Source organism: Nuphar pumila, chromosome 7 (assembly GCF_984573655.1).
Source record: "Nuphar pumila chromosome 7, dmNupPumi1.hap1.1, whole genome shotgun sequence".
NCBI lineage: Eukaryota > Viridiplantae > Streptophyta > Magnoliopsida > Nymphaeales > Nymphaeaceae > Nuphar > Nuphar pumila.
The window spans coordinates 31,113,358-31,185,446 of NC_143255.1; the positions used below are offsets into that span (position 1 = coordinate 31,113,358).

Below are 72,089 nucleotides of genomic sequence, written 5' to 3' on the forward strand. Positions count from 1 at the left end.
ATGCAGAGAGCCTTGCCAGTATTGTCATTTCAGGGTTTCAATGGGCCACAACAGTTGGACCATTATGTGATGAACCTATGTGGGGTTTGGCATTTCTAATAGAAGCTTACATTCTTTCTCATAAGGATCAACCAGAGGACTCTAAAAATGCCCAGCAACCCAACCAGTATGGAGTTTTGATAGGATAGGTTATGCATGCTGTAAAGGAAGTTTGCAGGGTAGCAGTATTTCAGAAGAAGTCCCATATGGTTGAAGTAATATATTTTTGTGAGTTGAGCATGCCAACCGAATACTTGGGGCCTATGTTGTCACGAACTGGAGTATATGCTTTTGTGTGCCACTTATGGGCAATTATGGGTCAACACATGAAAACATAAGAATAAGCCACTAAAGGTTGAGAACACACATAAAAATAATATTGAAGAATAATCCCTTAGAAAAGTTATACACAATGAGAAGGGGTAGACCCGAGAGAGCTCATAGAGAGCTGTTGGGACCTACCCAATGGCTAGAAATTTAGTCGTTGGTAGGGTCCAACAACTCTTTGTTAATTCTCAAAAATCTCATGAAGGCTGGAAATTATTATATTAAAAAAATTTAAAAATAAAAATTAAAAAATACTTATTTCTGTTGTACATGAGAAAAAACCAAAATACCCCTGAATTACTAATATGCAAAAATGTACAGAAATTCATATGCAAACATATATATATATATATATATGTTTACATTTAACACTCCTCATTAAGCTTACGGTGGGATCACCGAAAGTTTGTCCAACAAAAAATAAAATCTTGGAGAAGGCAGGGCTTTTATGATGAAGTCTACAAGCTTATATTCTGAAGTCACATACGGCAGTGAAATAGTCTTCTTCAAAAAATCTTCATGAACATAATGACAACTTATCTCAATATGTTTAGTGCGCTCATGAAAAATATGATTTTCAACAAAGTAGATAGCATTTTTGTTACCACATCATAGTCTTAAAGGCTCTATCACGATTACTCTCATGTCTTTGAGAAGATGCCTCAACCATATAATTTCAGTCATTGTGGTTGTCATGGCTCAATATTCAGTTTATATGGGGGATAGAGATACTTTTTGATGTTTTCTGCATTTTCATGACACAAAGAAATCTCCTAAAAAAACATAAAAACCAGTAGTTGAGTGTCTGTCATTTGGGTCTCCTCTCCAATCAGAGTTAGAATAAGCTATTAAATTAAGTGGAGAAGATAAAAATAAAAATAATCCTTTAGAAGCAAAAAATTTCAAATATCTAATAATACGCATCACAACACTCATGTGCACAGAGGTAGGAAGTTGTTGAAATTGACTGGCCGTATGAACTTCATGTGCTATATCTGGTCTAATAATAGTCAAGTATGTTCATGCTCCAATCATCTACCGATATCGAGTAGGATCTTCCAAAGGTTCTCCATCATCAATTTTTATCTTTTGATTTATCACTTCAAGAGTGTCTACTCTTTTGTCATCATTACTTTTAGACCTGTCAATGACTTTTGTTGCAAATTTGGACTGAGACAACAGATACCATCTAGGAGAATATGCAACCTCAATCCCTAAGAAAAATCTAAGAAAACCAAGGTCAATCATTTCAAAACATTTCTTAAGAATAAATTTAACTTGCTCTACTCCAATAATAATTATATCATTAAAATAGAATAACAAAATAATAATACCTACAACAGAATTCTTAATAAACAAAGCAGTGTCAGTATAACAAGAAGTATATCCAAGTCTAAGCATAACAGAACTAAAATGATCATACTAAGCTCTTGAAGCTTGTTTAAGGCCTTACAAAGCTTTTCTAAGGCGTAAAACTTTTTCCTTATGAGCATTATATCTAGGGGTAGATCCATATATACTTTTTCTTTTAAATGACTATTTAAAAATATATTTTTAACATCCATTTGATAAATTAACCACTTCCTAATAGAGGTTATAACTATAAGAATTCTAACAGTAGTCATATGTGCTACATGAACAAATGTTTCATCATAGTCAATACCATATTCTTCAGCATATCCTTTAGCAACTAACTTAGCTTTATGTATCTCTAAGGATCAATCGCTTTTAGTTTTGATATTAAAAACCCACCTACATCCTATTGATTTCTTGTTGATTGGTATATCAAACAATTCTCAAGTTTGAGATTTTTTGAAGGCTCTAATTTCTTCACTCATTGCATGTTGCCACTTAGGATAGTTTTTTGCTTGATTATATGTGGAAGGTTCAAAGTATGAATAATTTTTTGCTAAACAAGTTCTATAGTGAGGTTCGAAAGATTCAAATGGCACAAATCTATCTGAAACTCTACGTGGTCTTTCTGAGTGCTTAATTCTTGTATTTTCTTGTTCTTCTATGGTTGAATATTTTTCAAAAGCATTTAGTTATAAATTATCTTGTCTTTTTTAATATTGAATGACATTTGGATGATCGACGGGCTCAGAAGCTTGAGATTCGTTACAAGTTATCTCATTAATGTCATCATTTAGTGGAGAGATTTCTAAAAACTTGTATTCACTTTCATCTTTGGATGAAATAGTGTCAAAACCATTTTATTGTTCTAGAAATGTGGCATTCCTAGAAATATAAAGTTTGTTATTTTTAGTATCATAGTACCTAAATCAATTTTGGCTTTCTCCATATCCTAAAAATATACATGGAATTGCTTTAGAAGATAATTTATCATTCTTATGGGTGAGAACAAAGCATCTACACCCAAAAGACCCTTAGTCTAGGATAATAAGGAAAGACATTATATTTTTTTTCATATAGTGAAAGATTTAGAATTTTTGAAGAAGGTAACCTATTTATAAGATATACGGAGGTGAGAGTTACTTCAACCCAAAAATATTTGGGAATATTTTTATCTATGAGAAGAGTTCTAGTGGTCTCTATTATATGTCGATGCTTTCTTTCAGCCAAACCATTTTGTTATAGTGTATTAGCACATAACCTTTGATGAAATATTTCATTTTCTCTTAGATATTGTTGAAAGTCATTAGACATGTAGTCAGAACAAAAAATAGATATATTAAACTTTAAAAGATTTATCACCAACCTATGATTTTTTTTTAAATTCTTAAATACTTTATGTTTATGTTTGAGAAAATATATTCAAGTATAGTGAGAGTAATCATCCGCAAAAATAACTTAATAACTATATCCTCCCTTGGAGGTAACAGGGGCAGGACCTCAAACATCAAAATGAATTAATTCAAGTGGTTTAGTAGTAGAGAAAAAACTATTTTAATATGGAATTGATTTCATTTTTTCAAGAATACAATCAGCACAAGAGATTTGTTCATTACAAAAGATCTTCAAATTAGGAATATTGGATAATTTATACATACTAGGGTGTCCTAATCTTTGATGCCATAAAACTTTATCATTTTTTTTAATATTAAGGCAAAAAGTCTTGATAGAAATTTTTAACTGATCCATATGTGCAAGTCTCATTTTCTATGTCCTTCCCCAATCTGCTTTCCGAGTTGGAGATCCTATATTAAGCATTGGTTAGAAGTGAAGACGACTCTACATTCATGATCAATGATTTGAGAAATAGAAAATAAATTTAAATTTAGTTTTGGAATAAAACTTATTTGAGGAATACTAAAACTATGATATTTTTCAGAATTTCCAATTCCATTAATATCAAGAGAAGTTTCATTGATGGTGCAAACATTTCTTTGACTAGTAGAACTTCTACAGTTGAAAAGTATATATTTATCATGTCATATGAAATGATGCACTCGAGTCTAAAAGCCAAAAAATCATATCTAAAGGAGAAAAAAAAGAGACGACGATACCTGTCATGAATTGTTCTTTGAGTAGAGGTTGCAAAGTCTTCACGACTTGAGAAAGAGACATGTTTGAAATTGATTTACTTGAAGAATCTTGGTCAACTTTTGAAGTACCAACCGAAGCAACCTTCTTTTTATCTTTGTTCTTGAATTCTAGACAAAATGGTTTAATATGTCTCAGTTTCTTATAATTATAACAAAAAATATCTCATCTTTTCCTTCCATCTTTTTTTCCTACATACACATAATTCTTTCCATAGTTATTGTTCTTATAAAAGTGTGAGGGTTTGTATGTATGAGTGTTGGCACTCAGTTTTGAAATGGCAACACATTGTTCTGAGACCAATCTCAATCGTCCATCTCACTTTAAACGGTTCAAGTTTAAGACTGCAATCTGACATGCCACACAGGTGATCCGATTCTCTAACCGGCCAGATTTTGTTTGGTCAAAGATGTAATTAATATTAAAATAAAGAAAGAAGCGAAGCTAAGACTCAATACTTGAACTTAGTATTGGTCCACATCTTATCTGGTCGGTTTATCTCGCATATTTGTTAATGTGTCCAAGCTTATCCAATTTTTCGTTTGTGGGTAGCAGAAGGCGCCAATTTTTCGTCTGTTAATATCCCATGAGAATTTAAAAAATTTCCATTTTTCTTGCATTTTTATTAAGGAAATCTCGGCAAAAATAAAATAGTAAAAACATAGTGAAATATAAAGAAAATGAATAGGAGTTTTTAAGAATATGTGAAGGATATTTTTTCATAAAAAACGTAGATAGTGCAATAAAATGATGGCGTTTTCTCTTTTATTGGAAGAAAATGGTGGCATTTTCATTTAAGAAAACAAAGATAATGCAACATTTTCTTTCTATAAAGTATCTCTAATGTCTGCCATTGTAGCTTTGATCCACTAAGGGATGGGAATAGGGATGGCAGTGAATCCGTCTAAACCCGTCTAATTTGGGGTGAGGATGGAGTACATAAAACGAGGAATGAAGGTAAAAATAAAAACTTGTAGGGAGATGGAAGCAGGGATGGACTTACACTCTTTCCCTCCCTGCCTCATCTTCATTAGTAAAATGACTAAAATAATTTTAGTCATTTAATAAAATTATATCTCTTATATCTCTTATATATATATATATATATATATATATATATATATATATATATATATATATATATATATATATATATAAGGCGGGGATGGACTTACACTTTCTCCCTCCCTGCCTCGTCTTCATTAGTAAAATGATTAAAATAACTTTAGTTATTTAATAAAATTATATCTCTTATATATATTCTTAATATTAAATTTTTAACCCTACAACTTCTTCAGTTCTCTTTCCAATCGTTGTGGTCGACCCTTTCGGCCTCCTCTTAAGGTGCTTCATGTTGCTCCGCATGACAACTCGACTGATGGCCTAGCCTCTTCTTCTCCTTCTTCTAATGGGCACAATGGTAAAAGATGAGAATGATAAATTTGGTGAGATGCAGGAACGAGGACAGGACCGAAGCCGGAGCAGGTGCAAAAATCTGTGGTGGTGATAAATTTGAGACGCTGCGAGAGTGAAGGTAAAAAAAACCCATCACGGAGATGAACCAGGGATGAAAGTCACTATTTTGAGATGGGGCAAGGATGGAGACCTTGTCCCCCACACCCACCCCGTCCATTGCCATCTTAGAAGGGTATTATGTAAGCTTGAATTGGGTTTGAGAATCTCCAACTTGAGTTTGAGTCCAAGGTCTAGGATCCATTTCAAAAGTCAGCAGTCTTGCACTTGCCACATATGCAAGCTAAATGACCAACGGGGCTCCACTTGTCTGGTAGGAGCATCTAGTTCACGTCACCTTATGTTGGGATGTTGCAGGTTCAAAACCCAATGATATAGTTGTATAACTGGTAGGGGTCTGCCTAACCTAGGGATGGCAGTGGACTGGGGGAAAGCGGGGCCTCGCCCCGCCTTGCCCCGTTTGGACCGGGGATGGAGGGCATGAAACAGGGATGGAGGTGGGGATGATGGTTAAAATTCATCCCCGTGCGGGGATGGACCGACACTATCCCCGCCCCGCCCCCTCATGTCATCCACATATTATTGTAATATCGTCTATTGATCATAACTTGATCAACGGTTCAGATGAAACATAAATAAAGGGTTAAAAGGAATGGTTGACTAGGGTTTCTAGCATTCTTCCTCCCATTCTGCGGCTCTGAGTGCTCAACCCCTCTCTCCTTCCTATCGAGTACCGAAGACGATCCGACGAGGCAAGATATTGTCGACTGTCATTGCCCTGACGTCTTTCTTCTTCTCTGACTCTGAGTTCTCCACTCCTTCCTGTCGAGTCACCCACGACGATGAGGTGAGCCGTTGCGCTGTTGCCTATCCTTGCTACGCTCTCACCGTCGCCCCACCCCACCCTCAAGAGATGACTGCTGCAGCCACATTTGAGTGAGGATCCTTCTCAATCTTCCTCTGATTTATCTGAATCATCCTAAAATTGAAAAAAATTATCTGTATTATTAGGTTTTTTGCTTCTTTCCTTTCCAATCTCTCGTTTTACTGGGTAGGGTTTATTGTGTACTTCTGTAAAAACAGGGATGGGGCGGAGACGGGATGGGGACGAGGCGGGGGTGGGGACAGGGATTAATATTTTGAGACGGGACAGGGGTGGAGGTCCAAAGTCTCCCCCGCCACGGGGATGGACCGGAGATGAAGGTTAAATTTTAGAGAAGGGACGGGAGTGGAGACCTTGTCCCCCGCCCCGATCCACTGCCATCCCTAGCCTAACCCCTGCTTGACTTTAAAAAAAAAACATATGCAAACTAAATGAGCCAAAAAAGAAAAACACATTTTGGGAACGCCTGAGGTCGAGATATACGATCCAAATCTAACCTAGAGCAAAAGCCCAACCCATTAGGACTGGTCGGTGCAAATAAATTGGCATAAACATTCTAGTCTGTCTCAGTTGGGCACCAATATTTGTACAAATTTAGAACTAGAGAAATTTGACCGCTGCTAGTTGGTGCATACGGTTCATCTTCTGTTACACGTGGACAATGTATATTCATAAACCTTGGCCATATTGATGAGTCTATTTGGCTATCAGACGGCTTTTTACTTGGGCTCTCAGGTCCACGAACGTTCATTTATCAATACCATGCCAAGCTTGGCCACCCGTTTGCGTTTATGAGCTACTTTTTTCTGATAATTTCAGGGAACCCCCTCCCCTCTCCCGCGAATCGACCGGCTGGCCCCGGGTAGGTAAAACTCTTGAGGTCTTTTCTTTCCATTGGGAAATAAACTCAGCTTCAATCTTGTGGCAAGGAACTCCACATGTGGGTTTAGAACTCGCGACATCTCATCAACTTAGTGACCTTCACAAGTCGCCTCTACTAGACAAGCGGACTTCTCAAATATGTAACTTTTTTTGCAAAACAATTTATGTTCTTAAATTTATCTTTCCAATCCGACATTGAAAACTTATGTTTTTATAGTCGTTGAAAAGCTGAGATACAACCCTATAACTTTCATGTTTTGAATCAGAATCAAAAACTCTTTTAGGATATCTTCTTTATAAATTTCAAAACCAAAATAGAAACTGAAACAACCAAATAATGAGCAGTTTCATATGACATTTCAACTCAAAAAATAAAAAATTTTAAAAAAATATATAAAAAAACAAAAAAACTAGACAAAAATATTTTTCTAACAATACCTATTTGCTGAAAAATGATGAAAATATACTGAAATACAACCCCGACAACATTCCTAAAACTCAAGAAAATCTGCATAAAATATGTGCAGACTTGAAAGTCTGCGTAAAAATATATGATAACTTCCTCAAGTCTGCATAAAATATGTGAAAACTTCTTTAAGTCTGCATAAAATATATGCAAACTTAAGGAAGTTCACATATACTTTATGCAGACTTTCACAAGTCAGAATATATTTTTACGAGGACTTCCTTAAGTTTTCATATATTTTATGCAAACTTGAGAAAGTTCGCGCATATTTTCTCAAGTCTACATAAAATGCATGCAGACTTAAAAAAGTTCAAATATATTTTATGCGGGCTTAAAAAAGTTTTTATATATTTTATGCAAACTTTCTCAATTTCGCATATATTTTTATGCGGACTTCCTTAAGTCAGAATATATTTTATGCAGACTTGATCAAGTTTACATATATTTTATGTGGAGTTCCTCAAGTCTGCTTATATTTTATGCAGACTTAAGAAAAGTTCATATATATTTTATGCAAACTTAAGAAAGTTTGCACATATTTTATGCAAACTTTCTCAAGTTTGCATATATTTTATACGATTTTTTTTCAAGTTTTAGGAACATTGTCGGGGTTGTATCTCAATGCCCTTTCATTATTTTTCAGCAAATAAAGTATCATGAAAATATATTTTTATGTAATTTTTTTATTCTTTTCTATATTTTTTCGAAATCCTTCATTTTCTAAGTCGAAATGTCATATGAAACTACGCATTGTTCTATTGTTTAAGTTTGTAGACTATGTTTCTATTTCGGTTTTGAAACTAAGAAAGAAAAACCCTAGAGGAGTTCAATTTTGACTCAAAACATAAAAATAATAAAATTATGTCTCAGCTTTCCAATGATTATAAAAATATAAGTTTTCGATGTCAGATCAAAGAGATACAAATATGAAAACAAAGATTGTTTTGAAAAAAAAGTCACATATCTGAGAAAAAAAGTCACATATCTGAGAAAAAATTAGCATATATATAAAGAAGTCCGTATATGCGAAGAGTAAGGTCTTTTTAGATTATGATACTTCCGATTTTAGACATAAAAAAATATTGAAAATTATAAATTTTTTTAAGAAAACACATCAAATTAACTATTACAGTCATTTTCCATTTGCTAAATGGAAGAGTAAGGAATTGAAGAATTGGTATTCATCTGCTTGTTTGCCAACTTGCAAACCCTAAGACTGCACCCAGCCCTCAAGCCTAACCACAACACACAAGATCCACACCATTCACCGCCTTCCTCTTGCAACTGCAAGCTCCCTAGCATCCCAAAGGGGGTGGGTGCTAACCCCTTACATAAGCATAAGCCCTGGGGGTGAGGGTTCTAGACCTGGTGTTCTACACGGCCGAGATGGCAATGTTGTCTCCAGTCCTGGACACAGTTTTCCGCAGGCAAAATATGGAGGAAAAAAAATACAAGTTCCCTAACAACTTTAGCGCCATTCAGTGGCGTAGCTAGGATTCATGTGAGGGGTGGGGGGCAAACAGGGGTGTAGCAAAAAAAAAAATGTGTGATAGTCGGGGGTTCGGGAGCAGCGCCCCCCCCCCCCCCCCCCCCCCCCCGAAAATTTTGTTTTGAGATAAAATAAAAAATGGCTACAATTATTAATAAAAATCTATTTCATATGGACAAATCAAACTATTTGCTGCAGTCAGGGCTGGGCTACAAAAATGGATAAAAATCTATTTCATATGGAATCAGGGCTGGGCTAGGACTGGGCTTCTAAAAAAAAAATTTAACTGTTTCGGGAGGCCTTTGGCGCCATATGTTATGAAGAAAGTTCCAAAATGCAGAACCCCCTAAGATCACCATAATACTGAATTCTCAGACTAATCTAAATCAATATAATGAAAAATGCCAATCTCTCAACTTATATCAACAAGGTCAAAAACTTTCACGCAAGCAACAAACTTTTGAAAGAAAATTAGGACAGGTTTTCTTCTCCATCTCACAAAAATTGTTCCTAGCAGTTCCCTGCCAGCCCACATCTTTTACTCTTCTTGTGAATCACTAAAAAAACTGTGGTTATAACCTTTTCTCTTCAGATGTGGCAGGCCGGGACGTCGAGTGTAAGGCCTGCCTGAATTTGGCCCCATCCAATGAGGCGCCAGTGCTTCTCGACACGCCGACTTAGGGCCACCTTCTCACCTTTGCTAGTGCAGACCGGTGCAGTGAGCAGCAGCTTAGCAAGATCATTCTTCACGGCAATCACACGAGCTCCACTCGACATGGAGCCAATGTTGAGCATCAGAATCTCACCCTTGGCCAGCTTTGCTACCTTTCCTTGCTTCTCAGATCCCTTCGTCCTCACCCCAAGTAGCCGTCGGAGAAGGAAGAAGTTCACCTGGAAACGAGATCAGGAACTGATCAACACCAGAAACCAAAAAACTAAAACCTTAGAAGAGAAACAGATGATGATGACACCCTCGCTCAAGAAAATATGATCAATAATATCTAACCCCCAAAACCAATAAAAGGATAACAAATAACCAGTTTAAGCCAGGGAGCTTTTCCTAATAACAACTTCAGCAATTCCAGAGGTTTCAAAAAGTCATGGGAAATCAATACTGCAATACTGAAATTTCCACATCCTTGTAGCTAAAAATCCGGGGCAGGAAACTCAGGCATCTTCAAAAGTGCTCTTACCTCAAGCTCTACAAAGACTTCAGGAAGAGAACCGACTTGCCCAAGCACTTGCCCAACTAACCTATCAGCACGTGTCAATGTGGGGTCCATTGTGGTGCCAACTCCAATAAGGCCACCTGGTACAGCAAACTGCAGTTCATTCTGCTCAGCATACAACGAAATGATTCTAGAGTATATAGGTGTACATCTCATGTTCCCATTTTCATCTTTTACCACGATCCCTGGACGAACTTCAATAAACTGATTCACCTTCAAGACCCCCTGCAACACAGATGACTGTGGTTATGGCAAAGATCTGAGTAGTAACATGCATAAACTAGAAGAGTCATACTTAGCAGGCACCAGATGTGCAAAACCCAAAATCGAATCCCTAGTTTGCATAAGCTTTGGCAATCAATTTACCAGGGAAACATATCAGAACCCTTTGGCGACAAGCAACATAGTCCAAAAAAATAATGCTATACAGATGACAAAATTGATCCAGGTCCAAATTCTGGGATGGTAATTTTAAACCATAGAAATTGCAAGAAAAATGTGGTAAAAGATCTAAAATGGTTTCTTGAGAGCTAAACTCGTATGAAAGCCACATTTGATCATGATTCTTCATTTCGGCCTAAATTTCTTGGTAAGTGTACATACCCTCAGAATGCTTCCACCAGCAACCCCTCCTTTTATTTCATCAACTTCCGACCCAGGTTTATTCACATCAAAAGACCGGATCACAATCATATTTGGTGGCGAAACAAAGTTCCTCTCAGGAATTGGGATTTTTTTCACAATGTACTCACAAACCACATCGATGTTGTATTTCAGCTGCGCGGATATAGGTACAACAGGTGCTCCATCAGCAACAGTACCCTGTGGATTTAATACAGCATCTTACAGTTAGATTCTTTTAATACACCCACCAAAACAGAAAAAGGGGGGCATAATTTTGTCTTAAAAACACAGAAACCATTGACATCATACAAGATAATTGACCTGGATAAATTTCTGGATTGCTTCATACTGATTCATGGACACACTCTCTTGGACAAGATCAATTTTGTTTTGGAGAATGATAATGTGCTGAAGACGCATAATCTCAATAGCAGCAAGATGCTCAGATGTCTGGGGTTGAGGGCAGCTTTCATTGCTTGCAATCAGAAGCAATGCTCCATCCATGATGGCTGCCCCATTAAGCATTGTAGCCATAAGAATGTCATGACCCTGTCATGTATACAGAAAAGAAGTGTTAAAACTGAAAAACACAAAAGGCAGATTGAAAACATCAGCACATTCTTCTAATAGGGTCTTGAAACTGTTCAGTCAATCTATGGTGAACACACTGAACAGGTGAAGACATTATCTGCAAAAGTAATCCATGCCCAATCCCCAAGCATCATTCCGTCAATACTTGAAAGAAAAAGTAAATAGTAAGTCATGAAAAACAAAGGTAACTAACAATGAAATCAAATGGCTGTTCATGCACTGCAAAATTGCTGAAATTCAATCAACCTTAGCATTTGATGAGCCAATTCAAATGAAAAATGCTCAATGATACCTATTCCCTACTTTAGGTCATGATGACAACAAAACTTGTACTAAAGTAGCAAGGCCTGTGTAGTCCAACTGATTCTATCATTGGGGTAAGGCCCGTGTAGTCCAACTGATTCTATCATGCAGTAATGTCAGCCTATAAGTTGAAACTTGTATAGCTCAAAGTATTTTAATGGTTGAGAACTTAATCTGCATCAAATATCAAAGTTGAAACGTGTACTCTTTAAAATTAGCAATATGTCATCAGATTCAGAAATTTGATCTGCATCGCACAGACTCACAAATCTCCCAAAAAAGTAACACATATTTGGTGAGTTGATCAACTTGCAATAGGCAATGAAATGAATCTATCTGTGAAATGAAGATTCTGTAGGAAAAATGTTGCATTAAAATTCAAATTTGGTGTTGTACACTCAGCTTATCCAGATCGAGCAAACCATGGATTCATGCTACACACAAATAGCACACTAAATGCTCATGATACAACGACATGTAGCAAACTAATAAATACAATCCACAATGTCAACTTCAACTTTTTTTTGTTCATCAGACATAATGCCAACTTAGTTCAGGTAGTAGATAAGTGACACTAACAAGTTAGGCAGCCTGAAGGATTAATTCTGCTAGAATCTAAGGTCCTGTAAAGAAGACATTTCAACCAATAGAGGGGGCATCATGATAAGAGAAGTAGATAATAAATATAACATTGAAAAATGCATAAAAGTAGCCAAAGCAATTGTGAGCCGATTGTTTGACCAAAGTTGAATAATGATCATCACCGATCAAGAGCTTGGAGTACAAGGACATAAAGTTCAATATGGATAATCTCTAATCAATCTGGGAGCCCTATTTCATTTATTTGAAAGAGTTCCACATACAAGAAGGTCATGAAAGCCAATATTATGTAGCAACAGTCATGAAAATAAGATCAAATAGGGTCCAATGAGATTGAACTGATTATATGAAATTAGGATTAGACCCAATTCACAGACAAAAAATGGTGGTTTCAACTGATCAGGATGTGGTAGAATAATTTAGCCTTTAGCCTTTAGCCAATACTACTTGTTTTCTTAATTTCTTTCCTTATCAAATTTTACTTATTTGGTTGGATCATAGCGCCTCAACATCACATGGATACAGAAGAAAAAAAAATCATCTCCAGATCCAGAGAAGATTCCTAGTCTTGGAATCTATCATACAAAAAAGTTGCAAAACAATTGAAGCTGAGTTTTATGCTATATGTTGCTAAAAATCATGTGAATGTCAAACACCACTGAACAGATGAATCACGTGCAAACACACAAACATACACACGTGTGTGAGGAAAATGTAGGCATACTTGAGCATATCACATCCATGAAAGAGGGAGTGCTGCCCTTTATTTATTTATTTATTTACAACAAAGCTGGGGTTAGGCAGAACCTTACCTATTCATTGATAAACTAAAACAATTACAAATCATGTACATTTGGGATTCAGTTGGGAGGGGAATTGCCTTTGAGTTGGTGAACCCAAAAGTTCCCTATACACTCACATTCGTGTGTGTGTGTGTGCATGCATGTGCGTGTACATGTGTGTGTGGGGGTGGGGGAGAGAGAGAGAGGAAAACAAGAAACAGATTCAGGGCCAGAACATTAACACGACTAAGTATTACAGATTGGATGTATGAACCTACCGGACAGTCCACAAATGAAACATGCCTCAAAAGCTTCATCCTACAGTTCTCGAATCCAGGAACATCACATAAAGGACTATCTTCCTTTCCACTTCCATAAGCCCTGCATATCAATTGAAACTAAAGTCATGAAATGCAGACGGCACAATAATAGAAGGAAACACAAAGGCTCTCACATCACGTACTTATAGCACATTGGCCTAGGACACCGCTCATCTTCACATTTATATATCTTGGCATTAGCATATCCAAGTTTAATGGTGATGTTACGCTCCAGCTCATTCTTAAACCGAACAGTCTAGAGAAAAAACAATTCCAAAATCAGCAGATGTGCCAAAAATAACAGACACAGAGCGACAAATATGTAACATTTCCATTAAGCAATAGACAGGTATCTATCCAGAAACCAGTTTTTAAGGTAAATTACTGAATCATAATATTTGATTAAAGTAACTATCCGTTTTGTTTTGTTTTCCTTTTTCAGGTAGTTGGGAAGTCTTTTCCACAAAGACTCAAAGCTACATAGATTCATGTATAAATGACTTTGTAGCAAATGAGCTAATCAGGAGGCAACCAGAAATAGTAAATGACTCACGTCAACTTTGTGATAATTTCAATTCTCACGAAATACTTCTCATAAGAATATAAATGATTTAATCATGAGACTGCTGCTGCTGATGAAAAGGGGGGGGGGGGGGGGGATAAGAAAATCTTGCACTCAGAGAGAATCTCACCTGCACACCAGATATTGCTTTAACAACAGTCGACTTCCCATGTGCCACATGACCAATTGTACCTGACCATTGGATCAAACGATGGTTCAGCTTCTATAATCACCTCTATTTGTGTATCAAGCATAAAACATTGTTGGAACATGACAGAAAAGTTCGTAACTAACAACCAAATTTCTCAAAAAAAGCACCATGTCAGCTATATTCAAGACTATTACAAAAACATGCAAGGTGTTTAATGACAATCAACATTTTCACAGTTTCTTCTGTTTACAAGTCAAGATTCAATACGCTTAAAGAAACCAAATTTCAGCACTTCAAAACAAAATGACAATTTTACACAAAAAGTAGCCCTGAAGATTCCAGTTAGTAAGCCATGTCTGCCAAACATGAGACCGCATGGAAGAGAGTCATACTCAAAAAGCCTACGAGCAAGTAGAGCGTAAGCCAAATTTTTTTTCAGACAAGAAGCAAACAACAAGAAAGAGAAACTACTATGGTCCAAGGACCCATAGATAGAAGATAGAAATAAGTGTTAGCTACCAAAATGCTTCTTTTGTTTCCTGGAGTTGATAAACCAAAACACAGACAGATTGCATTCAACCATTCCAAACGCCCACGTGAATCATCTTCAGAACGAACATCATAAGAATAAACACAAACTATAAATTGAACAACGCACTAATCTGCACATGAGCAATGACTTAATGTAATCCAACCAAGAGTTCTGTAATGTGATATTTCGCAAAAAATACAACTTCAAACCACCAACAGATAAGCCCACATTCACATAAAAAAAACACAGAGCACCAAAACAGACACCAACCTATGTTAATCGTAGCTTGACGGGAGATTACTTCAGGCGAGAGCGGATGTAATTTCGTCACATCAAGCTTACTGAGGTCCTGCTCCATTAATCCTTTCCGAGACATTTTGCCTACTCCCGGAAACAACTCACTGCTCCTATCATCAAAAGCAAACGCAAAAAAAGTTCAGCAAAACGCTAAAAAAACTCAAATTTCCCATAACGAAAGCATCACTTGGCGCAAAGATGCACAGAAAGTTACCAACCTCCACAAAGAATTCAAAAGAATCAACTGAAAACCCAAGGAATTAAACTACGCACGTTGAGTTCCCCTCTCATTTTACATCTCATCAAAACGAGCTTAAAAAGTGAATAAACCTAAAAAAAATCCCAAGATAAAGCCCTAAAAAATCGTTTCATTTCTCCATTTCTGACCCCAAAAAAACTCGTTGCCTGACACCAAGAAACTCTAAAATCTACACAAGAAGGAAGAAAATCAAGCCGATTGAAGATTCCCCGTTACAGATCCAAACAGACGAAACAAAAGATTGTAAAAGAAAATAGAGAGAAAGAAGAGAAGGCTACCCTGATTCAGACAGAAACAGCACGCCGATAGGATCGGAATTCCGCGACTACGGAGATGAGGAGGAAGAAGAGGGGGAGACTCTCTCTCTCTCTCTCTCTCTCTCTCTCTCTCTCTCTCAGCGTCGGCTTGGCGGAGAAACGAGAGGAAAAGAGGATTTCGGCCCTCGAGGCCGAGGTTTTAGTCTGCCTCTCTTGGATTCAGAAAGTACTGTGATACCCCCACATATTGTTGTCAAGGACACTATTGGGCTGCCATAAAAAAAAGAAAGTCAACGGAAGAAAGCAGCAAGGGACACCTGAGTGGAAGATAATGAAACACTAATTTATGTGCAATTTACAAAAGGTTAACTGTCGTGTCTATTAACAAAATACTGGCCAACGTTTTTATTATTACATTTACAGTTTTTTTTTAAAAAATTTTAGGATCTGGTTGGCCCACCCATGACCAGACTCGACCCACCTCGAGTTGGGTTTAACCGTTTAAGTTGGGCTGGGTATATTTCAACTATACCCGGCCCACCTCGAGTTGAGTTCAAGTTGGCCTGACCTATGACCAGACCCGACCTACCTCGAGTTGGGTTAAGGTTGGGTTGGGTGGGTTTAACCTATACCCGACTCAAACCCAGCCAAACTCGAGTTGAGTTCAGGTTGGCCTGATCCATGACCAGAGCCGGCCTACCTCGAGTTAGGTTTAGGTTGGGTTGAGTGGGTTTAACCTATTCCCGACCCACTTTAAAAGATTGAGGGTAAGTTAGTTTTTTTATTACAAAAACAATATTTTAGAAGGCCTTCTTAACTAATTTGCCAAACACATCATTAATGTTTAAAATTTCTTTACAATTACAGTTTTTAAACTTATAAACTATGTCATCTCTACAAAATGACTATGGCGCCAAATGCAACTTGATCCTATATTCCTTAAGTTGTTGAATGACTAAAATACCCTCATTATTGATTTGTTTAATGAAAAAGCATAGTTGTGTACTTTCAAGTAGGGTTGGGCAACGAGCCGGATGGGCCAAGCCGACTGGGCAACCCATGCATCAGCTTTAGGTCAAGGTTTTAGGCTTGGGCCCGTCAGCTATCAGGCCCAAACCCAGGCTCTCGTATTCGTATAGGTGGGCTGGGTTCGAGTGGGTCCCCTAACTACTAGGCCGACTCGACAAGCCTTAGGTATTTATTAATTTTATATATTTTTAATTACGTAGTAACTCGGTAACTACTATTATTTATCTCATTAATTGTATAAAAACTAAAAAGATAATTAGTTGGATACATGAAAACTTGTTAATTATTAATTATTTACCTAATTAGTTAGGTTTGAGCCACGTCATGGACTGCTCTTCAAACCCAAGCCCATTAAAAACAATGCCAAAGCCCGAGGCCACTGTCTTTCTGGTGATCCATTAAGGATAAAAAAATCATCGGAAAAAAAAGGTGAACGAAAGGAAGTGAGGCCACTGTCTTTCTGGTGATCAATATAAATTAAAAAAAAGGAGTTTTACCTTGCCGGTGGTGGCTCAATCTTCCTGTATGTCTCTCTCTGTGCGTCGAAAGGCTGGGGTTTCCTGGCCCCTTTTGGACGAAGAAGGGCCGTAGAGCGCGGCCGTCGGACCTTCCATTTTCGTGGCAGGGATGCATAGCCGAAAAAAAAGGGGGGGAAGAGGGTTCAGATGCCCTCTTAGCTTTTTCCTTTTTCGGCTGAAGAAGAAAGAGGCATCCGCCCAGGAAAACTCCCGCCGGAGATCGCCTGCACCGGTGGAGGGGCGGGGGCTGGGTCGTTGAAATGAAAAAAAAAACATAGAGGGCTTCCTCTATTCTTGCTCACCACTCGCTGGATCTGTCGTCGGCGACGGCTGGTGGACGAGATTAGACGCACCGCTGGTGGTGGCCTCCTACAATTCCTCTTCCTCCATCTTTGCAGTGCAACGCTGCCATCGGACCACTCTCTCGGCAGGGCTCTTCGCCAGAAAATGCAACAATAGCTACGGGTCTTGTGAAGGACTCAAACCGTTGGCCACTGGCAAAGTAACTCCGCCGACGAAGAAGGTGAAGGGGACGAATCACAAAGAAAGAAAGAAAAATAGGGGATTTCAGTTTTTATGGGGGAGAAGTTTCTTGAGGAAGAAGACCCTTCGATTTCTCATTTTATCTGTAATTTTTTATTTTAAGTTCAATTTATTTTTAGAAATTCCATTTCAGGACCCTCCTGCTATTTCTATAAAGTGGTTATGTTTCTGAAATTTCTAGAAACAAGTCCTGTCGATTTTTCAGAAACATACTATCTTTTCTGAAATTATAGAAAGGCATTTTAACTTTTCTGTTTAACTCAAAAAAATTTAGATTTGCAGTTTAAGGTCTTGGTTTGCAAAATAATACTCTAACTTTTATGAAATTACAGAAAAGTGATTCTCCTTTTCTGATAAACTCAGAAAATTTTAAAAAGTGTTCTGCTTTATTAAATTTTTGCAATACAAGGCCTCTAAGCTTTTTTGATATTACAAAAAATGGTCAAAACTTTTTGTTTAACTCAAAAAGTTGCATAAACATGTTTCTATGATTTTTTGTTTGCACAAAACCTCTTATTTTATTTTCTAAAATTATAGAAAGGTGGTCCAAAGTTTCTGAAAACCACCTAATACTTATTTTGATAATAGTGCTTAAAAAATTAAACACTTTTGTGTATTTCTTGCATATTTAAGTATCTTGTTGCATGTTAAATTAGTTTAGAAGAATTAAAACTAGTTACATTCATAAATATTAGTTAAAATAGTTTTATTAATGCTAATATTTGTTTATAATTAGGATAATGGCAAATCGAATAGTCATGGCTGAATTATCCAAAATTGAAAAACTGAATGAAACAAATTTTGAAATGTGGAGGAGGAAAATAAAGTATTTATTAACACATAACAAGACTGCATGTATTGAATAATGTAAAATCTTCACTAACAGATAAATCTAATGAAGAAGAAAAGAAAGCTTATAATAAGTTTATCGAGGATGATCAACTTGCTTGAACAACTCTTCTAACATTCATGCAAGATGACCTTATTTGAGTATTTGAAGACTTTGGCACTGCAAAGAAAATGATGGAAGAAGTAAAAATGAAGTATGATATGACTTCAGAAACCCATATTTAACTTCTTCTGGAATAATACAACTCATTCAAGATGAAAGAATCAGACAATGTAGTCGATAATGTGAATCAAATGTTGATAATGACTAAGGACTTAGCCATAGTTGAAAATGATATTACTGAGCGAATGCAAATCTCCGCCATACTAAACAACTTTCCTTCAACTTGGAAGATGGTGTTAATTGCCACAAAATTAAACCAGAAAAGTCTTTCTCTAACTGAGCTCCCTCTGCAATTAGCTCTTGAGCAAGAGCACATGTCAAAAGACAAGAAGAGAGAAATCATGAATACCAAATAACCCTTCCCAGCAACCTCTCATAAGTTCAAGCCTAAGGGCACATTCTTCAAAAAAATTAAGAAGAATAAATTCAACAAGAAGCGTCCAATGCAGACTAAAAACTTTAAGACTGCAACAAAGGAAGCATGTATTTTTTGTGGAAAAGTTGGGCATTTCAAGAAAAAATGCCCAAACAGAACCAAGAAAGAGAATCCAGGAAAACAAGTAACTGAAGAACGTGAAATAGTCTATATTCTGCCTAAATCGTTGATCATAAATGACGATCTTCCAAGATGGTAGATTGATTCAGGGGCGACGTGACATATATCTAAGTCAAAGGAAGGACTTGTAGAGATGAAAGAGCTGAAGCTTGGAGATCACAAGGTCTATATGAAAAATAATACCTATTGTGATGTGGTCGAGATAGGGACCTACAAGCTCTAAATAGAAGGGACTAGTCTTCTACTGACAAATATACTTCATGTACCATCTATGAGAATGAATCTCTTAGCAGTAGGAGACTTTGCTAAAAAGGGTTTCAAAATTCAATTTTGGGGTGACAAAGTCACTATTGAGAAAGATGAAAAATGAAGCTCAGAGGTCGTTATGATGCTGATCATAGTCTCTTCAGTTTAAATGTAACTCCTTCTATAAATAATGCAATGCATATTACTAGTTATATTAATTTTTCATTTAATGTTGATACATATTTATGGCACTTAAAGTTAGGACATGTAAATGTCAATAAAATAAAAATAATAATTCACATATGATTATTATCTTATCTAAAAAATATAAAATTTAAAAGATATGAACCATGCATATTAGTTAAAATAACTAGACAAACATTTCTTAAGGGTAGTAGGACATGCAACTTACTAGTTTTAGTATACACAGATATATGTGGACCCTTAATAGTAGAAACACATGAAAATAAATCATATTTTATCACATTCATAAATGACTACTCAAGGAATGAATACATATACCTAATCTCTGAGAAATCTGAAGCTCTAAAAAAGTTTAAGGCATATAAACATGAAGTTGAAGGATTAATATGAAAAAAAAATTAAGTTGTTAAATATGATTAAGGAGGTAAATATAACTTTAATGAGTTTAAGACCTTTTGCAATGATAATAACATAACTTCTCATATAACTATGCCTTATATACTTTAACAAAATAGTGTGGTAAAAAGAAGGAATAGAACCCTAATGGATATGACAAGATCTATGTTGGCACATGCAAATCTTTTCAAGAAATTTTAGGCAAAAGGAATATGCATTTCCATATATATTCTAAATAAAGTTTCTTCTAAGGTTGTAGAGCTTATACCTCATGAGTTATGGACTGTCAGGAATCCAGATTTGAATCATTTGCGAATGTGGAAGTCACCTGCTCATATGTTGATTCATAATCAGATGGAGGACAGGTTAGATAGCAAGACTCTCAAATGCATCTTCATGGGATACCCAAAGGGATATTGTCTATATAATCCTGAGAATTGATTTATAGAGAGTAGGGAGGTAGAGTTTTTGGAAACCAAAGAAAGTATTTTTTATCTTAAAGATAATGGTGTCCTTATAAATATCATAAATGATTCTGGGGTACCTATTCAACAGTTAGAGAATAATGATCTAGTCGTAAATAATGAACAAACTTTACAACCAGTAATTTGATAGAAAAAAATAAGAACTCCTCCATATTATTTGAATGATTATTATACATTCTTGAGTGAGGAATTATGTTATTCCATAGACTTGGATGAAACTCTTGACAACCTGAGTTTTAAAGATATAGTTGTTTCTATTGAATCTGAACTATGAAATGAAGTAATGAAAGATGAGTTGGACTCCATAAAAAAAATGGAGTTTAGAAACTAACCACATTGCCTAATGGATATAGAGCAATTGGTAGTAAGTGAGTTCTCAAGAAAAAACTCAAAGCAGATGAATCTATTGATAAATTCAATGCAAAATTAGCATAAAAAAGCTATTATCAATGAGAAGGAATTGATTATGAAGAAACTTATTCTCTTCTAACCAAACTGGCATCTATTCATATTATTTTAGCATTGATAGCTTATTTTGATCTTGACCTATATCAAATGGATGTGAAAACGATATTCTTAAATGGTGAACTACGTACATGAAATTATTTTTATGCAACAACCAAAAGGTTTTGAAATTAAAGATCAAGAGGATAAAATATACAAGTTGAATAAATCCTTGTATGAACTTGAGCAGTCACCAAGACAGTGGTATTTGACTTTTCATAATGCTATAACCAAGTTAGGTTATGAGAAAAATAGTCTGGACCACTGTGTATATGCCAAAAATAGTGTCAGTAAGTTTATTATGTTATCTCTCTATGTTGATGACATATTAATTGCAAAAAATGATATAGACGTGATAAATATGACTAAATCATAGTTAAGTTCTCAATTTAAAATGAAGGATATGGGTGAAACTTCATATATCATTAAAATTAAAATACAAAAAAATAGAAAATCGAGATTCTATGTAGAAAAATATCTTGACCACATTCTAAAGAAATTTAGAATGAAAAGTGCTAAGGTAAAAGGTACTCCTGTAGTAAAAGGTTTAAAACTAAGTAAGAATGATTGTCCAAAAGATGAACAAAAAAAGATAAATGTTCTCTATGCTAAGGCAATTGGAAGCTTGATGTATGCAATGCTTTGCATTATACATGATTTAAGTTTTGTTGTAAGTCTAGTGAGTAGATATCAAAGTAATCCCGACCTTTCTTATTGGAAAGTAGTGAAAATAAATTTTCGATATCTAAAAGAAACTAAAGAATTCAAGCTATACTATCAGACAGATAGTCTAAAGCATGTGTTAAAACACTCTTATGTTAAAACACTCTTATGGTTGGGTAGATTTTTTATAGTCTACATAAGATATCCCTTATGACTAAGTGAGAGATATAAGGTTATGTGGCCATAAGATGACTCTTGAGAGGCCATCCCAACAATCACTCTCTCCCAATGGTTGCAATTGTTCAAGCATATAACAATTAAAGTATAAAACTAATCAAACTGACTTACAAGATAATAATGCATATTAAGAAATAATTATATGCTTGAACTGCAAAGAGACGTATCTCTTGGGGCTGAAGGGATTTCTCTCAAGGGATATGTCCCAAACTTGAACCCCTTACATGATTATAAATGCAGTGTATAAGTATATTAAAAACATACATAATTTTAGCAATTAAATTCTCTATTTTTTAGAGAATTACTACTGGGTAAGAGGGTTGAGAAGTGTGGACCTTCTCTGGCAATTTTGAGTGTAACAGCGCACGCTTCAGCCCACCGAACTCTACGTTTCCACATTTATAATTTCTTACACTCACCACCAACACCGAGTTGGTATTATACAAATTTCCTCTAAGAAAGATCTTCTTCCCTTTACCCGCAGGTGATTTTGATGGGTATCTCACAAATTGATCAACATCCCACCATTATCCCTATAACCCTTTCTATACCCATGATTCTACGATGATTTTGTTAGAACCACATGTGAATCCTAAGAACTCACCTTAAAATATCTAACATCAATGGTGGGCACCTTTGAAATGAGGGTATCCCTCCCGGTGAAGGAACCGGTTGAGGGCTCGATCGTCGTTCGTCCAAAAATCCAATGGTGGGTGGGTGGGGGCGAGGGGGGATCCCCAACCGAAGGTCTTTGGGGAGGTGGGTAAATCCAGGGAGAGGCCTCCAGATTGGTGGCATCAACGATGCCGCCATTGTCGTTGGTGATGTCAACAAAATCAGTGCGAAGGAGAGGGTGGTGGGGACGATTATGGTGCAGAAGAGCATACCTGCATCCATCACCACCGCCCTCCTCTTCACTCTCATTTTTTCAAGATTTTTCCATTTTGTTTTTCTCATGCTAAACAAACAAGCTGTTTTTTTTTTAGAAAACTTCTCATATCAAAACTTTTCTTTTTTTATGAGAAATTTTCTGGCTTTCAAACGCGCAGGCACATATCCTTGTTGGGTTGCATTTACAAACTCATTGTAGAGGCTCTGGCATCCCGACTTAATGCTATTGCTCACAAGGTGATTGGGGGTCTCTCAACGAACCTTTTCCACCTGCTCAGTCTTAGTCGGTGAACTGATCCACAACATGACTTTCTCGTTGAGGCAGTATTGATCACTAATGCTTCAATAGCAACTCAAATTAATGGTTCAGTTGGGGATTATTATGTTGTTCGTTGTGAGCTCTATTAGGGTAGGTTTGATGGCTTGGGATTTGGTCAAATGAACCAACAAAACAGACAAAACACCCTAAATGTATGTTATGTAATAATTGTACTCCATCCAACATTTGTATATACACGTAAGTTATGTCCCAAAGTTCATGATCGGACAACATAGTCCCACATTGATAATGGGCTGGATAACTTTGTTTTGGATTGTACAATTCAATCCACTAACCATAAGAGTGTTTTAACAAATTTATTATAGATTTAACTTCTGATGTAGATCTCAGATTGAATCTAAAATCTATAAAAATATTTAAAATTTAATAATTTGAAAAAAAATAAGAATTGATCTTTTTATATATAAATGCTTTAATCGGTGTCGTATTGGATTTAATTATGAAAGTTTGTCAAAAAATTATGGATTTTAGCCCCAAATATAAATCTCAAACTGGATTCAAGTACGAAAAAATGTTTAGAATTTTGGATAATTTGAGAAAAAAATAAGAATTCATAATTTTTTTTATAAATACAAAAATTATAAATAAATTATAAAATCTTAAAATATAAAAAAATAAATCATAAATAAACCAAAAAAACCTCTAAACTACAAGAAAAATAAATTATAAATAAGCTATAAAATCAAAGAAACCATAAATAAACTATAATAACAAATACTAAAAACCTTAATAAAAGAAAATCAATGAAAAACAACCCTAATCAAATTAAATATAAAAAACCATAAAATTAAGAAATTTGATTGAAAGCCTTAATCAAAGAAAAACAAACTCTCATAAAAAATCAAAGAAAAAACTGATCAAACTAAATTTAAAAAGCTTTAATTACAAAAATTGTTTTAAAACCTTAATCAAAGAATTTTTTTATTTAAATATCTAATCTAAACTCTAATCATAAATAAGATAAAGAAGAAGAAAAGAAAAAGAGAAACCTGGGTGTCAGTGGCCGGTGGCGTCATCACACAGCGTTGCACGTGGGTGAGAGAGAGAAGGGGAAGAAAGAAGAGAGAGACCTGAATGTCGTCGTTGATGGCCTCACCGCCGAGTCGGTGCACATGGGAGAGATATCAGAGTGTTGTGGCCACCTCCGGTGGCCTCACTCGAGCGATGGGGGGAGGAAATGAGAGGGTTGGGATTAGAGCCCTCTGCTCAAATTTTTTTTTTAAGTCATTCCTCTCGATCTGATCTCAGTGCAACAACAAGGCGGTGGAACACTTGGATCATCAAAATGAGGACACGGTAGATGGCCTTCCGCGTGTCCGCGTCCGTCGTTTGATCCATCCCCCGTTCTCAGCAGTTGCCCCACCCGAAAACGGGCGTGGGACGGGGGATCGAACAACCCCTAACGGATGTCCGCTATCTGGTTGTCGAAGGACTAGCTGCACTGTTCAAACGAGCGAACTCAGTAGGCTTTCACTCTCCGTGATGTTCTCATTCCATTGCTTTAGTATGTGGACGACCTCATCATTTTTGGCGAGGCATCTATTCCACAGATGGCACGAGTGGCCTTCGTTCTCAAGAGCTTTGCTCTTGAGTCGGGTTCACAAATCAGTGAAAGCAAATGTCATGTTATTTTCAATCCCGGCCGCATGGTGACGAATGCTGTTTGCAGGAGCTTCCACTTCATTGCCCAATGATCCGTGACACGCAGTGTAAACAGGTTGCTGAACGTGCATCTTCTATGCTGCAGCCCTAGAAAGCCAAATACCTTTCATTTGCTAGCAGAATAATCCTGGTTAAATATGTGTTATGCGCACCTCTAGACATACTTTATGTCGGTCAAGTGCATTCCTAAGAAAATAGAAAAGGAGATCTGCCAACTGCCGAGGAATTTTTTATGGTTCGGATCCAAGTACAAGAGTGAAATGGCTCTGGTCTCTTGGGAGACAGTTTCACGACCTGTGGACCGTGGTGATTTGGGCATTAAAAGTCTGGATTTCTTCAACACTTCCGCTGCTCTGTAAGTTGCTGTGGACAGTAGTGGCTTGTGGGAATGATTCTATAGTCTGCTCAGAGATCTCATTCTTCTACCTTGGTCTCGTTTCACTTCCAACAAAAATAGAAATTTGATTGGCGGTGCTGGCTCTTCTTGGTGTGGTGGCTGGTGTGCAAAGAGCGGAACAGTAGAACCTTCACCGGCTCTTCTCAAGCACTAACATAATGCCATTCATTGAGGTTTACAACCACAGCCATGTTTGCAGTATATTATTTGATGGTTCAATTATTTTTTTCTCTAAAAAGTTGGAAATTTACACATTCACCGAAAAAACTCGGTTGCCATAGTATATCAATTACATTTATATATCCTGAAAAGGACTATATATAGCCTTGACATTCTTTTAGAAAACATAGGGAATAAGTGCCTTGATTTCTGAAGGAAAATCTTCAAACTTTGAGATATACCATCGCCTCGTGGCATAGCTTCTCCCCATGAGATACATGGTGGAACCCAATGTAAAAGAGAAGGCATAGAGCGTATGTGAAATGCATGAAATGCCTACAAACCCTATGATTTCAAAAAGATAATGTGGGCAAACCACCAAACCAAAGAGTCCTCCCTGAGGGACTCTGTACCCACCTTGATCTTGTGCACCATCCTTCCTTAGCCTTGCAAGAAGGTAATGGTGGTAAAAGTTACCTGCAATGCCCACAAGGAAAAGAATGACACCAACAAATTTCAAGTCCAATTGTGGGTCAGGCAGGCCTTGTGTGAAGCTTTGGGAGTAAACCATGGTCACAGTTGAGATGAGATAGCTAAGGCTGATGACAATGGCTGTGTCCAACGTCGTGGCTCCACTGTAGACATGGATGAACAACACCTGGAAACAAATTTTGAGTGCAGTTGGCTTCAAATGAAAGCACTTGAGTACACAATACAAAAGTAGAGCCCCTTATAGGTTTTTATATGGACATATATTTTCATGGCCAAGTGTTACATCATAAATTCATAATGAGTAGAGAAAGCCATTTTTCATATTTTTTTCAGTTTATCTTATAGATCTAACCTTACAGATGGTGATTTACAGAGTTTGTTTAGCAGAGAAAACAGGTTTTGGATCATGCGATTATGACATGAAAGCAGGTTTCAATGGCATATAATGTTTGAAGATTTTTTACTCGAAAAAACTTGTTTTATGTGGGTGAAAATACAGCCCAAGGTGTGATCCCTAGCAACAGACCATGATGAACACGAGTGAGGATGGATTGAGCCATTACAGCATGATTTCCATCTACTCTTTGGATGCTGTAGGTGTGACTGAATTAGCTCATCGGACCTACTTTACTAGGTTCAAGCCTTTATACTATCAGGTTGTTATTAGGGCTGAAAACGAGCCGAGCTTAAAGTGTACAAGCTTAATTGGCTTATTCTTGTAGTGAGTCAAGCCAAGTTCAAACTCATAACGAGTCGAGTTAAATGTGATGAATTCGAGCTGGTTTTTTTATAGAAAAAAATACATTGTTTTAGACCTGCAAGAAATAGGATTTGTGAAAATACATATACGTGATATTTCTTACTGCCTAACGAGCTTATGTGAATCAAGCTGCCGAGTACCCGACCCATTGACGAGTCTATTTTACGAGTTTGAAGGTGCTCTTTACGAATCAAACATGAGCTGATCAGCCATGAGCGGCTCGGCTTGGTTCTCAGCCCTAATTGGTATCACATCTAGTTGGGGTAAGACGTACCCGACCCGTTGACAGACTTAGCTTCATCCACTGTGGGGTCTGCTTCATTTCAGGCGCGTTGCTTTTTTGTGTACAAGAAGGACAAGAGTCCAACTCATTCACCCCACAAAGGTTCAAATCAGATTAGAGACTGGAACTTCTTGTAAGACCCATGTCTGATTCATATCTAAAACAGAACCTGCTTTGCTGAAAATTGGATAAGATCAAGCTAAGAATGACTTATTTGCATTTCTTTGTTTTTAATTTTGATTGTTCGAGAAAATATGGTTTAAACATTCAAGACAGATGTTGAAGGAGTATGGAGCTTGATTTTTACTTTGATATAAATCTCTAACTTTATCCAAAATAGGTTTAAAATCTATGCTTCTTGTATTTAAAGAGGGCAATTTGTTTTTGTTTTTTTTTTTAATTATGTTAATCTGGAACTTAGTGCGGCTACAGCCTAGGCAACTCTTGCTGAATCGCATGAAATCCTTTGTGATTGATTTCTTGGTTTTCTTTTTTGTTTGTTTTTTTCTTCTGTACTGTCTTGAGTAGTTTCCTAAGAGGTGTCACATTGACCATGTTTCACTGTCTTCAATGTAAAACTCTTGGGTAGGGGTGGCAATTTCTGACACGACCCTACAACCCGCCTCTTAGGCGGGTTCGGGTTGGGCTTAAGCCAACCCGTTTAATAAACGGGTCGACCCGCGTAACCCGTTTATTAAACAGGTCGGGTTCGGGTTGGGGGTATGCCAACCCGGCTGACCCGTTTAATAAACGGGTTAGGCGGGTGGGTCAACCCGCCAACCCGTCTGTCCGACCCGCCAACCTGCATACCTGCCAACCCGATCCGTCAACCCGCCAACCCGACCCGCCAACCTGACCCGCCAACCTGAAAACCCGTTTACCCGACTCAACCCATTTATTAAATGGGTTGGCGGGTCGTGTCGGGTTACCCGTTTATTAAACGGGTCAGGTTCGGGTTGAGGTATGTTGACACGCCAACCCGCCAACCCGACCCGATTGCCACCCCTACTCTTGGGCATGCTTCCTCTCCACTCACCTAAAAAGTCTTGCCATCACTTCAACCTTATGAAAAAGAACACGCACCCTTGGTTTGAACTCGTGACATCCTTCAGCTTTTGAAGCCAATTCACCTAGCTAGGTGTGTGGAGCTCTAGTGGGCAGATATATTTCTCTGATCTAACCCTGTAACTTTTTCCAAAAATAGCAGTCCTAAAAAAAAGTAATGGTCATAAGTAGGGTGTGTCGATGGGCCTGGTTTAGACCCTAGTATAGTTTGTGAAATTTTATACCAGACCTGGCCCCGACTCAAGTTTCCGATTAAGACTCATAATTTTTCAATGTAAAATGATAAAAAATATAGTTTTACCGAGATTGGTTCATGTAGTTTTTATCTGGGTATATATTTTCTTATAGTGGACCAGATTAAACCTGGGTCTGAACCTGATATGATATATCGGAAAATCTGGTCCAATCCGATCCCACCTAAGTCGGAACCGAACCCGACCCGCTAACACCCATAGTGATAAGGTGTCGCAACCATCCATTCGGGGAGAAAGGATCAGGTCAGGGGTACTCTTGACCGTAATTCATATGATGCGGTTCATGCATGAACAAACAGGCAATGGGCTTTCAAAATTTTTGTTGAAACCCACAGAAAAAAGTCTGATGCCATCTTTACACAAAGATTAAAAGGCCGATGGAGGAGGAGGAGAGGTTACCTCAAGGATCCTCTTAAGAAAATGAACGGTGAGGGCAGAACTCAGCAGCAGCGACCGGAAGTCATCACCGGCGAATGCGAAAGAGGCTGCGGCAGCGATGAAGGCCGGCGAGTAGAAGAGCAGCATCCCTCTCCTGCTGGAGATCTTGACACCAGAAGAGCTGCCACCGGCGTTCCAAAACTTGGAGTACTTTATGTGCACGCCTCTCACCTCTGAGAGGCCAGCGTTTGCCGATGATACCAGGGTGACGAAGGGCATCACCGCAAGGAAAACAGACGGTGGAGGAGGAAACATACACTTCAGAAAGACGGACATCTCTCTCTCTATCTCATAAGTTGGGCTGCTTTTGTGAAGCTTGTTTTTATAACCACCATACACGATTCTTTGACATTTCTTTTGTGAAACTTGCTTTTATAACCACCATAAGTTTGCAGGATGTACGTCTCCCCCTTACACCTTCACTGAGCGCCACGTGGGAGACCCAGGAACACGCGCTGTTGGGGGAACATAGCCCGCATAAATTTGGCTGCCACGTGTTTTACACTTTTTGCAGTTAACGGCGTAACTCCGTTATCATTTTCAAAAGTTGACAACAGTAAAAAATAAAAAATTCCACGAACCCTCAAAAAGGAGGCGTTTTTTGGGGCTCTCTCTCTTCTGGGTTTCGAAGTGAGAAAAATACCGCAGCCGATCGTCGCCATTGCTGCAGATTTGAAGTACCTCTCTCTCTCTCTCTCTCTCTCTCTGTTGGCCCACCTTTCTTTCTGGATTTTGCCTGTTGTGAAGTTCTAAATCGTTTCTCCTCTCGCTCACGCAAATCTTCCTGGGTCGTGACACACAAGCAACAATCCAGACCCCATTTTCGGGGATCATCATTGGTGTGTAACAGAGTTGAAAAAAATAAGATTTGTTTTTTCACATTATGTTTCAGAGGGATTTTGTTAGTTATAAATGATTGTTGAAATCTTCCTCCATACAATGAGAATACTTATTGTAATTGCTTCGATTGGAGAAATGCAATTTAGGGTATTGAAGAATGCGCTGTGACAGCCCCGTTTCTTTTTTACCAACGAGTCTTCGTATGAATGAAATCATGGAGGCGCCCTTACCACGAATAGGGTCTCTTTTTCTTTCACTCACTTCGTCTTCTTGTTCCCATCTTCCCTTCTCCTTCACCAACCAGCTTGAGACTCCCGAAAGGTTGAATTTCGCTGGTACTTGATTGCTCCTTGCTACTGCCCTAAATTAAGGGAGAACTAAACTAGGACAAGGGAGAAATAGCCACTCTCAAGGGTTCTGATAGGAGTCCCTCGGGATCCAATCACAATGTGGTGAAAATTAGGGATATGTTGCTTAAGATGTTTTTTTCTTGAATTTTGCAGGTTTCGACTTTTCAATACCTTCTGGAGCTTTCTTTATTCCTAGAGCAGTATTATGGATATGTTTACATATTTTCTACATATTAAGAGTGAAAGGTGGATGTTTATTTGTTCTTGATGTATATGTGCTATCAATGCTGCTTTTACTGTTTGATTTTCTCAAGCCACCAGCAGTATTGTGTGAACCATTGTACTGCCATCTGGTTTGCCCTTGCTCCTTCTCAGCACTCAAATTGTTTCATGAATTTTGGAATGTTATTGTACTGCCATCTGCTTTTACTGTTTGATTTTCTCTTGGAAAATTATTCTAGGCCTTGCTCCTTCTTAGCACTCAAATAGTTTCATGAATTTTCGACTTTATGTGCATGGGTATATGCATATGTTTATATGCATGTGCAGCTGGTGTGTATATGTGTGTATGCGCCTGTGAGTGATAGAAGCCTGGTAATGGCACCACCAGGAAGTGCTAGCTTTCACATAGGTATTGGACCCTTGAGATACCATGTTTAAAAGTATTAAAGACATATTTGATGGATGTCATAGACATCATGTTTGACCTTATAGCCTTGGAAGACTATTGAATGTCACTAATTGTTTTGCTTTCACCTCCAGCCTTTTAGTTAACAAGTGTTATTACATCTCTGCAATCATATGAAGCTCCATTATAGCAGTTATGTTGAACAAGTTAGCCATGCATGATTTCTCTCTTCTATCAGTTTCTGAAACTCCTAACAAAAAGAAGCTTGGATTGTATATCTTGGCTGAGCTGAAAAATGGACAAAAGATCACCCACAGAAACGTTATGTGCTTCTTGGAACAAATCTAGCGCTTGATCAGATGGTGTGTCCATTTCTACTGTTATTGTTTTTCAATTCTTTGGTTCTGCCAGCAATTCATTAACATTTTTTGTTTATTATTTTCCCTTTGGTTTGCTGTTGAAGATGAGATATAGACATCAGTTGAAACTGAGTTGCTTTCTTGCAGGGAACAGGATTATTGCGTAAACAGAATTATTAAGAGCGATTTGATCGTTTAATGGATCGTGCAACTAGAATATTTAATACACTCTTAGCAAGAGCTTCCAAGACTCCTAGAAATTACATTCTTGATCAACCATTCAGATTCCGGTGGTTATATTTCCAATTCTTGATGAGCTGACGAACCGTGCAGAAAAACGATTTAAAGAGTTGGGGAAAATTGATTTAAATGTTGAACACCTTCATCTGATCTTTTGTCCATTTTTTTCTTCATTTGCTATATTTGAAATCAAAATGTATATCTTGAGCTTTAGAACGATTTATATTTCAACAGATGTCATAATAAAATGCTGGCTCTGTTGCTATATTTGAAATCAAAATTTTGTGTTTTTAGTCTTTCCAATGCCACCAGTTGAATGTCTTGTGGATTTGCTGTCTCTGTTGCTTTATACGCTATCAAGAAGTAAGCTTTCATTTGAAAACTGTTAAGAGCCCATCTTCTTTAATGGGCAAGCAGGGAGGACTTTAATTTAACATAAAGGGCAAAAAATGTGATTATTTAGATTTGGTACTATTCAAGCAAATGCATCTTCCAACTTTCTAAGCACAATGATACAGCTATAGTTTAACAGTGGCAGCTTCGTCTAGCTTTTCTCATAGACCTACAAATGTTTCAAATTGGGATCCAGAAGGGACAAGATTTACACTATCATCCATCTTTTCCATTAAGGATTAAATAAAATCAGTTACATCCGATCACCCATTAAGGGTAGCCAATCCGGTGGATTATCCTTCCAAAACAAATGATTACATGATCCAAAGTTCCAAACATAAAAAAAGAATGAGTCCCACGGCCAGCAAGGGACCTCTATGGATCACATGCTCAATGTGCAGGGGCATGAGACCAATGAGGAGGCCACAGCAATAGATCAGCCACACCATCTTTTGCAGATGCAATTAGTCGACACAACTTTGAAAAATTAGAAATCAGCTCCACTTTCTGACCTTGCTAGAGCTCGTCAAAAAGATGACAGCAATCAGCTTCAATAGGCTCCCGACTGCTGAGGCCAGAACACCTTCAGAAGTAGAGTGGCTAAGTACCAGAGCACTGTCTTCAGAACCAACATCCCTCCCTCCTACCCATTTATCGACATTGACACTCGAATCGCCGCCATCACTGACTGTAAATCCTTCGAGGCCCTCGTTGACATGGCGCTCAGGACATTCTCGTGGGCACATGTCTAGTGTAAACTATGGAGGAACTTGTGTGCTTGCTTATTTGGATACCTCAAATCAAAAACATGTAGTTCTTAAGAGCTTTGCATTGGATAGACTGAAGAAGATGTTGGGGTTAAAACAGACGTAACGGGTCTTTACACAAGTGTGAATCGATAGAAACAATAAAGCAATGACAGTGAAAGAAATAAAACCAAAACAAACCAATGAAAACAAAACAACACAACGATTTACGTGATTCCCTCTCAACTGAGGTACGTCCACGATGACCAACAGGTCTGCAACATTCACTTTCTTTAAACAAAGATTACAGAGTAGCCAAAAGGCATAAGCCTTACAAACACACAAAGTGTAACGAAAAGAACAAGAAGATATACTTCATTGAGGAACAAAGAACGAATGATCTGAAGAACTAGCTTGACGAAGCTGTCCTGAAAGAAGTGTATCAGCACTTCTTGCTTTTGTTCACTCCACACCCTTTCGGTGCCCTAAAAGAGTTTCTCACTCCTTTTCGCTCTCTTCTGCTTCTCCTCTCTCTCTCTATTTTTTCGCTCTCTTATTCATCCCTTAAATAGAGGACGAGACCCACATTTAATGTGGAAGATTAAATATCTTGCATAACTTACAATGCGCCTGAAGTACATTAGCACAAATCTCTATCCACCTGAAGCCACAAATCGCTATCCAGCGACTACTACAAATCGCTATCCAACGACTACTATAAATCGCTATATAGCGATACCACAAATCGCTATCCAACGAGTATTGCAAATCGCTATCCAGGTTAAAGCACTCTTCGCCAAATCGTTATCGACAAATCATAATCCTCAAACTCTGAACAGTTGAATCATCATTCAGCTGTGAGGACTTCTACAAATCGCTATCAAGCGAATACGAAAATCATCCTCGAGAAGATCAGGCATCGTGCTTGGAATTCTGCAGCGATACTGAATGTGCATCGAACCAATGGATCCCACAAAGGAAGAAAATCCAACAATTCTCCCCCTTCCCAACTTATGTGAAAGCTTCTTCCATTCCTGCTAGGAATCGACACTTCTCATGCTTATCCTTGGGCAATGGCTTGGTCAACATATCCGATGTATTGTCATCAGTATGCACTTTCTCCAGTTACAACAATTTTTTATTCAAGACATCTCGAATTCAATGGTATCGAACATCGATATATTTTGATCTTGAATGAAAAGAGAAATTCTTACTCAAGTGAATCACACTCTGGCTATCACAGTGAAGAACATACTCTTCTTGCTTCAAGCCCAACTCTTGCAAGAATTTCTTCACCCACAATAATTCTTTACAGGCTTCTGTAATGGTGACGAACTCAGCTTCTGTAGTGGAGAGAGCTACACGTTTATGTAATTTTGACTGTCATGCATCTGCTCTCCCTACAAAAGTAATCAAATACCCAGAAGTAGACTTTTTACTGTCTACATCACCAGCCATATCAAAATCTGTGAACCCATCAAGAATAGGTTCACCCTTTCCAAAACACAGGCTCAACTTCGAAGTGCCCTGAAGATACCTCAGAATCCATTTTACTGTTGCCCAGTGTTCCTTCCCTAGATTTGACAGAAATTGACTAACAACTCCAACAACATGAGCTATGTCTGGTCGAGTACAGACCATAACATACATCAACGAACCTACTGTCGAAGCATATAGAATTTTCTGCATCTCAATTCCTTCTTCATCATTTGCAGGACATGGACTTGAGCTAAGTTTGAAATGGTCTGCAAGTGGACAATTAACAGACTTTGTTTTGTCCATATTGAACCTCTCAAGAACCTTTCTGATATACTTCTCTTGCGATAACCAGATCAGCCCATGTGATCTGTCACGAACGATTCTCATCCCAAGAATCTGCTTTGCTGAACCTAAATCCTTCATGACAAATGACTCACTCAGCTCCAACTTTAACTTGTTTATCCTGCTGATGTCTTGGCCCACAATCAACATATCATCCATATAAAGGAAGAAAATGGTAAAATTACCATCTGAAAATTTCTTCACAAACATACAATGGTCTGTGGAGGTTCTTGAATATCCATGCTCAGTCATAAAGGAATCAAACTTCTTATACCACTGCCTTGGTGCTTGCTTCAATCCATACAAGTTCTTCTTCAGTTTGCAGACTAGTTGATCTTTACCCTTGTCAATGAAGCCCTAAGGTTGCTCCATATAAATTTATTCTTCTAAGTCACCATGCAGAAATGCAATCTTCATATCAAGTTGCTCAACTTCTAAATTCATGCTTGCAGCTATACCGAGCACAGTTCAGATGGAGGACATCTTTATAACGGGTGAGAAGATTTCATCAAAGTCAACTCCCTTCTTCTGAGTAAAATCTTAAACTACAAGTCATGCCTTGTATCTAGGTTGAGAGTTGATTTTATCAGTCTTCTGCCTGAAGACCCACTTGTTCTTCAACACCTTCTTCCCTTTAGGTGTTTTTACCAGATCAAAGGTGTGATTCTCATGCAATGAATTCATTTCCTCTTCCATTGCCTTAAGTCACTCAGTTTGGTTTTCGTCCTCTAAAACTTCTTCAAAAGTTTCTGGCTCACCTTGATCTGTAATCATCACATACTCATTCAATGAGTATTTTCTGAATGGTTGTTTCTCTCTGGTAGACCTCCTTATAAAAGTTTGAGGAAGTGACTCTTGGGGTGTTGGCTCCCCCTCAATTTTTGTCTCATCATATCCTTATTCTGCATCATTGTGAGGAGGTAGCATCTCCTCCACGAAATCCTAAACAGTCGACGCGTCAAGGAGATCTAAGTCAACAAGATCACCTTTACTAGACTCTGATGGCTCATACTTACCAATGTCTTCAATGGTCTGATCTTCCAAAAAGTCAACATCTCGACTTCTGACCACCTTCTTATCAACAGGGTCATAGAGTCTGTAGCCAAATTCTTCATGTCCATAGCCAAAGAATATGCATTGTTTGGCTTTTGGATCAAGCTTAGACCTCTCTTCCTTCGGAACATGAACAAAATCTCTGTAGCCGAACACTCTTAAGTGTCCATAGAAAGGTTCTTTCCCTATCCAAACTTTCTCTTGAACATCTCCCTTCAAGGGAATAGAAGGAGACAAGTTGATAAGATCAACTGCTGTCCTCATTGCCTCATCCCAGAAAGATCTTAGCAATTTAGAGTGTGACAGCAGACATCTGACTCTCTCAAGGATGGTGCGATTCATTCTCTTAGCAACCCCATTATGTTGAGGTGTCATCCTCACAGTCCTTTCATGTTTGATGCCATGATTGGTGCAATACTAATCAAATGGATCAATGTATTTGTCATCATTATCCGAGGGAACACACTTTAACTGCCTGCCAATTTCTCTTTCAGTCATGACCTGAAAATACTTGAATACATCTAGAACTTGGTCTTTAGTTCTCAGTGTATAAGCCCAGACTTTTCTAGAGTGATCATCAATGAAAGTCACAAAGTACAATGCACCACCAAGTGTCTTGACCTTCAAAGGTCCACAGACACCAGAGTGTACAAGATCTAGAACATGAGATTTTCTAGATGCAATGCTTCTATGGAAAGAAACTTTGTTTTGTTTACCATGAAAGCAATGAACACAAGGTTCCAAAGATGTATCTGTTGCACCCGCCATGAGCTCTTTCTTAATTAGGACTTGCAGTCCCTTCTCGCTCATATGCTTAAGCTTTCTATGCCATATCTTTGTGGACGAGCCAGACTCCATAGCATTCACAACACTCTTGCAGGTCTTCGCTTGCAAAGTGTAGAGTGAGCATGTCTTAGTTTCTCTTGCTACCACCAAGGAACCCTTGGTTAACTTCCACCTTCCATCACTGAAGGTATTGTTGTAGCCCTCATCATCCAACTTTTCAGCAGAGATCAGATTCAGTCGAATGTCTGGTACATGCCTCACATCTTTTAGTAATAATTTGCAGCCAATGTTTATTTTCAAGCAAATGTCGCCAATGCCAACAATCTTTGACACATCTTCATTTTCCATTCGGACATTCTCGAAATCACCTTGCGAGTAGGAAGTGAAGAAATCAACTCGTGAGGTAACATAAAATGAAGCTCCAGAGTCAATAACCCAATCAGTCTCTTGACCAATCAGATTGATGCTAGTGCCATCACAGATAACCATGCGCTCTCTATCTGTGACTACGACTGTGACACTCTTTTTTTCTTCTAAGCTCTTCTCTTTGCTCTGCTCCTTGAACTTGAGCTTCCTGCACTCATGCTTTATATGCCCCTTCTTTTGGCAATAATAACACTTGACATCTTTCTTTGAGCTCGAGTGTGAGTGGCCTCTAGATTTGCCACGGTAGTGCGAAGCCTTGATCTTACTCCTGCTTCTCTCCTGGTTTTTAATCACAAGTGCCTCAGAGGTAGAAGGACCTGATGACTTTCTTCTAGTCTCTTCATTCAGGAGACTACTGGTAACTTGGCTCATTGTTACCGTTTCATCAAGTCCGAAGTTACTGACTGTGACCACTAAGATTTCTCAACTCTCAGGAAGGGAACTAGGGAACAACAATGCTTGCAACTCATCATCAAAAGTGATTTTCATTGTAGCCAACTGATTTACAATACTTTTGATCTCATTTAAATGCTCTGCAATAGAGCTGCCCTCTTTGTATTTGAGGTTCACAAGCTTTCGAAATAGGAAGGCCTTATTCACTGTCATCTTTTTATCATAAAGACTTTTCAGTTTGGTCCAAAGACCATGCGCCGAAGTTTCTGTAGATACATGATTTAAGACACTATCATCTATCCATTGCCGAATGAAAATGACAACTTTTCAGTTTAGTTTTTTTCATTCATCATCCTTTAGCTCTTCTGGTTTGCTGCTATCACCCTCTATAGGTCCATCCAGATCTTTACAAACCAAAAGGTCTTCCATTTTTGTTTTTCATATCATCCAGTTTATGCTATTCAAACTGATCATGGGATTGACGTTGTTCTCCATGACTCACACAGAAATATATGATGAACTGAGACTAGAAACCAAAGCTTTGATACTAGATATTGGGGTTAAAATGGACGTACCGGGTCTCCCCACAAGTGTGAATCGATGGAAACAATAAAGCAATGACAGTGGAAGAAATAAAACCAAAACAAACCAATAACGAAAATAAAACAACACAATGATTTACGTGGTTCCCTCTCAACTGAGGTACGTCCACGACGACCAATAGGTCAACAACTTCCACTTTCTTCAAACAAAGATTACAGAGTGGCCAAAAGGCATAAGCCTTACAAACACACAAGGTGTAACGAAAAGAATAAGAGGATATACCTCACTGAGGAGCAAAGAACGAATGATCTGAAGAACCAACTTGACGAAGTTGTCCTGAAAGAAGTGTAGCAACACTTCTTGCTTTTGTTCACTCCATACCCTTTCGGTGCCCTAAAAGAGTTTCTCACTAATTTTCGCTCTCTTCTGCTTCTCCTCTCTCTCTCTCTATTTTTTCGCTCTCTCATCCATCCCTTAAATAGAGGATGAGACCTGCATTTAATGTGGAAGACTAAACGTCTTGCACAATTTACAATGCGCCTGAAGCGCATTAGCACAAATCGCTATCCATCTGAAGCCACAAATCGCTATTCATCGACTACTATAAATTGCTATCCAACGACTATTACAAATTGCTATGCAGTGATACCACAAATAACTATCCAACGAGTACTGCAAATCGCTATCCAGGTTAAAGCACTCTTCGCCAAATCGTTATCGACAAATCGTTGATCCTCAAACTCTGAACAACTGAATTGTCATTCAACTGAGAGGACTTATACAAATCGCTATCCAGCGAATACGAAAATCATCCTCAAGAAGATCAGTCGTCGTGCTTGGAATTTTGCAGCGATACTGAATGTGCATCCAACTAATGGATCCCACAAAGGAGGAAAACCCAACAGAAGAGCTCAAGGAATTGGGTTGCCCAGTTGCATGAGTCCTTGTGAGTCCTTGCAGAAGATGTTTGATATATTGGAAAAGGATGTGAAACTCCTAGCATGGGTCCTTGCAGAGAATTGAGGATTGTGCAAGAAGAGTGAAACACCTGACAATAAGTGAAGAGATCATATTCAAAACTCCTTGTCTAATGTCTCTAGTTTTTACAACTATATATTAGTCATGTAGTTAACTGATTTGTTCCATAGCAAGAAAATTAACAGAGAATCAAAACTAAAACACACTAGGAAATTTAATGGGATCAACAATGCTGGAAGTTCATAAACAATCTACCAAGGGTGAAGGCTTACGTAGCAAACATCAAGACTAGCCTACAAAGAAACGAAACACAAGAAAATTTCTGAATTTAACTGTCTGTCACATGAAAGCAAACTTCATGTTAACCTGACAATCATCTTGCTCATGAATGCAAACTTCATGTTACTCGTGTACTGGGATTTACCTTGTGCTCTTCTGTAGAAGCGAAAGAATGGAAGGACATGACCGTTCAAGCCATAACACATGGTCTTGTGCTCTTCAAAGTTCACTTGACTCTTCAAAGTTCACTTGAAGGAAGATGACATCTGGGTGCATCCCTGCGATCTGACAAATCTAAACCTCACAAAACAAGAGCCAAAAAGAAATTCAGTTCCTCATGTCACCCTTGAACTGTTTATAAAAATACACAACTCAGAGAGAGAGAGAGAGAGACCTGCATCCACCGCAATAAGCTTATCTTCGACACTCAAAGAGTGAATCAACGAGGTGTTGAGCAGAGGTTATTTGTTCCATGTTGTGCTGAAGGGTCTTCTCCCACCACCTCAACATCCTCCCCACCCTCACCGGCGCTTCAGTTTCCTCCAAAACAAAAAAATTGAACGAAACCCATGAGAGAGAGAGATGAAAATCATCCCCTCATCTGACAACGAAACAAAGGGGAACAAGAAACAAACCATAAGAGAAATGCTCTAAGGGTGTTGGGAGACCATCGCTTCGACTCTCAACGATGGAAAGCTAGAAGACTTCAACAATGACCATTGTCGACCAACCCCCTTTTCCTTGTCCAACCGAAAAAAACCCCAAACCTCTCGGCTCCTCCTCCTCCTCCTCAGGCACCACCACACCTACATTCAAAAAAGAAAAAATGATGGGTATCATCTTGTGAAGGAGGACGAGATCTCTCAGTTTGAAGATATGGGGAAACTGGGATTTGCCTGTTGGGATCTTGGAAAGAAGATGCAAGGGAGCCTAAAACTGCAAACTTGACGTCGAAAACAGCAACAAATACACAAAACTCATAGCCATCTAACTCTACTTGACACCAAGGACGATGATCGTGGAAAATGGGTCTGGATTGTTGCTTGTGTGACATGAACTAGGGAGAGTTGCGTGCACGAGAGTATGAGAAATGATTTAGAAATTCACAACAGGCAAAATCCAGAAGAGAAGGCAGGCCAAGAGAGATTGTTTCTTTATATCTGATTGATAACCTTTATTTGATTAATATTGTTGCCTCATATAATGAAACTAGTACAAAACAAAAATTAGCTAATAAGAATTTTGCTTTATTATAACATAAGTGCTTAGGTCACATTTTTAAACAAAGAATTAAAAGGCTTGTGACAAGTGAAATTCTTGATTTTTTTTATTTCACTAACTTTTACGTTTGTGTTGAGTGTATAAAAAGAAAATGAACGAACCTAAGAAAATTAGGTACTGAAAGGAGAACAGACGTCTTAGAACTAATTCATACAGATATTTATAGGTCATTCCTTATGGCTTCTTAGAATGATCAGCAATATTTTATTACGTTCATAAATGACTATTCTCATTATGGGTACCTATATTTAATTTATGAAAAGTCTCAGTTACTGAATGCGTTCAAATCTTTTAAGGTTGAAGTTGAAAACCAACTTGGCAAAAGAATTAAGACTGTTAGATCTGACCGTGGTGGTGAGTACTATGGTAGATATGATGGATCAGGTGAACAACGTTTAAGGTTATTTGCTAAATTTCTAGAGGAATGTGGGATCGTCCCTCAGTATACCATGACAGGTACTTCTAGCATGAATGGTGTCGCTGAGAGACAAAATAAGACTCTTAAGGATATAGTAAGGAGTATGATTTCTCATTTTACCTTACCAGAGTCCCTCTCAAAAGAGGCATTAAAGTCTACAACTTATGTATTGAACAAGTTACCATCTAAAGCAGTAACCAAGACCCCATATGAATTATGGACAGGTAAAAAGCATAGTATGAAGCATTTTTATATTTAGGGATGTCCAATTGAGGCTAGGCCCTACAGGTCACATGAAAAAAACTGGATTCCAGAACAGTTAGCTGCTATTTTGCTGGGTATTCTGAAAGGTTCAGGGGCTATAAGTTTTATAACCCTGTGAATAAGTCATTTTTTGAAATGGAAAACACTTGTTTCTTTGAAGGTATTGAGTTTGGTGGGAATGATAAGGTAAAAGATATTGCTTTTGAAGAAGAGTCACCTTCTCTTCCTACAGTTGTGGTTGACAATGATCAGATTTTTATTCCTAACATTGTTCCCACATATCCAGATCAAGGCAATGTTTTAGATCTCTCTATTCAAAATCAAGTTTTTACTCCTAGAGTACAAACTCAACAACCTCAAGAAACACCTCAAGAACCAGTGCCATTAAGAAAATTCACTAGAGAGAGAAGTGGGAAAATTTCAGATGATTATATTGTCTTTCTATAAGAACATGAGAGTGATATTGGCCTAAGGGAATATGATCCAATCAACTTTCATCAAGTCATACAAAGTTCTAACTCTCAAAAGTGGATTGATGCAATGCATGAGGAGATTAAATCCATGAGGGATAATGACGTGTGGGATCTTGTCCCATTACCTGATGGTGTAAAACCCATTAGTTGCAAATGGATATTTAAAACCAAAAGGGATTCAAAAGGTAATGTAAAAAGATATAAGGCTCGTCTTATTGCAAAATGGTTTACTCAAAGGGAATGCATTAACTATATAGAGACTTTTTCTCCGAATTCTATTAAAGACTCTTTTAAGATTATGATGGCACTTATGGCTCATTATGATTTAGAGTTACATCAGATGGATATTGAGACTACATTCCTTAATGGTGACATTGATGAGACAATATATATGGTTCAACTAGAATATTTTGTCTCAGGCGATGCAAAGAAAATTGTTTGCAAATTAAAGAAATCCATCTATGGACTTAAGCAGGCATCCTGTCAGTGGTATCATAAATTTCATCAAGTTGTCCTCTTATTTGGTTTTGAGATGAATGCAGTTGATGAATGCATATACCATAAGTTCAGTGAGAGTAAATATATTTTTCTGGTTTTATATATTGATGATATATTGCTTGCCAGTAATGATATAGGCATATCGTATGAAACCAAGAGATTTCTGAAAAAAGAAATCTGAAATGAAAGATCTTGGTGACGCCTCTTTTGTATTAGGGATACAGATACATCGAGATCGTTCTCTGGGTATACTTGAATTATCACAAAAGATCTATATCGAAATTATTCTGGATAGATTTGGCATGAAGGATTGTAAACCAGGTGATACTCCTGTTGTTAAGGGAGACAAGTTTAGTCTTGCTCAGTGCCCCCAAACACCAGTCTGAAATTAATTATATGAAACTGATTCTCTATGCATCTGCTGTGCCGAGTCTTATGTATGCTCAGGTGTGTACACGTCCGGATATAGCGTACATTATTAGGATGTTAGGCAGATATCTTAGTAACCCAGGTATGAATTATTAGAAAGCAGCCAAACGGGTTATGCGGTATTTTCAGAGAACAAAATGTTACATGCTCACATAAAGAAAGTCAGATCAGTTGGAGATCATTGGGTATTATGATTCTGACTTTGCTGGATGCCAAGACAGTCGCAGATCCACGTCAGGTTATGTTTTTCTGTTGGCCGGGAGAGCTATTTCTTTTAGGAGTGCCAAGCAAACACTCATTGCTTCTTTCACCATGGCAGTAGAATTCATAATCTGTTACGAGGCATCCAATCATGGAATATGGTTACGTAATTTTGTCACAAGGTTGTGAATTTTAGATAATATTGAAAGATCGTTAAAATTATTTTGTGACAATAATTCGACAGTGCTATATTTCAATAACAACAGGAGCTCATCGAAGTCAAAGCACATTGACATTAAGTTCTTTATTGTTAAAGAAAGAGTGCAAAATGGTCAGATATTGATAAAACATATTAGTACAAACTTAATGATTGCGGATCCGCTTACTAAAGGTTTGCCACCCAAGGTCTTTCACGAGCATACTGGTCGAATGAGTGTTTTATCATTTTATGATATACAAGTTTAGTGGGAGTTTGTATTTGAATGTTTTATGATATAATAAAGTTCTTTTTACCACTTTAGTATAAAGTTAAAGTTTCAGTTTCATTTTGTACTCATATGTTTCAATTTCACTAAAGTTTAAGGAATGATCAGCTGGAAATAGGCATGTTTGGATCACATTATATGTAATTTACATGCTTCACATCCATACTTGATCCATGTCATTTAGTTATATCAATATACGTGATCATTGATGGCTCCAATTACGTTATTTGTAATGAAGACCACTTTGGTTCTATGTTGACATGATCAATGGACCAGATTGATATAAATATCAATTGATAAGACAATGTTTTGAGCTCATGAGGTTATAATATGTGATTATAAGGTTACATATGTGGCCCAAGTAGGAGATTGTTAGAAAAATCGTATGAGCCTACATATGATAAATCACATGTTATATGTTGTCTATGGTTTTGGCCCTCTATATGTGATCTAATTTGGTTGGGCCATGTGGTATCTCATATGGTGTGATATTATTATGTGAAGAGACCTCTTATGTTCTTATTTTGTCATTTTTTAATTTTATAATGGGCTGAATTGAAAATAGACTCCAAGGTAATTACAGTTAAGTTATGATCTCCAAACCTTATATAGTGGCCATCTCTTCAGGCTCGCCATCTATAATTAGAGAAATTAGTTCCTTTCATAAGGTTTAGAGAAAGGAAAATGATCACATGTATAGGTTCTGAAAGATCATATCCATCAAAGATCTGTCAGAGCACCAATGGATTCAAGTACGCTTCTGCATTAAGATTTGGTTTCTGTTTTTTTTTATTTCAACGATTTAGCGCGAACAAGATTAACAATCCTTTTAGTTTTTTGGTGGATTCAATATTCAACAATTTTCTCTTTATAACAACAGTACCCTCAAAGTCTGTAATGGGTTCTCTCTTTTTTCCCAAGAGGAGTGAAGGAGGAAGAAGAAGAAGAAAGAAGAAAAAATAAGAAGAGAAGAGAGAAGTGAAGAAAGAGAAATATGAGGTGCGTGTGAGGATCTCCCTCTATCATAGAGGTTGACCCCAAAAAACCAAGAAAAAATGGGAACCCTTGAAATTTCCCCTTTTTCCATATTTCAAAAAATTTCATCCCATTTTGATCCTTACCTAATGATAAGTTTTTCCAAAGAAATCGTGCAAGTGGGAAGGGGTAATGCTTTCCTTTTTTTCATTAATCTTAAATCTTTCCCAATTGCGTTTTCTCCCAAAACGTATGGAAAGGAAAAAGAAATAATTTCTACCTACTATATTTGAGCCTCTCGTTAAGGTAGGTTTTTTAATTTAAATGTAAATTAGAAAATCTCTCTTAATTAATTTACTAATTAGGATCCTATTATATTTAAGTAGAGATCTTTTATGGCAAGTAAGTGGGGCCATCCTACTTGGGATTGCCATATTTTTATTGGATCCACCCCATAATGGGATCCAGTATCCAACAGGGGACCCACATAGGGCCTTTCACCCCATGGGTCAAATGACCCAAGATCCATAACACATTCAGATTTGGATCTATCCATATTATAAATTCAATTGGATCTTTAATTGAAATCCAAATTCAATTGGACCCCAATTTCAAACTGAAATTCAATTTAACTTTTAAAAACACCATTTTCCAATTAACTCCGTATAAAATCTATTTGCAATTGTGTATTACAGTTTAAATTTCAAAGCTAACTAAATCCCAGAATTTAATTAAATCCTCGATTCATCTAGAAATCTAATTTAACTCAAAATTTATCCTCAATTGGGATTTAACTCCAATTAACCATAGAATTCTAAATAATAAAAAATTCAAATTAATATGAGACATAAAATTACATTTCTATCAAGAAAAATTGTGAAAAAATTTATAGATATTACATCAACACCTTCACAACGATCCCGTTGGCCACGTGGTAATTATGATGCTTTATGGGATTGCCCATTTGGTAAGGTTGAGCTCAGATGTCCAATGACCTAGGATGTCATGAGTTCGATTCCCATAGGATAAAACCCACGATGGGTGAAGCCGTTCCCCCCACTCTCTCTCTCTCTCTCTCTCTCTCTCTCTCTCTCTCTCTCTCTCTCTCTCTCTCTCAGTTGACCACTATAAGTTGAGGCCAGTTAGGGCACGATCCTAGTGGGTTTCTCATCTTAAAAAAAAAAAGATATTTTATTATTGTTTCTAGAAGTTATTTTATTATTTTCATACAACAGGCAGTGTAACAAAGGATTTAAAATTAGGGGTGTCAGCAGTCTGGATTTGGACTGGGCGGAACTTGAATTTGTTTAGTCATATTCGGTTAACATCTGATTTGTAATCGAATTTGGATTTAGTATGGATTTTGAAATCCAATTCCAATCCCAACTGACAGATATAAAATACAACTGTAAAAATTACACCAGATTAGCTATTTGAGCTAGTCAGACGTGAACGGTATTGGATATTTAAATCAAATCCGAATCCAACATGAAATCCAATTAAGCAATATCCGATTAGCTCCAATTCATTAATGGTTAAATTGACCCGAATCCACCCCATTTATATCCGTCGGGGACTAAGGGACGAGGCATCCATGTACGATTTACCTATTTTTATTACTCTTGACCTTTCCAAAGCTTCTCTTTCACAACCCACCTTATTTTCATGTGATTAGTGCATGACAAGATCTTAGGTCGGTAATGTGGGTCCAGTTTAGTTGCGTTTAACTATGGACCTGGACTCAGGCTCAACCCAACAGCTCTTGACTGACCTTGTGGGATTGAGTTTTAGCCAACCAAGGCACCCATAACTACTATGGGATGCAAATGAATCGGATTTGGTCGTTATACTTTTGAGATTCATCAAACCATAGCTAGTAGAGGGTGCAAATGGTTCAGATTTGGTCTGGCCTCACGCTTTATTTTTGCAGATACGGACCCTAAAATGGTATCAAAACTTACACTAGGATCAGATTTGCGTGTTCTAGTTTTCAGATTCAAATTAAACTCACATCAATATCGTGTCCGATTTGTTTAGATCTATAGTACAATTATATGAGGGATTTTTCTTTTTATGATGAGGAATCCAGCAGCCAAGTCATCAGAGAGCCTAAAAATCAACCTAGTTCTCTTCAATGACAATGAACAACAATGAACGTTTACATTTATACATAGAGAAATTAAGAAAACAGAGCACCCACCAAGAAAACTACATGAACTTCTAAATGCTGAGAAATACCACAAAACAAAACAGCTATCAGGCTCTGTTTAGAAGCTCGTATGCGAGATGGAGATTGGGTCCCATCTCTCCGTTTTAACTACATAAAAAAAAAGACGCAGTTGACAATTCCACTCTCGTTATTCATTTTCACGTTTCATAACTAGGGCACGAATTGGTTTCCCTTAGTCTGAACTATAAAAACTCCATATCCTCATACTCACATTCGGTCAATTCAGCATATAAAATATGAAACCAAAAGCACATTTGTGACAGTCTTATCCATCAGAGATGATTTATGACATTCTTAAACAAAAGGAAATTTTTAACACCAAAAACCCTGAGAGAATTTCATGAATCAACTCATTTTTTAAACCTGTAATATTTTGGGATATGCATGTATATCAATCCAAATATCACAAATAATAGCATCCATTGAAAATGAGAAAGTAAACACAACCATGGTTTGGAGACATGGTAATTACGAGCTGGTTACTGAAAGTCAAAACAGATCACAAGTTTAAGTCAAAGATGATTCAATACATTCATTTCAAGAATTTTTCCCTCATGCACTGCTCCAAACGAATTATTCAAACAAGCACAGGAAAACGTATTTACATGGAGGCAGCATGAATTCATACCTTGCACACATTTTCCAGGTTGTGAAGGCAAGTATGCATACAACACTATCAAATGTACACATTCTTGTTATCATTGAACATGACAAAACGTTCATTAACACTCATATAGGCAAAAGCGTGGAGCAAAATCAATCAAATCACAAATGTAGATTCCTGTGAACTTCAAGAAAGAAAACTTAACCAATTGCAACTTTTGAACATATGATAATTCATTGACCACAATAAGTAGTCACAATTTCAAACCCATTCATGGTTTTGCTCTTGTGATGCATCTCCAGGGTCTGAACTGTGGGGACCTATCTAAAAGTAACAGGAGGCCCACATTGTTTCCTGAGGGACCAAATGGGTATCTGAAAAAAGGAGGATACACAGTAACAACCTGGTAGTATACACATTGCAGAAAGTACATAAACCAACGAATCATCACTTACTTGGTTCTGTGTGACTTGTTTCTACGGAAAATAAATGACACAATCCACTGACAAAGCAAAAAAAAAAAAAAAAAGATTAAGTGCAAGCTTACAGTGTCAGCAATAGTATATCAAATCAAAGCAGTTCATGAAAAAAAGGTGAAACCTTTAAATATATAGTATTTAACATTGATAAGCACAAAGCCTTTAATTAAGCATGGCAAAATTAAATTTAAAAAAAAAACTCCTAGGCTCCAATTCTGTGAACCACACCCTTAAACATGGATGAAATAATATGAAAAAGGAAAAAAGGCCTAAAAAACAAAAGAAACTATTTAAATCTTCACAGAAACACATAAACAATTTCAGTTGTTGCAAGTAATGAACAAATACGAACAAAGAAGCACAGCAATGCACTAGAACAAGGAATAATTCAAGAAGCAAGTAAATAACAAGGATGATGGTGTTACTAATTGCAATACAGATATGCACAAGATCTGTTTTGCCTTTTCTTTTTAGGTTGTGTTTGGGAGGTTGTTGTCGGTGGAGGTGACAGGGTGTAGGAGACAGTTATGGCCATTCAAAAAATCCTATTTCAGCAGAAGATTGTTTGGGAGAACGAATGCATGGAACCTTGAATCTAGGCTGGGATTCAGGAGGTTCCAAACCTGACTTTTACCCTCTTTCAGCTATTTTTGCAAAGAGGAGGTATTTACAACTCCTCATTATGAAGGGATTCTGGTGGGTAGTTACCAAAATACGTGCACCGCTCTCTCTCTATCTCTCTCATGTTAACAATTAATACTTGGTTTGGATCTAGGAAACCCAAATCCCACACAATAGTCAGACATTGGATTTGGATAAAAAACAAATCTTATTGGCTCCGTAACATTATTAACTTGGGTCAGATGTATATGGATTTGGAGTCATATGCGGACCTAGATTGCCTTATCTCAAATCCATATCTAGGATGAATATAAATCGAATATAAATTTTTTTTACCAAATCTAACTGAATGGACTCACGTTCAATTGGATATCTGACCCAAATTTAAATTGTCTGCATCCTTAATTATAGGGTTGAAAATGGATCCAATTTGGTCAATTTTTTGTCTGAACCTGACACTTTTGTTTAGCATATCAATTGAGAATTACACATTCGGTGTCTTCTCTATTAAAATCAATGTTTTGAATCAGATAGGTGGTTAAATTCAGATCTAATCCAATCCATATATAGATTGTAGATGTAAGTTTTTTGTCCATTATTTTTAGTAATCTCAAGTACATTAGTATAATTAAAGATATGTATGAAAGAGTAGTAACCAATGTCCGCACTTGTGGAGGGGTGACAACCAATTTTCCGATAACGGTTGGGTTACATCAAGGATCTGCTTTAAGCCCTTTCCTATTTGCGATAGTGATGGATGAGCTTACGAGATCAATTCAAGAAAATGTACCGTGGTGTATGTTGTTTGCTGATGATATTGTTTTGATTGATGAGTCTAGAGCTGGGGTTAATGCTAAGTTAGAATTATGGAGACAAACATTGGAAGCTAGAGGTTTTAAGTTGAGTAAGAGTAAGACTGAATATATGGAATGTCGGTTTAGTAAGCAACGAAGTAGTGATGGGAGTGTAGTGAAGCTTGGTGAGCAAGATATACCGGTGAATGATTATTTCAAATATTTGGGATCCATCATTCAAAAGTATGGAGAAATTGATGGAGATGTAAATCATAGGATAAAGGTTGGGTGGATGAAATGGAAAAGTGCTACTGGAGTGCTGTGCGATCGTAGAATGCCATTGCGGTTGAAGGGAAAGTTTTATAGGACGACTATTAGACCCGCTTTACTATATGGTACGGAATGTTGGGCTGCCAAGAGACATCATATTCAAAAAATGAGTGTAGCTGAGATGCGGATGCTTAGATGGATGTGTGGAAATACAATAAAAGATAAGATTCGGAACGAAGAGATACGTAAGAAGGTAGGTGTTGCACCCATTGAAAATAAGATGCGAGAGAATCGTTTAAGGTGGTTTGGACATATTCGGCGAAGGCCTAATGATGCTCCAGTTAGAAGGTTGGAGAAATGGGAAAATATATTAGTTAAAAGAGGTCGGGGTAGGCCTAGGAAGACTTGGATGGAGATGATAGGAAAGGATATGAATGCTTTGAACCTCACCGAGGACATGGCGTTGGATAGAAATGATTGGAGGAAAAGGATTCATGTGGAAGACCCAAAATGAATTTCTTTTGTGGTTCATATCGTTGACCCCAATTGTTTTGGGATGAAGGCGTAGTTGTTGTTGTTGTTGTATTTTTAGTAATCTTGAGGTTGATATTTGTAAGTTTTTTGTCCATTATTTTTAGGAATCTTGAGGTTGATGTTCGTAAGTTTTTTGCCCATTATTTTTAAGAATCTCGAGGTTGATATTTGGGTGGGCATAACAAATTAGATAGTTGATTGAAATGATCAGCATTTTTTTCTTTCATTTTTTAATGACATGCTTTTAGTTTGCATTTTTCAGTTAGTTTACTTTTATTAAAAGTGAATGTATCAGCATTGGGTAAAACTTAGTAGATTTAAAATTAGACCTAATTTTTTTGTGCATGAGATTCGATTCAACTGTAATCCATATTACATGTAAATTGTTCTCCAAACAAAATAAGGAATCAGGTGGAATCATAAACCAGAATCTTTAAGGGGATTACTAGTGCTCACAAACATTCAAGGAAATCCATATTTCATTTGGAATACACTTTCCTACAATTCCAGTATTTATAAGTCCACTGACTCCCTTCAAATCCCATCAAATGCCTCCTCCCAAACACAGCTTTATTACTTCAATGGGGTAATAACAAATCACTCCAGGTCTTAGCATATTGTTGAAGGTCATATTTGATGACAACTCTACTTGGTCTACCCCAAACAAGTACCAATACGCAAAATGCAAACATACAGCTCCTTTGGCTCTTTAATCCACGTGTTGGGACTAGCACTAAGATCCCAAATGCTGTTGCCTTTAGCATGAAATACATTTTTTATGGTCACAGTCAAAATTTCTACTAGCCCTACAAGCGCATGTTCCAACTCCGTCTACTTTAACAAAAGAAAATGCTTACAGAAAGTCAACAGAGCTCAAGAGGTGGAGTTAGACGAATCAAAGCTTTGCAAAAAAATTGAAGGGGAGAAAGAATAATCCCACAGAAAACCAACTGCATGATACATAATCAAGAATAGAGAGACAAAAATAGCCCAAAAACTATAAAACTTACCTTCAACACAGAGATGAAAGAAATGCTTCCCATCAAGGATGGCTTCCTCACTATCTTTTTTTCTGGCATTCGCTCATTGCACAGCTGCTGTGCTATCTCTCTTAGTAATAACAACTGTGCTTTGTCTGTCTGCATGGACATAATTGCTTGCTTCATTGATTCCCTGTCAGTCTCGAGTGCCTGAAGCCTCAAATAAAGCTTTTTAACATCAACACCATCTCCCACATCAATTATGTTCAATGAACCTCTAGGTGTAGTTACATACTCATCAGCTCTCCCAAGCTGAGATTTAGAATCAAAAGCACCGTCTTCAGGTTGCAAAGTCTGAACACTCCCGTCAGTCATGCAAAAAGTAGTACTCACGCCTTTGTTTCTCTGTGGAACTGGTTCCCCTACCCAACCTCCATTTTCATGCACGGGTGTCTGCTTAGAACCATGTGCCCCATGAACAGAATCAATAGTGTATATCCGATCACCAGTATCGTCAGCAAAGTCAGATGCATTGTCCCCATTTATATAATAATGATAATCTTCCATGGTAGAGAACTCCACCTTTTTTGAGTTCCCATTTGGACCTGACATGATCATCCTTTCTGCTGTACGTTCTTGGCCTGCTTCCTTAACCAAACCAGAATAAGTGCTGGCGCTATCTGTGGACAAGGTTCTCGCATGTTTTGACCTTCGAGAAGAACTGAGTACTTTATCATGAGCATTCATTCCATTGTTGAATTTCCCATCTAGATAATGGCTACTAGGTGTTCTCTCCAACTCGTAGATTCTGTGCTCCAAATTCTCAAGTTTGCCCCGGTTATGAGGAGTATCACAAGCATACTTCTCAAGGTCTGAAGGATCATCATATTCTGCAAACTCTTGAATATCATTCAAACTGCACCTTAGTGGTGGGTATTCAAAAGGATTAGGCTTTTGTCCACGGCCTAAAGAAGTATCCTCTGAATATGCATACCTATTAGATTCTTCAGGTTCCTGCCAATCAGTATTTTCTGATTTTTCCCCCATACTCCTACTCCGATTGTACCGGCCTGTGAAAGATGATTCACTAAACTTGGTATCCTCAAAATCAAATTGATCGAACCCCAAACTCATCAATCTATGTTTATAGGCCTGTATCTCACAATTTAGAGACTGTATGACCTGTTCTTTTTTGTACAGCAATTCCTCCATAGCAAGTAGCTCCTGTTGATCATGAGCCATTTTCTCCTCTGCAAACCGCTTAAACTGCCGAGCTTCCATCTGAACCGAAGCCTTTTCTCTCTGCAGGCGCAAGATCATGGACATGGCCTCATTTGCGGAAGAACATGCTGCATTCCTTTCTTCTTCCAATTCAACATAGAGTTCCTGAATTGACTGCTGCTGGCTGTTAACAGTCTCCCTCAATGCAATGCACTCATTCTCTATCTCAACCTGAGCTACTGAAAAGAAATCCGGATCATTTATCAAATCTTGTCCACAATTTGGCGGTCCCTCAATCTGTTCAAGCTTCCTCTTCATGGAGCGATGCCATTTAGTGCTACCCGCAGAACAACTAGAGCTGCAACTACAACACTTCTTCAAAGTGTCTGTTGGAGGAGATTCCGAATCCATGACCCACAATAAATTTTTTAGGTTCCTACTTCTCGAAAATCAAACTTCCACCACCCCATTAAATTATAATGAACTGAAGCAACAAAGAGGAAGAGAAGGTCGTCAAATTCACGAGAACTATTTAGAATGCATCAAATTCAAACAGCAAATTCATCTCAAGTCCAATAAAAACGGGAAAAATAATACATCCAGAATATTATCTTATCAGTAACTATTAAATTTCATTTATGGTCTTTTAAAGCCTATGAGGTTCAAAACCCTAAATAACAAGAACTCCACAGGACTTTTAGATTCGGAACCTTAAAGTTTCAACGCAGAATCTTCAAATATTACACTTCCAAAGAGAAAAACAACGATAAGCCCAGCCTTTTAACAAAACCCTAAATTTCTCCCTCTTTTCAATTTCTAACATATATAAGCATCAACGAATCAATTCACCGCGCTACTATACATAAAGATGATCCGAAAACCACAACGAAGCCCAAAAAATCTCTCCATGAGATTCATAAAAACGTGGAAAAAGTGGAGAAAATAACTCTTATCCGTGACTTCGGCAACCCTAACCCAAAAACGCTCAAATTCGAACCAACGAAAAAGAATGGTCCGAAACAAACACGACGAAACCTCTAGGGCATCGCGAATTTCACAAAAAGAAACGCTTAAAACGCATCAAAATCCAACAAGTAACGGAATTTCATCATCTTTAACTCAAAATTTTCAAATTCAATCTCATACGAACCAGAATCTCTCGAACCTCGAACCGCGGCAAAGCAGCACCGACGAGAACCACGAAAATCCTCTCTCACTTGAAACCCTAAACCATCCAGGAGCTCCGGAAAAGCGGTAACGGACGGGAAAAACAGAAATAGCGAACCGAACTCCTTTGCTTGTTAACGCCCGTTCCCTTCCAAAAACCGACGGCAAGACGGCCGGGAAATGGGCGTGTCCACCTCCTCTTCCTTGTCCAGCTGCCAGGAAACGTAAAACCAGAACGGAGTGAGGATTCCGGCGAAAATGTAGACGAAAAATCCACGGCGAAGCTTCAAGGAGCACAGGGGAAAACGTCACGCCGGAAACCGAAGGACACGAAGAAAAAAAAAATCACGAAAAAAAAATGATCCAAATTTCGCTGGTCAAATTATTCGTTTTATATTTTTTTCTTTCTAATTTTTAATGCAAACTTCAGTTCAACCCAAAATACTTCTACAAATTTCGAAAACTTGCACTTCTTCTACGTAAATCACGGATACCCGGCCCACATATTTTACATATCTCCATTGGGCTTGGGGTCGCCCTAGATGTCCAATTTTAGATCCATTCTCCAAACCATACAACTAATTTTCCAAGTTCATCTCCAAGTCTAATTAAGTCTAACTTAGATGAGTCTGGTCCAGGTTCATGTTTAAATTGCATCCTTTTTTTTGAAAGGCAAGCTGGGGTTAGCCGGACCCCTACCAGAAAAACAGCCGCCCCATGTGGCAGATGGATTCTTCAGCTTGCTTACCACATGGGATAATCAATGCATCCTTTTTTTTTCTAAAAAAAAAACTGCACTAAAATAATTGGTTCTTAATGAATCTTAGGTCGAATTTGATATTTGATTGGCAAATCCTTAGATCAAGTTGAGTCTAATGAGAAATTGGACCCACCAACCCAGATCAACAGCTTTCACAGATACAAAAATCTGATTTATCTAAAACCAATATAACAAAAAGATATTGCTCTTTATTGATGTTGTTATTGCAAGAATCCGTCCACTAAGTGAATCAGTTTTGAAAAAATAAAACAAAAACAAAAAAATCAGTCTGAATTAGATTGTATTCTTTCAATTTTATATCTTTTTTTTTTTTACATTTACATAGAGAAACCACCTCCATGATCAAAGACCTGGCCCACTAGCCGCGACTGGTGGTCGTAGTCCTAGCAGATTAAAATTCCATGAACTGTAACCCTTGCCTTCAAAGAGTCACCATACCTTCCACTTGGGTAAGAGGTGATGCCCCTGAGATTTGAACCTAGACCACCTGCCTAGTTGCCTAGGTCCCTTCTTACTAATATAATTTTTAAAAACATCTATTTGAATGGATTCAATGAAGAGTTGACCTATTAAAGTTGATTCTAACGAACAACACTTGGCTGGTTTTTATTCTTCAAAAAAGGCTGAATCGACTCCTATGTTGTTTCGACAAAAGGCCGATTTGATCTGAATCTATCGATTTAGATCACTTGTTAACTACATTGGTTATTATGCTAAATTAAAACAAAAAAAGTTAAAAGCAAGATGTGTGTGTACCGGAGTGTACATAAAAAAAAAAAGAAATGAAAAGAACATGCATGATCAAGCAAATTTAGAGAGTATTTGGGCTTTTAGGAAATTTGAAAAGATTAAGGGGTGAAAAAAAATTTAATTTTTTTTAATGAAATTAGCGATAGATATCGAGAGAAGTTGGGAGGTGTGTGCGTGTTCGCTTGCTGGGCGAGACAGAAGCCACCGCTGCTCTCCTTACTCTTTCTGCGGGTCCCACCCTTAAACGATGAAAGCAATGTACTTTTTTTTTTTTTAATCCTTTTGCTTTTTCTCTAATCACTTTCTTCCTTGCTTTTGTTTTTTAATGAAAAATATCTTTTTCGCTTTTATGGTCTTTGCCACTGTTTCCCGAAACCCTCTGTATTCGAGAATTGCATTCTATAAGAGAACTGAACATATTAGGCTCCATTTTTCTTAATGCCCTAAAGGTTTTAAGTGTTTTATGATAGTTTTGAGCCGTTAGATGTGTTTAGCATACACGGTTTAGTGGGAGTCATCTTGGCTCATGTTTTTTTTTTTAACGAAAAACATATTTTTATAATCCGGGAAACTGACACCTTCGTAGCCATTAATTTTGAATCACCGGAAAAACCTGTATACAAACAGGTTTTCCCGATAATCTAAAATCAATGGCTAGGAAGGTACCAGTTTTCTTGGCTCATAAAAATATATTTTTTGTTAAAAAACATGATCCAAGAGTCATTTTTCACTAAATCAAGTATGTTAAACACATCCATCATTTCAAATATATCATAAAACACTTAAAACCTATAGGGCAGAAGGAGAAATTGAGCCTAATATCTTCACTTCCCATATATATATATATATATATATATATATATATATATATATATATATATATATATATATATATATATATTAGCTACTAATGAAGGTAAGAAACTAATGAGTATAAATCTTTTTTTCTTCGAGACAATTTTTTGTAGATCAAGTGTGGATGTGATCTACATGGTTTGTTTAATAGAAAACTTGTTATTATGATCATGTTATTATGTAAAAATGTGATCAAGTTATTATGGCAAGTAATTAGGTTTTTGAAGAGGTCCAAAAATCAAAGTCCTGCAATGTGCCAAATTTTATAACTCAAAAGATCACATTTTACCATAAAAAAAACATGATCCAACGCTTGATTATTAGCAAACAAACCATGTTGAATACATCTATGTTGTTAGATTGAGTAGATACAACTCATACCTATCATTTCTAGCTCACTAGTTTCTTACCTTCATTAGTAGCAAATAATTTTCATATATACACATAGATACCGGCTGGGCCAGCCCGGCCCATTGCCCACCTCTAGTCCCGGGGTTTAAATCATTAATAAGAACCCTCTAGTTGGAGCTCATAATGGGATGTTGTTTTGACCAAGTCTAACCTCAAATAGTAGAAATTGATTATTTCATCATATTTTTTAGACAGAAAATTATGATTTTGTAAGGATTGAATATTTGATACATAGTACGCCATTGATTTTTTCAGCCCTTGCAAAATTTTACACACACACGTTGGAATAACATGATGGAAGCATTGATTTCTACTAACCTAGACATATAGATCACATTTGGTTGTTTCATTGTAAAATAACATTAAAAAATAAAAAATATTATAGTTTTTTACTATGTGGTTCCTTAGTCAAGAGGGTAGCAAACATTAGAAATATTGGGATATAGTGTTAGTCTATAATGTTAATACAAGAGAATGAAAATGTTAGCTGCCCTCGAGCATACCATATCATCTAGTAGAAACCACACCGTTTTTTCACATTTTCTTGTTTTTTTTTTTGTGAATCAAACCCTATGGATATGATTTGTATGGTCTGCTTAGTCAAATAACATGTTTTAGACTATTTGATTATGATCCAAATTTTTAAGGCTATAAATCTCAATGGTATATAATGCCTCAAATTTTCAATAATAAGAAAATCATGTTTTTATGTTAAAAATGCATTTCTTAGTGGATCAACTATCTTGAATGCAATAATGAACTCAAATTGGCCAAATAACGCTTGTACCTATGAGATTCAGCTAAAGAGTACCGTATCCTAGAGTGCAGCAAATATATTCGCTGAGTTATATATAATTTATTTATCTTTTTTTGAAAGGGATATATAATTTATTTATCATTAATACAAAAGGTTTAACATTATATGAACACATATATTACTGTGCCCTGTGTGATTATTTCAATGCGTTTTATGACGAAGAAAAACCCTAACAGAGAACGGGGTCACTTTATGGGCTCGCTTTTATGTGAGGTAAATCTCCAGGTTGAAGACACGATCACCCAGCCTTACATGCCCCCCAACCATTATAAAGCAATGGCAGCCCCCATGCACAAGGGAGATTCGATCCTGAGACTTCTTAATACAGGACCCCGCTGACCACATGGTTAACCACGGCAGTGGCCATTTCAATGTTTTGTAATATTATGTCTATCAACTAACGAAGATATGACCCACAGAGTTGGTTTTGGTTTAGTGAGAAGGGTCATTTGTGACAGTGGTGATTAACCGCCACTAGAACCCTATATAGGGTAAGGTCGTGATTTTCTTGAAAACTAGGTACTAATCTTTGGCTGGAAAACACCAACGCGTTCGTTTTACGTATTTAGCTCAGCAGCCAAAACATCCTCTTTATTGGATGTTTTCCTAATCGCAGGAAAGCCTGATACTGGTTTGGTCGGGTTGGATTTGGACTTGGGTAGAACCAGATCCAGATCAGATTTGAGATGATGGTATCACAACTGGATTGGGGTTCAATCGGACCCACCATAAGAGAAATCATACTCAGATCATATAAGGATTACATGAATCAGACCCGAACCCTACCCTGTAAATTTATATTTTTTATCCTTTTTACATTGAAAATTTGTGGAGCTTAGTCAAAACTCAGGTCTGGTGTGAAAGTTCGCAAACCATACCCAAGTCTATATATTAATCGTACCCTTCAGGTTTGACCCAGATTCTATTTGAACCTTATTATTTATCACCAAACCCTGAGACCTTTTAGGGTTTGGTATGGGTCGGGTCTGAGTCAAATCCGACCCATTGACACCCCTAGTTGTACACTTTTTACCATTTGACCTCAGCAAAGGCCAACGAGATTTCTCAACTGATAAAGTCGGTTATGTAAATCCCTTTTATTACATATAATCTTGCTATATATTACATTTATGTGCTCTTTTTTTTTTTGAAGAGAAACATTTATGTGCTTTTTATTATGTGAGTAGTCCCCCCTTTAATCTCACTAAAAAGGCCCTCATATCTAAGATACCAAGGTATGCCATATTATTTATGGCTTTCAATATTTGGAACAGTGGCACTGTCCTTTCAATGCACCATTATTTATTTAAAATTTGAAGAATCCAATGTACCATGGATACATTGCTGCATTAATTATTTGCAAGTTTTATACCATGGAATTTCATCATTTCATATGGTGGCCATCATAGGTTTGAATTCAAAGTGCCACATTTGCTCTTTTCCTTTATCATCATCAAGCTTTATCTTAAACTATTTGAACCTTTTCATGATTCATTTTCATTGAGTGTGGCTAAAGTGCCATGGTATTTGTCATTGTCCCCAATCGTCCTCGTTTATTTAGGCTTGAGACTGCCACTAATAAGATACAAACTTTAAGTGTCACTTTAATTGAGTCTCACATACTGAGCATCAACTATCATCAAAGTTTGGTCCTTGATAAATAGTAGCTAGATGGGTGAAAAGATCAGGTGCAATCACATGGCACAAAAATGTGTGTATTAAGCACCTGATCACCCTCCATCTTGGCGGCCTGTCAGGTGTGGGGCCCAAGACCGAGGGCGATCAGGTGCTTAATGCACAAAAAATGTGCCATGTGATTGCACCCGATCCAAACTCGCTAGATTGGGTCTAGTAAGGTTGGGTGGTTGTGTCCTCATGGGGGCTTTTTACCTCACAGGAGTGGTCCTATTAAGTGACCCAGGCTTCTGAAAGGGTTTTCTCTTCATAAAATAAATAAATAAACAATAACTAGAGGGAATTAGTGTCCGCACCTTTGCCAAGCTAGCTTAACCAAGCCAGCTTGTGGGTCCAGTCAAAATCAAGCTCAAAGAGTGAAGATCTCAAGTTTGAAACTGAAAGGGTTCTTCATGTGCAAGAGTGGAAGCATAAAGAATTAAAGCATTCAGAGCTAGAGAAAATACCCATGAACAATGTTGTCAAAATGAATTTCTAAACTGAATTTCAAGTCGATTCAAAGAATCAGCCATTCACACTCGAATAGAAAACTCAAAAATCACAAAAAATAAAAAAAGGTTCGGTCCCACCTCAATTAAGCTCGAATATCAGGTCGATTTCTCAGTCAATTTTTGAATTAAGGCTCATTTCGAATCGAGGTTGATTCAGTCCAATTGATTTGATTTGATTGTGAAAACATTGCCCACCAAGTTTTGCACCAAGAGTGTGAGAACAGGACCAACGCTGTAGCCTGTACCCCTCTACGATTCAAAAGGTTGGTGGTTTAAATTTGGGGGGAAAATGTCGATTTCAATTTGAACAGGATCAATCATGCAGTTGATAGAGAAGTGTCCTGGTATTGTGATACTCTTCTGATAGTGAGCAGAGAAAGATACCATCGATGGTACATGTGCTTGTGATGTGATCGCCATGATCTCAAAATGCTCAATTATTTGTTGCACCGTAAACGACAGCAGGAAAGATTTTGGAAAGCCAGCAGAAGTTTGGCGTTTGGAGAAGGATGACAACTGAACTGAACTGTCACCTAAAGTTTAGAGCAAAGTGTCCTTGTTTTATGTGATTGTTTTTCCAGAAGTCAGAATCACTCTCAGTGTTTGATAGTGTGTTATGCGCTAAACGACATCGCCATCAAACAGTGGACGCCAGGACGGAATAAGCAGTTCTATGGATTTGATATATGAAGATTTCAAATTTGCAAGCATCTTATTTAATCACTTCTCATCTGATTCAGTGGGTGGTCAGGAGGATCCCTCATAAACCCCATAAGAATCGGCACCCTAAAGCAGCCACAAAACTAAAAAAAAAAAGAAAATAATATAAAATTCAGAAAACAACTAAAAGCACTCATAATTCATTCATTTAACACCCTGTTCGTTTCTCTACAATAAATATTTATAACGATAAAAGAGAAACCCTGATAACCCTAATCCTATTACGAATCTAAGATATATTCGATATCAAATAAGATTCAAAACATAATTCTAAACTAAGATTCAAACTAAATAATAAAAAAATATAAATTGTTAACATGGATCTGAATGAACACTATGAACTCGATAGTGTCTAGCTCTTGCTCCTGCATCATTCTCCACAGATTGGAGAAGACTCGTCCTCGAGTCTGAATCTTGTGCAAGATCGATTCAATGCAGCTATCCCCAGATGATTCGAATATGTCACATGTGGATACAAAGATAGAATCTAACCCGCTAAAGGATTGATCATGAAGACTATGCATATCTTGCTTATGGACGATTGATATAAAAAGATAGCAAATGGCCCTATAAGTAATATTTGGATCAAGTCAAAGATATCCAAATAAAGATCCGTTAGGGTCCAAATAGAATTAATTGGACCAAGTTAACCTTTATTGTACCAAAATGGGATTAAGTTGGTCCTACATCAAATGAGAAGTATTTGTTACACAAATTGGTTGGGTTTAATGGACTGGGAAGAAAAAAATTGGGTTTGGGTTTGATTCGGAAAGAACTTAGAACCAAACCAGATTACAAGAGAGTTTTCTTGGGTCATGACAAAACTCGAACCTAAGACCCATGGACTGACCCCAAGATGATAATTATGGGCTTGAACCATGCCTAGACCCATGAGACTTGGGTCTGGAGGCTCGAAACTGCCCCACATAGATGATATGGGGAGGAACCAATTCGGGACTCAACCAGTCCCTCCATTGCTATCATTATGGAGGGGGGTCCTGTTGGGTTTCCCTCCTTTGTGGGATTCATTGGTTCGATGCACATTCAGTATCGCTGCAGAATTCCAAGCACGATGCTTGATCTTCTTGAAGACGATTTTCGTATTCGCTGGATAGCAATTTGTAGAAATCCTCTCAGCTGAATGACGATTCAACTGTTCAGAGTTTGAGGATCAACGATTTATGGATAACAATTTGGCTAAGAGTGCTTTAACCTGAATATTGATTTGCAGTATCGCTGCATAGCGATTTGTAGTATCGTTGCATAGCGATTTGTGGCTTCAGGTGGATAGCGATTTGTGCTAATGCGCTTCAGGCACATTGTAAGTTATGCAAGACGTTTAGCCTTTCAAATTAAATGTGGGTCTCATCCTCTATTTAAGAGATGGATGAGAGAAAAGAAAAAAATGAAGCAAAAAAGAGCAAAAAGGTGTAAGAAACTCTTTTAGGGCACCGAAAGGGTGTGGAGTGAACAAAAGCAAGAAGTGTTGCTACACTTCTTTCAGGATAGCTTCGTCAAGCTGGTTCTTCAGATCACTTGTTCTTTGTTCTTCAGTGAAGTATATCCTCTTGTTCATTTCGTTACACCTTATGTGTTTGTAAGGCTTATGCCTTTTGGCCACTTTGTAATCTTTGTTTGAAGAAAGTGAAAGTTGTTGACCTATTGGTCGCCGTGGACGTACCTCAGTTGAGAGGGAACCACGTAAATCATTGTTTGTTATTTTGTTTCCGTTGTTGGTTTGTTTTGGTTTTATTTCTTCCACTGTCATTGCATTATTGTTTTCATCGATTTACACTTGTGAGGAGACCCTGTACGTCCGTTTTAAACCTAATATCTGGTATCGAAGCTTTGGTTCATATATTTTTGTGTGAAGTCATGGAGAACAACATTGGTCGTTTGATCAGTTTGAATGGCACAAACTGGATGACCTAGAAAACAAAGATGGAAGATCTATTGGTTTGTAAAGATTTAGATGGACCCATAGAGGGTGTTAGCGACAAACCAGAAGAGATGAAAGATGACAAATAGAGAAAGCTAGACCGAAAGGCGATCGATTTCATTCGACAATGGATAGATGATAGTATCTTTCATCATGTATCCACAGAAACTTCAGCGCATGGTCTTTAAACCAAACTAGAAATCCTTTACGACAGAAAGACGATAGTGAATAAGGCTTTTTCTATTTCAAAAGCTTGTAAACCTCAAGTATAAAGAGAGTGGCTCTATTGCAGAGCATTTAAATGAGATCAAAAGCATTGCGAATTAGTTGGCCACTATGAAAATCACTTTTGATGATGAGTTGCAAGCCTTGTTGCTTCTTAGTTCCCTTCTTGAGAGTTGGGAAACCTTAGTGGTCACCGTCAGTAACTCCGCACCTGATGAAACGGTAACAATGAGCCACGTTATCAGTAGTCTCCTGAATGAAGAGACAAGAAGAAAGTCATCGGGTCTTTCTACCTCTGAGGCACTTGTAATTGAAAATCGGAGGAGAAGTAGGAGTAAGAGAAAGACTCCACAATACCATGACAAATCCAGAGGCCACTCACACTCGAGCTCAAAGAAAGACATCGAGTGTTATTATTGCCACAAGAAGGGGCATATGAAGCGGGAGTATAGGAAGCTCAAGTTTAAGGAGCAGAGCAAAGAGAAGAGCTCAGAAGAAAAGCAGAGTGCCACAACTGCAGTCAGATGGAGAGCTCATGGTTATCTGTGATGGCACTAGCATCAATCTGATCGGTCAAGAGAATGATTGGGTTATTGACTCTGGAGCTTTATTTCATGTTACCTCACAGGCTGATTTCTTCACTTTCTACTCGTAAGAAGATTTCGAGAATGTCCGAATGAAAAATGAAGATGTGTCAAAGATTATTGGCATTGGCGTTATTTGCTTGAAAACAAACGTTGGCTGGAAATTATTGTTGAAAGATGCGAGGCATATACCAGACATCCGACTGAATCTGATCTCTGCAGAAAAGTTGGATGATGAGGGCTACAACAACACCTTTAATGATGAAATGTGAAAGTTAACCAAGGGTTCCTTGGTGGTAACAAGAGGAACTAAGACTTGTTCCCTCTACACTTTGCAAGCGAAGACCTGCAAGAGTGTTATGAATGGTGTGGAGACTGGCTCGTCCATAGAGATATGGCATAGAAGGCTCATGCATATGAGCGAGAAGGGACTATAAGTCCTAGTTAAGAAAGAGCTCCTGGTGGGTGCAATAGGTACATCTTTGGAACCTTGTGTTCATTGCTTCCATGGTAAATAAAACAAAGTTTTTTTCATAGAAGCATTGCATCTAGAAAATCTCATGTTCTAGATCTTGTACATTCTGATGTCTGTGGATCTTTGAAGGTCAAGACACTTGGTGGTGCATTGTACTTTATAACTTTCATTGATGATCACTCTAAGAAAGTCTGAGCTTATACACTGACAACTATAGACCAAGTTCTAGATGTATTCAAGCATTTTCAAGCCATGACTGAAAGAGAAACTGACAGGCAATTGAAGTGTGTTCGCTCGGATAATGGTGGCGAATACATTGGGCCATTTGATCAGTATTGCACCAATCATAGCATCAAGCATGAAAGAACTGTGAGGCTGACTCCTCAACAAAATGGGGTTGCTGAGAGAATGAATCACACCATCCTTGAGAGAATCAGATGTTTGTTGTCACACTTTAAATTGCCAAAATCTTTCTAGGATGAGGCAATGAGGACAACAGTTGATCTTATCAACTTGTCTCCTTTTATTTCCTTAAAGAGAAATGTTCTAGAGAAAGTTTGGACAAGGAAAGAACCTTCCTATGGATTCTTAAGAATGTTCGGCTACAGAGCTTTTGTTCATGTTCCAAAGGAAGAGAGGTCCAAGCTTGATCCAAAAGCCAAGCAGTGCATATTCCTTGGCTATGGACATGAAGAATTTGACTACAGACTCTATGACCATGTTGATAAGAAGGTGGTCAAAAGTCGAGATGTTGTCTTCTTGAAAGATAAGACCATTAAAGACATTGGTAAGTCCGAGCCATCAGAGTCGAGTAAATGTGATCTTGTTGACTTAGATCCCCTTGATGTGTCGGTTGTTCAGGATTTCATGGGGGAGATGTCACCTCCTCACAATGATGCAGAAAAATGATATGATGAGACAAAAATTGAGGGGGAGCTAACACCCCAAGAGTCACTTCCTCAAACTCCTATAAGGAGGTCTACCAGAGAGAAACAACCATTCAGGAAATACTCATTGAATGAGTATGTGATGATTACAGATCAAGGTGAGCCATAAACTTTTGAAGAAGTTTTAGAGGACGAAAACCAAACTGAGTGGCTTAAGGCAAAGGAAGAGGAAATGAATTTATTGCATGTGAATCACACATTTGATCTGGTAAAGACACCTAAAGGCAAGAATGTGTTAAAGAATAAGTGGGTCTTCAGGCAGAAGACTGATGGGATCAACTCTCAACCTAGATACAAAGCACGACTTGTAGTGAAAGGTTTTGCTCAGAAGAAGGGAGTTGATTTTGATGAAATCTTCTCACCAGTTATAAAGATGTCCTCCATCTGAACTGTGCTCGGTATAGCTGTAAGCATAAATTTGAAAGTTGAGTCGCTTGATGTAAAGACTGCATTTCTACATGGTGACTTAGAAGAAGAAATTTATATGGAGCAACCTAAGGGCTTCATTGACAAGGGTAAAAAGCACTTAGTCTGCAAACTGAAGAAGAGCTTGTATGGATTGAAGCAAGCACCAATGCAGTGATATAAGAAGTTTGATTTCTTTATGACTGAGCATGGATATTCAACAACCTCCACAGACCATTGTGTCTTTTTGAAAAAAAATTCAGATGGTAATTTTACCATTCTCTTGCTTTATGTGGATGATATGTTGATTGTGTGCCAAGACATTAGCAGGATAAACAAGTTAAAGTTGGAGCTGAGTGAGACCTTTGCCATGAAGGATTTAGGTCCAGCAAAGCAGATTCTTGGGATGAGAATCGTTCATGACAGATCACATGAGCTGATCTGGTTATCGCAAGAAAAGTATATCAGAAAGGTTCTTGAGAGGTTCAACATGGACAAAGCAAATCATGTTAATTGTCCACTTGTAGGTCATTTCAAACTTAGCTCAAGTCAATGTCCTGCAAATGATGAAGAAAGAATTGAGATATAAAAAATTTTCTATGCTTCGGCAGTAGGTTCGTTGATGTATGCTATGGTCTGTACTTGACCAGACATAGCTCATGCTGTTGGAGTTGTTAGTCGATTTCTGTCAAATCAAAGGAAGGAACATTGGACAATAGTGAAATAGATTTTGAGGTATCTTCAGGGCACTTCGAAGTTGAGCCCGTGTTTTGGAAAGGGTGAACCTATTCTTGATGGGTTCACAGATTCTGATATGGCTGGTGATGTAGACCGCAGGAAGTCTACTTCTAGGTATTTGATTACTTTTGCAGGGGGAGCAGTTGCATGGTAGTCGAAATTACAGAAATGTGTAGCTCTCTCCACTACAGAAGCTGAGTTCATCGTCATTACAGAAGCCAGTAAGGAATTGTTGTGGGTGAAAAAATTCTTGCAAGAGTTGGGCTTGAAGCAAGAAGAGTATGTTCTTCACTGTGATATCCAGAGTGTGATTCACTTGAATAAGAATTTCTCGTTTCATTCAAGATCAAAATATATTGATGTTTGATACCACTGGATTCGAGATGTCCTCAATAAAAAATTGTTGCAACTAGAGAAAGTGCGTACTGATGACAATACATCAGATATGTTGACCACGTCATTGCCCATGGACAAGCATGAGAAGTGTCAATTCTTAGCAGGAATGGAAGAAGCTTCCACATAAGTCGGGAAGGGGGAGAATTGTTGGGTTTCCCTCCTTTGTGGGATTCATTGGTTCGATGCACATTCAGTATCGTTGCAGAATTCCAAGCACGATGCTTGATCTTCTTGAGGACGATTTTCGTATTCGTTGGATAGCGATTTGTAGAAGTCCTCTAAGCTGAATGACGATTCAGTTGTTCAGAGTTTGAGGATCAGCGATTTATGGATAACGATTTGGCAAAGAGTGCTTTAACCTGAATATTGATTTGCAGTATTGCTGGATAACAATTTATGGTATCGCTACATAGCTATTTATAGTATCGTTGGATAGCGATTTGTGGTATCGCTGCATAGCGATTTATAGTATCACTGGATAGCAATTTGTGGTATCGCTGCATAGTGATTTGTAGTATCGCTGCATAGCAATTTGTAGTAGTCGCTGGATAGCAATTTGTGGCTTTAGGTGGATAGCGATTTATGCTAATGCGCTTTAGGCGCATTGTAAGTTGTGCAAGACATTTAGTCTTCCACATTAAATACGGGTCTCGTCCTCTATTTAAGGGTTGGATGAGAGAAAAGAAAAAAATGAAGCAGAAAAGATCGAAAATGTGTGAAAAACTCTTTTAGGGCACCGAAAGGGTGTGGAATGAACAAAATCAAGAAGTGCTGCTACACTTCTTTCAGGACAACTTCGTCAAGCCGGTTCTTCAGATCATTCGTTCTTTGTTCCTCAGTGAGGTATATCCTCTTGTTTATTTCGTTACACCTTGTGTCTTTGTAAGGCTTATGCCTTTTGGCCACTCTGTAATCTTTGTTTGAAGAAAGTGGAAGTTGCTGACCTATTGGTCGCCGTGGATATACCTCAGTTGAGAGGGAACCACGTAAATCATTGTGTGTTGTTTTGCTTTCACTGTTGATTTGTTTTGGTTTTATTTCTTCCACTGTCATTGCATTATTGTTTCCATCAATCCACACTTGTGGGGAGACCCGATATGTTCGTTTTAACCCCAACAGTTCCCACCTACGCTAGAGAAAGAGACGTCCCCCTTTCCATTGATGTTGACCACCCTGTAGGTTAGAGAGCACTGACGGTTGACAAATGGCTCACTCATGTTTGGTCCACGCCCACAAGTTCTTGTTGTTGTTCACATTGGTGTCTAGTGCTAGACATGCAAGCTTCGTTGGTGCTCTTGATGTCGTTCTCTGGGTACAATTCTGTAGTTGAAACAATGATCATATTATGCTTTTTCTTGATGATGCCAACCCTTAAGACCAAGCTTTCGAGTTGAATCTATCTTCCCTTAGCATGCATCTAAATTCTACTTGCATGTCTTCCCTTAACTGGTCGAGGGATTTGCATGTATGGTCATTTTTTTGTTCAATTCACGCATACAACTCTCAAATCATTGAACGTGTGTTTAAAACTCTTTCATGGATCCTTTCTCAAACTTTGCAAAAGGGCGACATTTGAGAGAAGCAACCAAGGCTCTTATACCAATTTGATGCAGTGACTAGGAGGATCGCTCTTAAACCCCACAAGATTGTCGCCCTAGCATTGCTACGAAACTAAAAAACTAGGAAAACAGAAAAAATAATAGAAAATTCAGGCAAAAAGTAAAATTACTCATAATTCATCTGAAAACCCTAATTCTGCTATGAATCTAAGATAGATTTGTTATCAAATAAGATCTAAAACATTACCCTAAACTAAGATCCAAACTAGATAATAAAAAACATAAATTATTAAGATGGATTTGAATGAACCCTATGAACCCGATAGTGACTTGCTCTAGCTCCTTCATCACATTATTCATGGGTTTCGTAGAGTGCATTTATATGAAGGAATTTGTGAGAAATAGATTTCTAATTACTTGTCACAGACTCATAATAGATTCACTTGTTTGGATTTATTTGTGAGTATGATAATTAAAATTTTAAATATCTTAAAAGCTCGTATTAGAATTCTTTAATTTGCAAATCACTCGAGACATCGAGACTGTTCTCCCAATGTTGCATAATATCTCCCAGTCATCCTCCTCCTCTTCTCCTACTCCTCATCCTCCCTAGGGATGGCAGTGGATCAGGGGGAAATTGGGCCTTGCCCTCACCTCGCCTTGTTTGGATCAGGGATCGAGGAAATGAAATGGGGATGAAGGTTAAATTCAAAACCCATGCAGGAATGAACTTACACTTTCCCCCTCCCCGCCTTGCCTCGTCCCTGATCCCTTATAGTAAAATACTAAAATACTCTTTAGGGATGACAGTAGACTGAGGAAAAATGAGCCCCCACCCTGCCTCGCCTCGCCTCGCCTCGTTTGGATTGGGAATGGAGGACATGAAACAGGGATGGAGGCGGGGATGGAGGTTAAAATCAAAATGTGAGGATGGAGACGGGGATAAACTTACGCTTTCCCTCGCCCCGCCTTGCCCCGCCCCAATCCCCGTTAGTAAAATGCTAAAATACTCTTTAGGGATGATAGTGGACCGAGAAAAAATGGGGCCCCACCTCGCCCCATTTGGATCGGGGATGGAGATTAAAATCAAAACCATTGCGGGGATGGAGGGTGAAATTTTGAGATGGGGAGGGGTTGGAGACATTTCCCCCGCCCCGGTCCACTGCCATCCTTAGTCCTCCCTATCCCTCTCTAACCATCGGGCCGTGACACCTTAAGCCATGTCAAGTTAAACCGTCAGTGATCCAGCCGGTGCAACTCCCCGCTGATCATCTATCATCCATGCTAGCAGATTTGTGCTAGAATATGACACAACATGATGGCTCATCGCATCTGCGGCCCCGCTCGGTTCGGGCCAAGCTGGTTGTAAATTCACCAACAAGGGCTTTGCTTGTCTGGTCGGAGAAGTTAGTGGACGTTACCTTGTGTTGAGAGTTTGCAAGTCCAATGTGGGGGTATGCCTAACCCTAGCTTGCTTATCAAACAAAAAAAAAATGATTGAAAAATTTCAGGTTAAAATTGGAGAAAAATCAATCTGGCTTTCATCTACAAAAAGAAATCACATATTAAGGCATTGATTGAGAGCTTCAAATCCAAGGTAAGTTGTGGTTTTCCCGACCACCTTCTTAGTGCTTGGTCCATTGCAATTTTCCCAACAGCTTATTATGTTCGGGAGCACTATGTTACCAAAACACTCTTGGTAACACATGAAAATGATGTCTTATCCCAATGCTAGGCTCCCAAACAGAGCCTTTAAATACATAAAGTCCATTTAGGTCTACTGAAAAGGCAGAGGTAGACCTAGGGCTGGGAAACAAGTGAGCAACAGTGTGACAAATATCGCGAGATTTATGAAAATCTTGCGATAATATTGCGAGAAATTGATTGAAAGTTTAAAACGACAATTTCTTGCGAGATTTACAAAATATCATGAGATTTATGAAAAAACATAAATACCGTGATTTAAATGTGATATTTACGTTTTAAACGACTATTTATCAGAAAAAAAATCATGTATTTTTATTTTTAAATAATTTTTATTAATATTTTCTTATAAAAAACAATTTTTATATTTTTTAATTAATTTTTTTATCGCCAAGTTTTTGCCGAAAAAATGCGAGATTTATGATTTTTTTCAATTTCTCACAAGTTTTTTAAAAATGAGAAATTGTCGATAAAATCTTTGTCACTATGGTGAGCAGCTCACCATTCAGCTCGTGGCTCGGCTCTGCTCCAAAATTAAACTCGGTGAGCCAGCACATTTAGATAAATGAGCCAAGCATAAACATGGCAAGCTTCGCTCAGATAGGCTCAATTATATAAATATGTGTTTTATACATTCATTATATATATTATATATATTGCATATATTTTATATATTATCAAGCTTAAATATATATATATATTTAAATGAGTCCACTCTTGATCGGCTCACCAAGCTCGGGCCGTGAGCTCCTTAGCATGAGTGTACCCTTAATGTGTCAAGCCTGAACAACCCATGCTCGGCTTGTTTACCAGACCTAGGTACACTTATTTTTTATTTACCCCATAGGTTGCACGAATAAAGGATCACTATAGAGGATGGGCAATCATGTTGGCAAGCCAGTGTCAGTGATAAAGCTGGGTACAAGTTTTAATTTATGCTTGAGATAAATTTGCAATTATTGTATTTTTGCATATATGCTTAATCTTGAATATTGAAAATGTAAGAATGTTGAATGCATTGATGGGTTAGAAGTGATAGATACGACGAATCTTGACTTAGTTTGTGCAACCGAACATTCAATTAGTGGTAGTGGTGAATAAATGAATGATATCGATGATGATGACTATATCATATCGATGGGAGAGAATGAAGGCGAATTAGTATTTCTCTGCTTTGCAGCATTCTCCTCCTCCTCAATAACCCTCTTTGTGGAGGGAAAGGCTGAAACCTATTAGGATACAATAGGTACATCCTCATCATTAGTGATAGATACCATAGATGACAAGTCAATGTCTTTGTTGTCGTTGCACTACTCTTCAATTTCATACAGGAATAAAGTGGGGTAATCTTTCGTTTGATCTTTTATTTGCAGCAAAACAGATTTGGATACAGTGCAAAGGAGACAAGGTTGTTGAACAAACCCAAACTGCCAGACGACTCGACTAGCCATTTGGTGCTAAACTTCATTCATGTTGCGCAACCAAATGTTTGTCCTCACAATGTCCTTCGCCCCTGAACTACATCGACATTCTCCTCCTCTACTGTCGCATTTTCATAAGGGCACCACTTTACCTACAGGCACTCAAATAATTCATGGTTAGTTATATATCACATTATATTTTAGAAAATACGAAAATTCATCAATAAAACTTATATCTTCCCTACTCGACTTGTGCAACAATTTTGTAAATTATCCACGTAACATGTGATGACCCATCAATATTCCACTAGTCATCTCTGCACTATGATTGATACAGTATTATAACACATGAAAATCAACGCACACAATCACACATTAGAGGCCTTATAGTGGTTATGTGTTCCTATATTGAATCTTGCAAGGATTAATACACAACATAGTAATCAATAATTTAAAATAATATTTGATTAATACACAAAAATAAATACCTCTAACAATACCAACATCCCCTCCATATTTTTTCTTTACTCCTCGCACTACTCGAACTTGCATACAGGTGTGCAAGTGAGGCTTCTCTCTATGCATATTGATCGACGTAATCCAGTCTTGCAAAAAGGTCCCTTAACCATGACAACTTAATCCTTTCTTCATCGAACTCATCAGCCTTCGCTCCAAAATGAATATCACATAAATACTTAAAATCTCTCCACCAATGTTCACTCACTAGCTCCCCATGAAACTTCAATCCACTGGTTTGTGTCATGTCTTCCAATGTGATTGTCATCTCAAAATCTCTGAAATGGAATGTGTTGGTTGCCAGATTCTAAAACTGCACAATGGCCTCTAAGAGGGGGCGAACGATGTTTCATGATGTGATTTTGAAGAATTGTCGAAAATGCATCTCATGAAACAACTCATTTGCTTCCTCTGTTAGTCTTACGTACCACTGGTGTGCTTGGAACCAATAGAATTATTGAATGGATCTTTTGAATATTTTGGTTGTAGATCATGCAATCATAATTATTTTTGTTAAAGTCAGTCAAATGTACATAATACATATAGCAGTTTACACATTGTACTGTAAGAATCAAATTAGTTATCCTAACATGTTTCATGCATACATGAAGCAACAAAAAAATAATAGTTTATGATTCACACACACACACACACACACACACACACACACACACATATATATATATATATATATATATATATATATATATATATATATATATATATATCATTTTAAACAAAAAATCAAATTAGAAGATAAATATACATATAATTGATACATGTCTAAGAGCATCAGACTTTGTTTCCCACTACAATATTTTCTTTAAATCTTGTACTTGCTCCTCTAGGATCAGATGCTCTGACTCGTGTGATTGATCTCCCTTACGATCATTCAGTGCACTTTTTATCCCAGCCTAATCATCACCCTTAGCATCCAAAATAGCCACAGGACCCTAGGATACATCTACTTCCTGAAACTCAGCCTTGGGTTTCTCATCATCCACTTGGTGAAAAACCTCGAGCCTCATCTCTCCACTGCCACAACAACTGACCGTATCTCCAGCCTTATCTATTCAAACATTCAGGTATGCAACAATATCAAAGTGAGACAATGAGTCACTCTTCTTTACCACTGAGTGACCTTATCGCGCTTTAGATACTTTCGGGATGGGAGACAAGATTGTAGCCACAAACCTTTTAACTTTTTTTTATATATTCTTTCTTAGATATAGGCCAATATGAAATGTCTAGTTGTTGTTTGGTCAACTTGCTTTCCATTAAATGTTGAGTGTGAGAGCGCAATTTTTTGAGTTTACAAAGAGTGCATTTTTTAAAGAAAATGTCAGACACCCAAACTCTTGGCATTGGATGTGGCTCCCTCTCTATCCACAAGTTAAGCAAGCTCCTTGTTTCATAGTACCATTCATGATCTAGTTCATATTTTTTTTGTTGTGCACTAATAGTAGAATATGATCTAGGTGTGGACCTCTTCGACATAATCTTCTCAGTTTGCATAATATATTAAACAAATTAAGAATTTTCTATAATACCAAGACATGGAATATAGGTAAACAAAAGTGTAACAAGTATATACAAACAAAAAACAAAAATCGTTAAGGAAACAACAAAAAAACCCAACTATTGTGCCAACATACCTTGTTTATTGTACAAGATCTGCAAAATATAAACAACAAAATTGGAGAATGGAATAGAAGCATATGAATCGTCGAAACAAATAGAGAAAAATTATGTTAAAAAAAATAACTGGTTCAACAGTTAAATATGTGCTTACTAAAAAAAATGCCATCGAAGATTCCCGAAAACTTGAGGATGAAGTCCCGCCGGAATAGTTGCTGAAAAAGTCACCACCAAATAGTTGGTTAGGGACCGCAAATAATCCTAAAAAATTCTGCAAAAATGGGTAGGGTTGTAGTGTTTTGGTTTTTATACTCATGAAGTTTGCACATAAATTATCTGCAAACTTCATGAAATATGTGATGTTTTGAGGTTTGAGTGAAGTCCACACAAATTATTTGAGAATTTCATGACATATGTGTGATGTTGAAGTTCGAGATTAACAGGAAGTTTACACAAAAAATTTATGCGACCTTCGTGATGTCCACAAGAAAAAATGTACAGAACTCCTTTTAAGTGGTTGTTTGCGTAACCCGAGGAGAAAAGTAACATATCGTGCAAA

General features: G+C 37.6%; 3 protein-coding genes, 1 long non-coding RNA gene and 1 pseudogene across 6 annotated transcripts; 2 read left to right on the forward strand and 3 right to left on the reverse strand.

Annotated features, from left to right (window-relative positions):
* The window catches only part of LOC149831757 (uncharacterized), a 5,481-nt pseudogene extending 5,104 nt beyond the window's left edge, over nucleotides 1-377 (forward strand).
* A 9,056-nt stretch (nucleotides 378-9,433) lies between these two features.
* On the reverse strand, nucleotides 9,434-17,111 carry LOC149831758 (eukaryotic translation initiation factor 2 subunit gamma-like). Of its 2 annotated transcripts, none has more exons than XM_090012210.1 (9): nucleotides 17,097-17,111; nucleotides 15,028-15,164; nucleotides 14,205-14,266; nucleotides 13,656-13,768; nucleotides 13,471-13,573; nucleotides 11,238-11,465; nucleotides 10,896-11,114; nucleotides 10,257-10,517; nucleotides 9,434-9,954 (listed from the first exon to the last, which is right to left on the reverse strand). In XM_090012210.1, the coding sequence occupies exons 2-9, from the start codon at nucleotides 15,131-15,133 to the stop codon at nucleotides 9,652-9,654; spliced, it is 1,395 nt and encodes a 464-aa protein (XP_089868336.1). In that variant the 5' UTR covers nucleotides 15,134-15,164; nucleotides 17,097-17,111; the 3' UTR covers nucleotides 9,434-9,651. The 2 variants fall into 2 exon arrangements, with proteins under 2 accessions (XP_089868336.1, XP_089868335.1); XM_090012209.1 differs by lacking the exon at nucleotides 17,097-17,111 and adding an exon at nucleotides 15,592-15,724.
* Nucleotides 17,112-25,421: 8,310 nt separating this feature from the next.
* LOC149831759 (3-oxo-5-alpha-steroid 4-dehydrogenase family protein) lies at nucleotides 25,422-29,010 on the reverse strand. Its single transcript, XM_090014107.1, has 2 exons — nucleotides 28,666-29,010; nucleotides 25,422-26,070 (listed from the first exon to the last, which is right to left on the reverse strand). The coding sequence occupies exons 1-2, from the start codon at nucleotides 28,978-28,980 to the stop codon at nucleotides 25,591-25,593; spliced, it is 795 nt and encodes a 264-aa protein (XP_089870233.1). The 5' UTR covers nucleotides 28,981-29,010; the 3' UTR covers nucleotides 25,422-25,590.
* An 859-nt stretch (nucleotides 29,011-29,869) lies between these two features.
* Nucleotides 29,870-31,409, forward strand: LOC149831760 (uncharacterized). Its single transcript, XR_016433053.1, has 2 exons — nucleotides 29,870-30,884; nucleotides 31,029-31,409. It is a non-coding gene; the product is annotated as an uncharacterized LOC149831760 (long non-coding RNA).
* Nucleotides 31,410-46,431: 15,022 nt separating this feature from the next.
* On the reverse strand, nucleotides 46,432-52,828 carry LOC149831761 (myosin-binding protein 7-like). 2 transcript variants are annotated; one of them, XM_090014109.1, is made up of 5 exons: nucleotides 52,447-52,770; nucleotides 50,469-51,780; nucleotides 50,106-50,387; nucleotides 46,853-46,899; nucleotides 46,432-46,771 (listed from the first exon to the last, which is right to left on the reverse strand). In XM_090014109.1, the coding sequence occupies exons 2-5, from the start codon at nucleotides 51,705-51,707 to the stop codon at nucleotides 46,669-46,671; spliced, it is 1,671 nt and encodes a 556-aa protein (XP_089870235.1). In that variant the 5' UTR covers nucleotides 51,708-51,780; nucleotides 52,447-52,770; the 3' UTR covers nucleotides 46,432-46,668. The 2 variants fall into 2 exon arrangements, with proteins under 2 accessions (XP_089870235.1, XP_089870234.1); XM_090014108.1 differs by having other exon boundaries at nucleotides 50,106-51,780; nucleotides 52,447-52,828.
* Nucleotides 52,829-72,089: the final 19,261 nt, after the last annotated feature.

Excerpts from the sequence above, each read along its gene's own strand:
- LOC149831758 (XM_090012210.1), bottom strand. The coding sequence starts at position 15,133 with ATGTCTCGGAAAGGATTAATGGAGCAGGACCTCAGTAAGCTTGATGTG. Across the intron at positions 13,574-13,655 it reads CCTAGGCCAATGTGCTATAA|GGCTTATGGAAGTGGAAAGG; the intron begins GTACGTGATGTG and ends ATTGATATGCAG. Across the intron at positions 9,955-10,256 it reads AAGTCTTTGTAGAGCTTGAG|GTGAACTTCTTCCTTCTCCG; the intron begins GTAAGAGCACTT and ends TCTCGTTTCCAG.
- LOC149831759 (XM_090014107.1), bottom strand. The coding sequence starts at position 28,980 with ATGTCCGTCTTTCTGAAGTGTATGTTTCCTCCTCCACCGTCTGTTTTC. Across the intron at positions 26,071-28,665 it reads TTCTTAAGAGGATCCTTGAG|GTGTTGTTCATCCATGTCTA; the intron begins GTAACCTCTCCT and ends ATTTGTTTCCAG.
- LOC149831761 (XM_090014108.1), bottom strand. The coding sequence starts at position 51,707 with ATGGATTCGGAATCTCCTCCAACAGACACTTTGAAGAAGTGTTGTAGT. Across the intron at positions 46,900-50,105 it reads CTTTCATCTCTGTGTTGAAG|TGGATTGTGTCATTTATTTT; the intron begins GTAAGTTTTATA and ends TTGCTTTGTCAG. Across the intron at positions 46,772-46,852 it reads AACAAGTCACACAGAACCAA|ATACCCATTTGGTCCCTCAG; the intron begins GTAAGTGATGAT and ends TCCTTTTTTCAG.